The sequence below is a fragment of the Balaenoptera physalus genome, assembly GCF_965194825.1.
Source record: "Balaenoptera physalus genome assembly, chromosome: 3".
NCBI classification, from domain to species: Eukaryota; Metazoa; Chordata; class Mammalia; order Artiodactyla; family Balaenopteridae; genus Balaenoptera; species Balaenoptera physalus.
Genome location: NC_138890.1, coordinates 63,827,176 through 63,888,123, shown reverse-complemented (window position 1 = coordinate 63,888,123; position 60,948 = coordinate 63,827,176). Strand labels below are relative to the sequence as shown.

Genomic DNA, 60,948 nt, shown 5'->3' with positions numbered 1-60,948 from the left:
GTGTGGTGTAGTGAGTGGCTGTGGGCAGGGGGAATTCACATAGGAAATGCTCATCTGCCTAGTGACCAGGGGAATGAATTTTAAAATTTGTGTAAGATAGTATTTTACATCTCTTAAAATAGAGGAAGAAATCCTAATAATACTTCATGCTTGCAAAGCATTGATGAAACCAGTTTCGTTGTATAATACTGTTGACATTGAGAAGTAGTATAGCCCTTCGGGAAAATAATTTGGCAGTGTGTTTCACAAATATTTATGTCCTTTGACCCGGTAGACTCAGTGTCAGAAATCCAATTTTAGGAAATAACAGAAAAGAAGGAAAGAAAGTGATATGTATGGAGATGATAGTAAAATATAAATAATAAAAAGTGAACGTATAGCTAGTGGGAAGCAGTCACATAGCACAGGGACATCAGCTCAGTGCTTTGTGTCCACCTAGAGGGGTGGAATAGGGAGGGTGGGAGGGAGACGCAAGAGGGAGGAGATATGGGGATATATGTATATGTATAGCTGATTCACTTTGTTATAAAGCAGAAACTAACATACCATTGTAAAGCATTTATACTCCAATAAAGATGTTAAAAAAAGAGTGAATGTTTACCAGTAGAGAAGATATAAACAATGGTACATCAATGTTATGCTGACATAAACATGATAATTATAGGAAACTGTTTACTTTCTAATGCTTGGTAAATCCAACCACAAAATTATTTACCCTATAAATATGTATTATAAATACATGCCTACTATGGGAAAGAATGGGAAGAATGTTAAACAAATGAAAGCAACTGATATATGGGGCATATGAATGTAGTCTATTCCTTTCCTTTCAAATATTTTTCTTATTGTTAAAATGCTATTTGTACAATAAGTAAAATTATCAAGGTAAACTGCAAAGACAACTCAAGGATTCCCTTTCTGTTACGGAATGAATGCGGAACACTTCAGCATGGCTTCTTCACAGCCCATCAGAGCTGGCCCTGCTTCCCCAGCAGGTCGTATTTCCTTCAAGCTCAGTCTCCTAAACAACGCCCCCCCCCGCCCCACCCCCCGCTCATTTTTGTCCCCTTCACCCCAGGCTTTCTTCCCATGTCTCCTTACCCTGACCACCTCTGATTCTCCAAACATTATCACAGCTTTGTGCGTTGTCCCACTGTTTTCTCCATCTGGAATCCCCTTTTCTTTGGAGCTCTGACCCACCTTTCAAGGTCTGACTCAGAAGCTACCTATTTTGCCTCCCTGAGGGTTTCCCACATCATTTTTTGTCTAAATTAATCTTTCCTTTCCTTGTTAGACAAAGGGCTGGAGTCAGAAGTGTGTAGCCCTTTAGGATGTAAGCTTCTGATGGCAGGGGCTAGGTCTTTTATTTTATTTATTTATTAAAAAAAATTTTTTTTATAGCAGGTTCTTATTAGTTATCCATTTTATACATATTAGTGTATATATGTCAATCCGAGTCTCCCAATTCATCACACCCCCCCCCCCCCGCCACTTTCCCTGCTTGGTGTCCATACGTTTGTTCTTTACATCTGTGTCTATTTCTGCCCTGCAAACCGGTTCATCTGTACCATTTTTCTAGGTTCCACATACATGCGTTAATATATGATATTTGTTTTTCTCTTTCTGACTTACTTCACTCTGTATGACAGTCTCTAGATGCCTCCACATCTCTACAAATGACCCAATTTCGTTCCTTTTTATGGCTGAGTAATATTCCATTGTATATATGTACCACATCTTCTAGGGGCTAGGTCTTTTAATATCTACAGATTTAGCTGATAATAGGTGTCACATGGTTATTCCCTCCTTCAAGCTTGCAAGTCTGCCTGTTCAGGAAGAGCTAACACCTATCAGAGGGGAAGCAAGCAAAGCAGTCAGATGATGATATATCCAATGGTTTTATTATGGAGTAATACATATAAAAGGATTAATTGATTTGTAATTTATTCAGGATGCAACTTGCTGGCCAAATTGCTACTGATTTTATTAATCAAACAATGGTATTTTGTATTTAAATGACCTTTCTTTTTATTTTTAAATAAAATAAGGCTATTAGTCACGATCTGAGTTTCCATGGACTCTGTGCCAGTAGTTGTAGGACTTTAAGAACGAGACAAACAATGCCTAATGTCTAGTAGCTCATCATGGACTCATTTCCTATTTATCTCATTTTGTTTCTCAAGAGAACCCTGAGTTTCCTCAACAGCTTTTAGGAATGCATCTCACCTTGAACGTGGGATTTTGTTGTATTTGAGAAAAATGAAAACTGGAGGAAAACTCAGGTATGGTGCATTCATTCACTCAGTCATTCATTTATTCAGTAAATATTTTTGAGTATCTTCTGCTTGCCTGGGTCCGCTCTAGGCTAGGAATACACTGGTGAGCTGCCACCACAGAGCTTACTGTGTTGAGGGAAATAGACAGTAAACAAGTAAACAAATGACAAATGATATTTGCTACAGAAGAGGGCACTGGGATAGAGAGTGGCTGATGAGGGAGGGAGTCACAGGGCAACACGTCTGCAGTGCTACTCAGTGGGGCTTCACTGAAACCACGCCTTAGCTTAGCTTCTCCTGCCTCGTCCTGCTTCTGCCCCTTCATTGCAGGCTTCTCATTTACTTGCACAAGGACCCTTGTCTCCAGCTCTGCTTCTAGAAGTGATGATCATTAGACTCAGAACTCCCTGGAGTCAGGGACTGTGCCTTTCTTGTTCACTTTTAGATGGAAGATTTAAGTGGGGGGCTGATGTGATCTGACTATTTCAAAAAGTTCTCTGACTGTTGCTTGTGCGTGTTGTTGAGGAGGAGGGGAGGGTGAGGTCAGAGGCAGATGGATCTGTTGGAGGCTACTGTAGTAATCCAGGCAAGACAGGACTATGGCTTGGATTATATAAATTAAAGCATCTCTATTAAGCAAAGATTTTCATCCACAGTGATACTTACAAGACTCCCCTTCCATCAAGAAATTTGCAGGTGACCTTAGGCAGATGAATGTTAATAAAAGAATAATGCATTATGGCACATAATGGGAGGAATATATAAAAGATCAAATGCTCGTTAAAACTCTGAATCCATATATGAGCATTTAGTACAGAAATAATGAGACGGAAATGTGTAGTTGGTCTTTAGCTTAATTGCTGGAGTTAGTTACAGGTCCTTGGGCTGGGGGGACTATAATTTCTAAGATCTGTTTGACTCTGGGATAAAAGTGACAATTTGAAAATGACTCTTGTTCTTTCCACTTTGGGCTAGTAAATGCATTTGGTTTGCTTCTATTTCTTGGAGGCAGTGGCGATTTATGTTCCTTCCTTGAATGCTCCTCAAATTCCTCTCTTCTTGTTAGTCCCTAACTCAGAATGTAATAATAATCAGCCTCTGAATACCTTAACAAATGCAGCACATGATAGCTATAAGGATAGGTAAGCTAAGGCTACTCAGCTTAGGAAACATGATAACCGAGAAGAAGAAAAATGCTTTAAAGGATTATCCTTCCATGCAAATACTTATATATTCAAATTGCTGAACAGAAGGCAGCAGAATAACCAAAAAGGCAGTAGTTGTTTTGTCTGGTTGTGCGGACTTTGAGGAAGTGAAATCTCTTTTGCAAATGTGCAGTAGTATTTGCTCTTTAGAGAAAATTGTGTCAGATCATTCAACAGCAGGCCTGAGGAAGGGCAGAGAGGAGGCATCAGGTGCTCTGCTTTTGCCTCTTAAAGCTGAGCCAGGACGGGGGTGGGGTGGGCAGGTCAGCAACTCAGGCCAGTGAGTGGAGGAGCACTCCTGAGACCCACTGTGGACCACTCAGTGAGCTGAGCTCCCCTGTGGAGGACAGCGGCCCCATTGCCTCTCCCTGCCGTGCGGGGCCACCCCGGGAGCCACCTGCGGCTCTCCTCCATCCCTAAGACTGCCAGGCCAGAACCACTGTTACAGCATCTCTGCATAGTAAGAGCTCTTTTCCAGAGTTACAAACCCAAAAGGGACACAGGTCAGCAATGGAGGGCATGGAGATGATGGCCCCATACTCTCAGGCCAGCCTGGAACATCATCTGAATTCTGTTGTATGGATTTTTGATCAGGAGGGGAATTACAGATGTTTAAAGTACATTAAAGCCTGTGGCTTCACATTTTACACCCATCTGTCTATTCATTTGCTCACCATGGAGACTGCACATGATGTGTAGTGTGAGTACTATTTCTCTGTCTTCAGAGACCAAGATGAATGAGGAGAGGTCCCACCTGCCAGGAACTCAGTCTATACAAAATTTAGAATCATTAGAGAGCCTTTTAAAAACACAGTCCCTGGGCTCCCACCCAGGAGAATTGGATTAGAAGCTCTGTGGGTAGGGTACTGACACTTTTTTTTTTTTTTTTTTTTTACAAAGCTCCCAAGTGGTTTCCTTTATGCAGCTAAGTATGAGAACTTAATTTGTTCTAGAGAGATACATTGAGTTTGATTTCGATCTAACGTTGGGTTTGGTCTAGACAGATGCAGTGCATCCTTGGGGAACAAGGGGAACAGATGCAGTGCATCCTTGGGGAACAATCCCTGTCCTCAGTGGTTTACAGTTAAGGGGTTATAGCCTAGATCCTGAAAACTATCCCAGAGATTCTCAACAGGGAATGATTTTGTTTCCATGTCTTCCTGTGGAGACATTAGAGACCGTGTGTTGGAGACATTTTTGGTTGACAGAACTTGTGAGGAGGGTGGTGCTACTGACACCTAGTAGGTAGAGGCCAGGGATGTTGCTAAATATCCTCTAACGCACAGGACAGTGCCCACAGCAAAGAATGATCTGGCCCCAAATGTCAACAGTGCTGAGGTTGAAAAAGGCTGGTTTTGTCTTAAGGGTAGTTTCTGCTTGTGAAACCAACATGGCATATAGTTTCCATTAGCTAGCATTATGCACTAACTGTGTTGTAGCTACATTATGTGTTAATAAACATTGATTATCATTTATTAGGTACTATTGTTTGTCCCCACTGTACAGATAAGAAAACTGAGCCCCAGAGATGAAATAACTTATCTAAAGCCACCTGTCTAGTAAATGAAGGACTTGGGATTTGCACACGTGTAGTCAGGTTTCTAGCCGTAACAGTATGCTGCTGCCCAACAGGGTTTATTTTTCTTCTCCTGAGCGTTTTTCCAGGCAGAAACGGGGTACATACATACTTGCGTTAGTTCTTCTTAGGATTGTTGCTTGAGAAAAACAAGACTACTTTTCCTAGGCAAAAGATAGCCGCTCTGAGCCAAGAGATTAGTGGACGTCGGTCATTTCTGTGCCAGCTGGGGCCACGAAAGTGCTGAGAGGACTGCCCAAAGAGGACACTGATTGATGCTTTCGATGCCGATGGATTCCAGCAGCGTTTGGCAGCTCCTGGGCGTCCTGCAGCACAGTTTGGGGTAGTGCCTGACCAGCCAGACTGTGTTTGTGACAGCTCTGGTCTCCTTAACTCTGAGCATCTGTTGAAATGATGCCTCAGCAGGAAAACACAGTGGGAGAATGTCTGCTCAGAGCATGTGAGCGTCTGATTGGCCTCTCAGGCGTCCTCTAGAAAGCCCCAGTGTCCCCACATTCCCTTTGCTCGCTGGCCCTGTGCTCTCTGCAGACGGAGGAAATGAAACAGAACCCCAGTAGAGGTCAGCTGCCGTCTCTAGGTCACCACACTAGGGTGAGGGGTTTCAGCCAGTTGTGCATCTACTGCTGGGCCTCATTGTCTCTCTTAGCACAGATTTAGGCCAGGAGGCTTTTGAGGGTTGGAGTAGCATCTGCCTTATCCAAGGGGCTCCTGCAGGCCAGCAGATTTAGTAACTTGAGACAGGTTACTAAAGCCACATATTTAGTAAGTGGAGAACGTGAGCAGGCACGCTCCTGGCCATGACACTATAAATTGCTACACAACAGGTTCCGTTTTCTTCTTATGGGAGTTTTTCCAGGTAGAAAAATGGGCCAACTTATGGCATGACTGTAAAATGTGCACAAGATGGTGATTTTTGGAGGAAAGAACAAACAGACTTCTGCTGTTGTTAGAGGCCCTGGCCCACCTTTAGACAGGGTGGTGATGCCGGTGGAATGTTCCCCCCACACCCCTCCCCTCTAAGGTTGCCCCTCCGTCCTTCGTATTCTTCTCTGTGGGCACATTTTGTGCACTTCTGGGCTCCATCTCTATGAAAGAATCTTGAAATGAAGTTCACAGCAGGGAATTGAGGTTCATGGAGGGCACTGACCTGGTATGTTACCATTTTTTGTAGAGATTTCCCATTTTTGTTAAGAACACAGGCTGTTGCAAAGAATTTACAGTCTCTAGTATTGGCTGGGCTATTGGGTCTACTGTTCAGCTCTCTTTCCCATCTCCCACAGAATTTTTCCCAAACCTTTTTAAAAAATTTTTTTCAGGGTGCCTTCTACCTCAGAGGGTGATTCTGCTTCCTATTTATAGAGACATTGATGCTTTTAATATGAATTTCCTCAACTTTTTTTCCTGTTGGTGGTCATTAGTGCTATTCACTAAATAGCTCCATTTTTTTTTCTCCTTTCAAACACATGGCAGGATTATTCAGCACTTCCTGGCCCCTTTTGTGGTGGGGTGGGTGATGTGACTAATTGTTGACAGTGAGTTGTAAGCAGAAACAATGTGTCACTTCCAGGTGAAAGCATTTAATTGCTGATGTGAGACTCTCCAGGGCTGGACTTCCCTTTGGCAGGGTGGAAACATTTGAGATGGTGGCATTTCTATCAGCCTGGGTTCCTGAGTGAATTCCTCTGAATTCTGTTGCAAGATGGAAATAGGATGAGCAATAAATAAACCTTTTTTTTGTTGTTGTTAAAAGCCAATACAGCTTTGGTTTTGCTTGTTAACGCAGCATAACTTCACCTGCCGTGATTAATAGTCTGTCCCTTTTGCTCAACAATTACACTGCAACCGTACCCACCCTTTCTGCCTTTCAGCCTTTCTCAGAGGCTTTCTATGCTGAGAAAACCACCCCTGATTAAACTCCTCCGATGGCTTCCTACTGTTCCTCAAAAAAGAACAAAAACAAAATCCTTTAGCGTGGTCCACAGCCTCTGGGTCCTGCGTGGTCTGGTTCCTGTATGCTACTTTAGACTCATCCCACATCCCACTCTTCATCGTGCCTTCTGACTCTGCCACATTCACATTCTTCCAGTTCCTCTTATAGGCTGTATTTCTTCTCACCACAGGGCCTTTGTACAGCTTTGAACATGTTTTTTCCTGCCAGAAATGTCCTCCCCACCTCTGGTAAACTTCTCTCAGAGGAAACATGAGTTCTTCCGAGAAGCCTTTATTGACCTTCCCAGTTAGGTCATATCTGCCTTTAGAAGTTGTAATACCATGTTTTTCTGTTTCATATCACTGACTTCAGTTGGAACATTACAATGTATTGGTGTGATGTTCTGAAGAATATCCGTCTTCCCCACCATGGTTCGTATCACGTCATTTTTATCCACTGCCACATCCCCAGTGATTAGCACAGCATACTTTGTAGTCACTCAGAGAAAGCTTGTTAAATGCATGAATGAGGGTATACAGTCATACTGTCCAGTTTAGTAACCACTGGCCACATGTGCCTATTGAAATTTTAATTAATTAAAAAAATGAAGAATTCAGTTTCATAATTACATTAACCACGTTTCAAGTGCTAATTAACCATATGAGGCTAGTGGCTACCATATTAGACGGTAGAAAACAGAACATTTCCATCGTCATAGAAAATTCTGTTGGATGGTGCTGGCAGGATAAAGTCCAAGTTCCTTGCGCATGGCATATGATCCCCTCAAGGATCTGCTGCTGACAAACTTTCCAGTTTGTTTCTTTCCCACAATAGTACAGCCTCAGCCACATGCCCCTCTAAACATGTTCCTTTCATAAACGTGCCACTCTTCCTAAGATGCCTATGGCTTTTTAACTTTAACCTCTCTCTACCTAAATTGCCATCCCTTCCAGAACCTCTCATCCTTTAAGCCCCACCTCAAGCATTTCCACTTCTGGGAAGCATTTCCAATTTCCTGAGGTCTAGACTGAGCTGGTCAGTGCTTCCTCTGACCCCCATGCTGCCCCCTTCCCATTCCTGTTTGCCTTGCTCAGGCAGGATTGTGACCCTTTGTTCACACATCTCTCTCCAGTGCTACATGAACCCCGCTCAAGGACAAGGCCTGGGTCTTCTCAGTCTCTCCAGTGCTGAACACGGAGCTGGTGATGTAGCAGACATCAGTGAATGTTAGTTAAATGATGAGTCAGCCAGTGAATGAAAATCACAGGGGATATTATTTCCTTAGTACAGCAGTGTGAAGAAAAAGGGAACTGTGTTACTAAGTAGGGCTAGTGAGGGTTCCGCCTGCATTCTTCCCCCTCCCATGGTCCTGTCCCAGGTCTTTATTTCATGTGATACTAGCTTTCTGGTCCAGGAATCACCCAGGAGCTTGGCAGAGTCAGGAAAGGGCACCTCTGAAATTCTGGGATCTGGAAGGCTCTGCTGAGTGGCGCTGCTTCTTGAGGTGAGTGGGTGGGTCTCATCAGCTGGAGGATTGCATCCTCCAAATCAAGCCACATGTCAAGACGCTAGAACTGGGGGCCACCTGGGGTCTGAAAGAGGCAACTGCTATGAACTCTACTTTGCTCAGCTAGCGAAGTGCAGAGGCTGTTGCTGCTGTGGTCAGAGCCTGTCTGTCCGCACCTTACCCGCCACACTGATGGCTCTCTGAGGGTAAGACTGTGTCTTACTTTCCTCAGGATCCCCCGCAGGCTGATCAGTGACTGTAGGGCTTACAGGCCGTGGCTAAAACAACTTGTCAGATTAAACTAACCACCCTAACTGGTGATATTGCCTAATAATAGACTTGCTTTCTGCAATGACAGTGATATAATTTTGGACAAAATATTCATGTGTTCCCATGTTTTTTGGTAGCAGACCTTAGCTTAATTATGTCCAGAGGGGCCTCCATCTCCTCTACAGGTGGAGTTAAGGCTTCTATTGTAGAAAATAGGACCTTCCGGGTCTCCTGTCTCACTCTCCTTTGGCGCTTTGAACCTGGAGGACACACGCCCACAAAGTTCTTTCAGTGAATGGAGATGCACCTGATCCTCATTAAGGCAGACCTGAAGTCAGGAAGGAGGAAGAGATGACACAGGGGAAAGAAAGGGAGATAGCCTCCCTGTAAGCCTAGAAATGAAGAAGCGATAAAGAGGAGAGAGAGGAAGGGATGAGAGTGAAGGGCCCCGATGTGGGTCTTCAGTTAGACAAGCTGAAAAGAGCACTAAGCATCTTGTCTCTGTAACCAGTCACTCAGCAACGACCGTGTGCCAGACACTGATCTTTCTTTACGGGTGCAGACTGGGCCAGCTGCACCTGAATGAATCACAGACTGGTTAGGTCTTCCCAGTTGGTGTGACTCAGAGTCCCCAAGCATTTATTTAGAGTTGATGTGCAGGGGGAGGGGAGAGTCTTTAAGAAGGATATTTATGCATGTTCCCTGGAGACAGAGCTAGAAATGGAGGAGTCGGCAAGATGTCTGTCACTCAGGTTGGCCCTGGGGGAGAAGACCAAGGCCTGTATATATACTGGGGCTGCAGGCCAAAGCTGGAGGGATTGTTTTCTTTATCTGTGAAGCAAAAGTAGAGTTGCTTCTGGGCTTAACTGTGACTCAGTATGGGGAAGAAGCATCCTTGCTTCTTCAAGAGGCATGCTTGGCTTCTGAAGGGACTGTGGCCTGTAAAGGCTGGGGGGGACTGAGATGGATAACAGAAATGTCTTAAGTAATGTGAAAACTCACTCTAGGCCAGTGCAATGTGTGTATTAATACTGCCTCATTTATACCCGCAGGCTGGTGAGGCCTGGGCTATTTGAGGCACACGTGCTTTATTCCATTTGATTCTTATAACAATTCAATAAAGTAGGCATTATTAACCAGACTTTATAGATGAGGGAAGTGAGACACAGAGAGGCTAAGTAACTTGCTTAAGTGACCCCATTAATAAGTGGTTGGACCGTGATTAACCTCTAAGGGTACCTTCTTAGCCACTTCTCCAACACTGCCCTCCAAACGCGGTGGGAAGGCTGAGTCACCCTATTAAGGCAGAAGTCATGGAGAGCAGCCGTATCCTCACAAGGCGTTTTGGTCTTTGGGGGAGGAGTTTTAGGCTATAGGGATGATGTCCTTACCCAGGGGGACATTTCCATCATTCTCTGGGAAGATAACAAAGGACAAGCTAGGGAATGTCTCTGGGGATAAAAGGACCCCTCTAGTCCCAAGGAAGGGGGAGCATAGCATCACTCAGTGACAGTGCTGATGTTTCCCTGTGGAGCTGTAGAGACCTTTTCAGTTTCCAAAGCATTTCCCGTCATACCAGTTCATTTGAAAGTTCACAGAAACCCTGTGAAGCAAAAGCGGATATGCCTATTTTTCAGAAGGGGAATGAGGCCCAGAGAGCTTCAAAGACTTATCCAAGACCATCTGGTCATTAAATGTAAGAATCATGCTAGAAATCTCCTGACACCCTCTTCATCATTCCTTCCTCTTTACCAGGTGGTCCCTTGTGCCATGGTGGGGTAATTGTCTTTATATAACAGAGGCTGACATTATGGCTGAGGCAGCCAGAGGACCAGACATGAGGGTGATGCCCGAAGAGAGGCAAACATTCAAATGAAGGACATGATCTGGGGTGCAGTACCAGCCACAGAGTGGCACCCATTTCACTCAGATCTATGCATTTCAGAAGTATAAAGAATGATTCTATATTAGAGTTTCCCAAATACTGTTACATGGAAAACTAGTTTTACCAGATGTTCCATGAGAAAGGGAGTTCTGTGGTCAAGTCATACACATTGTACCCTTCTTCTTTTAGAGTAGCAATGCATGATCAAGGTTCTATAATGTCTTTAAGCAAAGAAGTCTTTTTGACTCTGCTTAACTCAAGGTCTCTAAATTTATTTGAACACAAAAACTTTTTTTAAGGTCACCTATTAGCAGCTCATGGAACTGCCAAGAGCAACTAGTTTGTTTTAATCACTGAATTAATGGTTTGATTTGATATGTGGCAGAGCCTTAGGAATTTTTTTATGGTTTTATATTCCAGCCTTATGACACATATATATGTCAGGTGTAAGTAAGCCTTGGTGCTAGTTGTTTCATAATTCAGAGACCCAGGGTTAGATTGTGCCCATGCAAGCATTCTAAAGTTCATAAATTAAAAATGAAATCTCATTATAATATCAATAAGATTTTTAAATGTTATGTATTTTCGCTGATAATTCACGATAGAATAAATGTCAAGGAAAACTATGAGTCTGTCTGCTCTCGAATGATGGCATATGTGGTTTGAGAGAATTTACCTATTGGAGATTTTGAAATGAGCAAGGCTGACATTTTATGCAGGTCATTTATCATCTTCCTACCTATGGATTGCAGCAGACACTTGACATTCATGATGAGTATTTCTTGAGACCTTTATGATTCTCCTAATTAGCAAATACCACTAGAGTAAATAATTTCCCTCACAAAACCTTTTTATTCTGACCAAAACTGTCATGTTCATAGAGTGTTTTCACTTTTTCTTCTCATTCATCACCAGGGCTGTTTTGTACTTGGTAGTTGACCATGAGAAGGAACATACATATAGGCTCTGAAGTGGTAGCGAGACTCTGGACTTGCTCAGTGATTTACCCTCAGTGACTGTGTTGCTAAGTTGGATTTATGTTTCAGAAAAATGGTGAATGCTTGCATTTTCATGGGCTGTTGGAATTACTTGTGAATAGCCAAAACTGTGAATGTAAATCTGCAAATGCCAAACATCATCTTTTCTTTGGGGTGTCAAATACATCTTCACCTTTCACCCTGTGTTGGGAAGCAGGAGAATACTGTGGCTTGGGGAAGGAAGGAAATGCTAGAAACTGAGGCTTGTTACCATTCATTACCAAGCAGTCTCTTCTGCAGGGTTTCTTTGAACCCCAAGACCATGGATATCTCAGCACCTTTAGGAGGGGATTGCTGTGCTTTGCTGAAGCGTCTCAGTGAGCTCTTGAGATAAGCTAAAAAGTGAGTTTCCCTACGCTAAGTAAATAGGACTGTACATACTTGAAACTGCAGCCTGACTCCTCCCCTCCTGTAATTCTATGCTTTTGAATATTAATCTAAGGCCACCTTTCCCATGATTTATCAATTTTATCTTCAGGACTCAGAGTCTTTGAAAAAAGCTATTTTTCCTAGAATTTTTGATTATTATTAAAATTAAAAGGACAGGAAGATTTTTATCAAACTTGGAAGCTCTCTCTAGATGAATGCCACAGATATATGTGGTTTGTTGAAGGATGGTTCATCCCACACAAATTAAGATAATCAGACAAGAGGAGAAATGCCAAGAGGCCAATTTGGGGGCATTGGAAATCCCCCCAGTAGTCACCCTGTAAAAGAGCTGGAAAAAAAAACAAACCCTTAAAGACTGATCAGCCACCTTGCGTACGTGGAAAGCACATTGGTGTTTCAGCATATGGGTCTTTGGAGCCCTGCAGTTTTCATCACGATGAATGATGTCATCTAACGTAAGAGCAGATTCTAAAGAATCCAGAGTATATCCAAAGTGGAACCATAATTGAATTTTGCTCCTTAGGGACTCAATCTGACCAGCCACTGTGGGTGTGAGGGCTACTGGGTGCTGGTGGCCATTAAAGACACCTTGAGGTTGATTGAGGAGGTGGGACTTACTCTTTTGAAAGTCTAGTCATGCTTCCTATTAAAGTTTTTCATAAGCCTTGCGAGTGAAATTCCTCTGAGCCTCCCAGAACCATGGAGCCCACAAATCCTCTACAGTAAGACATTTTCTACACAAGTCCCCAGGCACACAGGGAAAGCTCAATAAATGCTGTTCACAGAGCTGAGTGATATGTTTTTCATGAAAACTTGGGAATTGGCCTGCTAGCTGATGGGAGCATTCACTGTAATCTTGTCCTTGCTAGTGGCTTGGAGGTTGAAAATCTGCTCTTTTGTTCTCCAGGCTTGAAGCCTGTTCATGGAGTAACTGTCATGATTCATCTCTCTCTCCTGGTGGGCTGGGGGTGAAGGAAGGAGCTCTGAGCAGTCCTGCAGGTCTGGAAGTTCCCTGTCTAGAGGCAAGTCGGGTAATCAGTGTTGTCACCGTCCTCTTGTGGGAACAGAAAATAAGCATGAACACAAAGGTAGGCCAGCAGCCCTGGAGTTGGGAAGGCCGGGAGCGGTGGGGAAGCTTACCTTCTTGACTTCATATTTAATGGCGAGTTTGATCCGGCTCAGACTTGGACGGTGGTGGTCGGACCAGACTTGGAAGTTCACATCACCATTTAAAATCGCTTCCACCTCTTCTGTGTCTCGGCATAGGTCCAGCACGCCCACCACAAAATCCTTGCATTGCATAGATAACTTCCTGTAATCGTTCTAACAGAATAAAGAGAAATCAGGGGTGTGTCACACTGAGCCCCACAGATGGGCTTGCCTAGCATAGCAGTGTCGATCAGCAAAACTGTCCACCAAGTGTGAGCTTATAGAGTGCGTTGGAACCAGAGGATATGCTGGATCCAGAAGGCAGGGCAACTTCTCTTGACACAACAATCTAGAGGGCATCTTCTCTAAGCCAAGATTCGTCAAGGTGTGCTCCTCAGCCACCTGTATCGGAGTTACCTTGGGTGCATGCTATAACTATGATTCCCAGGCCCTGTTGCAGACTTACTGACTCAGAATTCCTGGGGATGAGGCCCAGGAATCTGTCTTTTAACCTCGTTCTCTAAGTAATTCTGATGCCTACCAAAGCCCACCCTGAGCTCTTTGAAAGCAGCAGTTCTCCTTGCCTAATTTTGAGCCAAATCTGAGGGAGGAGTGATAAGGAAATGCACTTTTAAGGCTGATGGAAATATCACTTAACTCATTTACTACCAATCTATAATGGCAACTGCTCTATGCGGGAAGTTTACTGGAAAGATACGGCTGATATGCTAAATTTGGGGAAAAAATGTACACAGGTGTGCTTTCTTTTAACGTGCTGGAAAATCTGCTTGTAAATTATAAATTTAAAAATCAAATGTAATTTAAATCTAACAGAATCCTTTCTTACCACAGATCCTTTTGTACAGCAAATCATGACACCTTAAATTACTTGCCTGTTGAATAATCATTTTCAGACCTTGACCTCTTTTTTGTTTTGTTTTGTTTTTTTTAATGAGTTGCCTCTGGGTTTCTCTCATCTCCTCCCTAGGCATAACGTTTCTAAATTATCTTTCAGAGGCTGACTGCCTTTCCTAGTGACATGCCAACTTCTCTCTCCCCTAAAACACACTGCTTCAATTCCAGATAATGATCCAAAATGTTGGACAAAAGAATGTTTCATGTCACCTTCAAACCACTACGCCCCAAAAATATTTTCCCCTAAAGGCTTCCTTATTGGTTTCTTAGTTGAAACAAGTCTATTCAGAAGCAACACAAGAACCAAATGTCACTTTCAGTGTTAATCAATGTCAAAAGCTCTGAGAGTGGTAAATAGTAGTTGGTAAATAGGAGTGCAGTTTTGCTTTTCCAGAACCTGGATTCCTCAGCAAATAGATGGGAGGCTGGCAAACTGCAGAAGCTCAACAATTTTTCTAAATTAATGATTCGTTTCTCCTTGCAGCACTGCTGCTTCAAAATGTCCCTTTGCGTTAGAGAAAGAAGTAAGTGTTGATAAGTGTTTGTTTGCTAAGAAAAGGGAAAGGGTCAAGAAAATGTTTTCAGACAAGAGTGGCTACCCTTCATTTCTATATAGAATTTAGGGATAAGCAGGGTGCTTTGGAAATGCTGGGTAGAAAAATGACGCTCAGCTCAGGCAGACTGTCATGGGCAAGTCAGACTGTGCCATCCCAGAGCCTCTGTGCATTTCTGGGTTCAGTGCAGTTCAGAATAGAAGGTACCACTTCATTAGAGACTTTCACTTCCCTGGGCTCTTTCAGCTAGCTGGGCCATAAAAAAGGGAGACACACCAGAGCAGCCAAAACAGCTGGTTTGCTTTTTGCCTTCTGTATTAGACGCTCAGTCTGGAAGGCAACATGCCTGGTGTCTGCAGATGGCTGGAGGAGGCAGGCCTGGGCCGCCAGGAAGATAGAGATGGTATGGACATGGGTATGGATAGATGCAGACGGGAGGGTCATGCCAGGCCCAGGCCTCCCAGAGAGAGCCATGGGCGCACATCTCTGCGGAGTTGTGATGATTAGGAGAAATGGGTCAACCCTGAGCTCAGCGAGCCTTTCAGCCACAGTCCTCAACTTTAGTTGGAAAGATGAGACATATACCTAAGACTTCACAGGTGCCCTTTTACAAATAATTCCATATTCCTGCACACTGAAGTCTGCCAGGCCCAGTGGGTGACAGCTGTTCTACCTCCATCATCTTACTTAATCCTTATTAAAACCTCATGTTAGAAGGACTGTCAGCATTTCCAGCTCACAAGCGAGAAAACTGAGACTCGGAGAGATAAACTAACAGGCTGAATCCACTTTTCCTTATATTGGTCACTTACTCATCTCTGGTTACTCTCTCACCTTCCTTGAAGATTTTAGCTTCTGTCTTACTGTTGCTCTCCCAACATTAACTGCTGTTGTTATTGGTGGTTTCAGTATCCAAGAAGATGTCCCTTCCATTACCCTGCCCTCTCATTTCCTTGACACCATCTTTTCCAGTGACCTTATCCTCAACTCCAACTCAACCATTCATTCTCTTAGTTATTCCCAGTAACTGCAGCTCCTCCACGACCCTAACTTTAGGTCTCCCTCTCTCTGACCACTACCTCCTATATGTCCAGCTTTCTTCACCCGGGACCCCAATTCTAGCAGTCCTTTGATTCCACCAAACCTACAAGCCATTGACCACACCCCCTTTTCACTGGTTTCCGTCCCCCTCAGGCCCCTGTCTCCCTCCTCGCAGAGCTGCTCTTTTATGGGTAGTCTTTATCATCATCCTTGCACACATCAGCTCTCTTACCCTCCTCTTATTTTGTCCTCCTCACTGGATGAAAGCCTGACCTTGGTTGCGTCTAGCTCTCCACTACCCTGCTCCCGCCTCTGCACAGTTAACGCGGCTGGAGGGCACACACCTGCACTGAGCAGGCGTGCTGTGAACTCACTACCTCCAACCTCAAGCAGTCCGCGGTGCTCCTGGGCAATTTACCCTCCTCCCTGACCCAAACAAGCATTTCATACCTCTCTAGTCTCAGTTTTCTAACACTTCATCCCCCTCCTAGTTTCCTATTTTACTTGGAAAATAGCGCTCATCGGAAGAGAAGTTTCACATGGTCGCACCATCCACATGGTCTGCTTTCATCTGTGCTCATGGACTCTTTTCCCTCTTCTTACTCTTCCTGCTCTATCTAAGGCCAGCTCCTCCACTTGTGTCTTGGATATCAGTCCCTTACGCCACTCAAGGACATGGCTCCTGCGCTCTTCCTTTCTCTCCCCTGCACTGTTAATTTCTCCCTTTCTCTGTTGGCTTAGTATACAAACATGTTGCTATTGTCTTGTCTTAAGAAGGAACTCCTCTTGACTCCACTTCCCTCTCCAATTACTACTCTAGTTTTCTGTTCCATTTTATAGAAAAACTCCTCATTAGACTTGTTTACGCTCATAATTGACAGTTGTCCTCCTTACACTCTTTCTTATTCCATTCAGTGAGGCTTTCACACTCTACCCATTGCCTCCACTGAGACTGTCCTTTCAAGGTCACAAGTGACTTTCATATGCTAAATCCAGTGGTTGCTTCTCAGTCCTCATCTTACATGACCTGTTAGGTGCTTTGACATAGCTGATCACTTCCTCCTCCTTGATACACATTTTCACTTGGCTTCTAGCATAACATACTTTTCTGTGGTTTTTCTTCCTGAATGAGTACTTTTGCGTCTTTGTTGATTAATTCTCGTGTCCCTGATGTCTTAGTTTTAGAATGCCCCAAAGATGTGCCCAGTCTTTTGAATTCTCCTGTCTGTTTACACTCATTGCCTTAGTGATCCTATCTAAGATCATTAGATGCCATCCATATGCTGATGACTTCAAATTTTATGTCTTTAGCTCAGCCCTCTCTCCTGAACTTGAGTCAAATATATCCAATTGCCATCTTGGTATTTCCACTTAGATGCCAAATAGGCATTTCAAACTTAGTGAAACTAACTCTGGACCTGGTCTTCTCCACCTTGTTAGTATTCCCTAACTTTTCAGTTGTCCAGGACAAAAAATCTTGGATTTATCCTTGATTCCTCTCTTCCTCTCAAAACCGACATATAATTTAGTAGCAGATCCTACCAGCTCTACCTTCTAAAAAAAAAAAAAAAATATATATATATATATATATATATATATATATATATATAAAAGATCTGACCTCTTTTCACCAATTCTACTATTTCTACCTTGGTCTAAGCCATCATCATCTCTTGCTTGGACTAACCAAGAGACTCTTAACTGGCCTCCCTGATTCTATGATTCTATCCTGGTCTTCCATAGTCTATTCTCCATACATCAGCCAGACATTTAGGAAAAATAGTCAGGTCATGGCACTGGTCTGCTCAAACCCTCCAGTGGCTCCCCATCCACTCAGAGTAAAAGTGGAGTCATTATACTGTCCTATAAGGACATACATTATCTAGCCTCTCCATTCTCTCGCTGATTTCATTTCCTGTGGTTTTCTCCCTCCCTCAGTCCACTCCAGCCACTCTGACCCCCCTGCTATTCTTCAAACACACTTGGCATGGACTAGACCTTTGTACTAGTTATTCTCTTTACTTGGAATGCTCTTTCCCCAGGTATCTACATGAACAACTTTTTTAACTCCTTCAAGTCTTTGCTCAAATGTCACTTTCTCAGAAGCCTTCCTTGACTGTCTTTAAAAAATTGTAACCCTTCTCCATTTGCAATCACCCTTTCCTGCTTTTTTTTTCTTCATAGTACTTATGACTTTCTGACATCTATACATGTTATTTATTATAATTATTGTCCATATCTTTCACTAGAATGTAAGCTTCTCGAAGGCAGGAATCTTTGCTGTTTTGTTCACAAATATATCATTAGAGCCTAGAATATTTCCTGGAACATGATAGGCACTCAGTAAATGCTTGTTGAATCTATTGGAGCAGTGTACTTGTCTAAGATGACATAGTGACTAAGTGGTAGAGCCAAGTTTCAAGACAGGTCAGTCTGACCCAAATCCTGTGCTCTTCCCTCTCACCATGTTTCCCCTTGGTGAGCAGCGTGTTCCCTTCTACTTAGCACACTTAAAACTAGAGACTTAATTGGGGCTGACGCTCAACTAACTTGGAGAAATAAAGGGTGGGCTGGGATATGGATATTTGAATACCCAACAGATTCTGTAGTGTAGTAGATGAGTGCACAGGTTTTGAAGTCAGAAAGACCTGGAGTTTGAACTTTTTTTTTACTACTTGTCAGTTGTGGGAAATAGAACAAGCCATGTAACTCTCTCTTCTGCATCTCAGTTTTTAATCTGTAATACTATACGTACCATATAATGATTGGGAGAATCAATACCAAAACAATGTAAAATGCTTAGTGTAGTTAACAGGAAATAACACAAATAACAAAATAAATAAAAACCTAAATAAATAAAAATTGATAATAAATATAAAGCCTGTAAATGGTAATTTTAATTAGTTACCACCTTATTTTGACCACTGATTTCAAACTCTAGACGTCTTGCTTTTTGTTGTTTTTAGTTACTGGATTGGGAGCAAGACTGGCCCATGGAGAGGAGAACACAAAATGCTGGAGAAACCCTTGTTTCTTCTCTCTCTCTCACTCATGTCTAATCCATATATTAAAAATACACTGAATTTGTTCACTTCTCTTCATCTCTGGTGATCACATCGGTCCTTCCCAGGGTAGCACCTCCAGTTACCACACACAGGTTATCAGTATTGAACTTGATTAAATCTGTCATCTTGCCCGTCCCCAAATCAGTCTGAGTGATGTTGTTCACCTTGATGAGATCAGAGTAGTGGATAGTGTCAGCATCACAGCTCACCAAATGAGATATCTTTTTTTGTACCCACAAAGATCTTTCTCATTTTGCACAACTTACACTTGGCCTGTTTAGGAGTAATACAGTGAACAACAAAGTGACCCTTGGTGTGATAGTCAGATGGAAATTTTCTCTAGTCTTGTCAGTGCTGATGATATCCAGAAAACCAGCAGTGTAGGTTATATCAGTGTGGACCTTGCCATCCATCTCAGTGAACTGCTGTATGCACATCTTCTTTACTTAATCTCCTGTTAGGGCATACTCAAGTCTCTTCTTAAAGAAAGTGACAAGGGACCGCCATTCTTAGCTTGTGGGGACTGCTGGATGGACACAGAGTTAGCAGACAAGTCAGTTTGTCCAGATTCAGGGCTTTGAAGCTGCTACATGCTGCAGTGCGTCTTGAGACCATGAGCTGTAGCTGTGCTGGGCATGGAACAAAGAGGCCCTAGAGTTTTGCCTTTTCCAGAATGTCATATAGGTGGAATCATATAGCATATAATCCTTTGAGACTGGCTTCTTTCACTCAGTATAATTCCTTTGAGATTCATCCATATTGTTGTGTGTGTTAATGGTTCATTTCTTTTTTTTTTTTTTTTTAAGTTTTAGTAATTGTTCTTTTTTTTTCCCTTTTAATTAATTATTTATTTTTGGCTGTGTTGGGTCTTCGTTTCTGTGCATGGGCTTTCTCCAGTTGCGGCAAGCGGGGGCCACTCTTCATCGCGGTGCGCGGGCCTCTCACTGTCGCGGCCTCTCTTGTTGCGGAGCACAGGCTCCAGACGCGCAGGCTCAGTAGTTGTGGCTCACGGGCCTAGTTGCTCCGTGGCATGTGGGATCTTCCCAGACCAGGGCTCGAACCTGTGTCCCCTGCATTAGCAGGCAGATTCTCAACCACTGTGCCACCAGGGAAGCCCTCATTTCTTTTTATTTCACATCTGCTGCACGCATGTATCAGTTTGTTTATACGTTCACTCATTGAAGGATTTGGTTATTCCCAGTTTTTGGCAATTATGAATAAAGTTTCTATAAACATTCATGTACAGGTTCTTGTGTGAGGATAAGTTTTTAGTTCTTCAGGGTAAATATCTAAGTGTGGGATTGCTGAGTATATAGTAAGTATATGTTTAATTTTATAAGAGCTGCCAATTACCACCAACAAATTATGAGAGTTCTGGCTGCTCCATGTTCTCTCCATGGTCAATTTATTTTCTGGGTTTTGGTATATCATTGTGGTTTTGATTTGCATCCCCTAATGGCTTAATGATATTGAACATCTTTTTATGTGCTTATTTGCCATCTTTGTATCTTTTTGATGAAGTGTCTGTTCAAATCCTTTGTTAGTTTTTTTAAAATACTGAGTTTCTTATTATTGAGTTTTGAGAGTTCTTATATATATTCTGGATATAATTCCTTTGTAAGAGATGGGGTTTGTAAATATTTTCTCTCAGTCTGTGGCTTATCTTTTCATTCTCTTAACAGTATCATTCAAAAAATAGAAGTTTTAAATTTTGGTGATGTCCAAATTTATCACTTTTTCTTTTATGATTATGCTTTTGGTGTCATAAGCTAAGAAATCTTTTTTAACACAAGGTCTCAGATGTGTCCTCCTGTGTTGTCCTCTAGAAGTTCTATAGTTTACATTTTATATTTAGGTCTATGAACCATTTTATGTTAACTTTTACATAAGGTGTAAGGTACAGGTCAGGGTTCCTTAGCACATGGATATTTATTTGTTCCAGCCTCATTTGTTGAAATATTATTCTTACTCCATCAAGTTATTTTTGCACAGTTGTCAGAAATTGTTGACCATATTTGTATGGGTTTAATTCTGTGCTTTCTATTCTGTTTCCTTGATCTGTATATCTATTTTTTCACTAACACCCACTATCTTTATTTTTATAGCTTTGTTAAGTCTTAAAATGAGGTACTTTGAGTCTTCCAACTTTACCATTCTTAAAAAAGCAGTTATGGCTTTTCTCATTCCTTTTCCATATTCATTTTCGGATAAGCTTGTTCATATCTACAAGAAATTCTGCTATGAATTTTATTGGAATTATGTTAAATCTATAGATAGTTTGGGGAGAACTGACATCCTAACTGTGTTGAATCTTCCAAACCATGAACCTGGTGTATCTCTCCATTTTTTAGGTCTTCTTTGATTTCTTGCATTAGTGTTTTATAGCTTTCAGCCTATAGAGTCTACATATGTTTTGTAAGACTTGTGTAAATATTTCACTTTTTAACTATTGGAAATATTTTAAAAATGTTTGGTGTCTAATTATTCATTACTGTATATAGAAATATGATTCATTTTTGTATGTTAACCTTATATCCTATGACCTGGCTAAACTCACTTACTTGTGCTTTGTAGATTCTTTGGAATTTTCTACATAGGTAAGCATCTTGTTTGCACATATGGATTGTTTACTCTTGAACACTTAAGCTTAGAAGCATTTATTAACATGACTAATAAAATGGTCAGTTAGATGCTTTTACATTGGTTTGAAGACTTACAAAGTATTATTTCTAGGAACAAAATGTTGCTAACAATTTTTTGCTGGCTTTCAACCCAAAATTATTTGCTCAGAGTGTTTTATTTGGTCAATGTATTGAACAGTTTTTAGAATATTCATCCACCATTTATTTCTTGTGCTCTGCTCAACACAGATATTAACAGAGATTCTTTGAATTTTGATTGGCCCAGAATTTCTTCCCTTTCCTTTTGGTCCATAAATTTCACAAACTCACTTATTACTGAGATGAATCTCTGGCTTTAACACAGAAGACAAACCAAAATGATCTAACATGTTATTTTGATACCTTGAATTTTTGGTGCTCAAGCTATTGTTTTGACAACACCAATTTTAGGAAATTATTAGTTTGTTTGACTTTGGTTAAAAACCCCAATTCTCAAACTTTTTCAAAGCTACTGACAAACTTAAATCAGAAGAGAGAGAGAGAAGCTCATTATTCTGATCGGTGAAAAGTTAAATGAATTTCTCAGACTGATGCTGTGGAGGCACCCACACAATACAGGATAATTAACACTTATTCCTCCATGGAGACCTTAGAAATTAGATTGAAAAAGAGTGTGGGCCTCAAATCCACACCTCCCTCTCTTCCCTTCAGAGACCCAGTTATGGGGAAGGAGTATTTATTGAAAGCTCCAACTGAAATACAAACGGAGATAAATCAACATACATGTGCATGCTGTAAACCTAGGAGGTTTTCTGTTTTTGACGTTTAGGCTGAGTTTTTAAGAAGTGATTACAATAAAAGTTTTCTAAACATTGTAGTATTTCATTAAATGGTCACAGTTACCTTATAAAGCTGATAGTATAATATTATTCCTAAATAAGAGGAGGACAGAGAATTGATCATTGGATGTAGCAACTTGGAGGTCATTGGTCACCTTGATGGGGGCAGTTTTGAGTGGAGGGTGTGACTGGTGAGCATTAAAGAATGGGAAGAGAGAGAAGAATTGAAGCCAGTAATACAGACAGCCCTTTTGAGGAGTTTTATTAAACAGGAGGGCAGAGAAATGGATAAGTAGCTGGTGTGAGAAGTGGAGTCAAGAGAAGCTTTCTCTTTTCTTCTCTCTCACTCTTCCTCCCTTCCCCCCTCCTTGCCTGCATGCCTTCCTTCTTTACTTCCTTCCTTCTTTCCCTCCTTCTCCTTATGGGAGAAACCATAATATTTTTTATGTTGATGGGAATTTTCCAGTAGATAATTATGCTGGTCATTGTATATGATATCAGTATATCATTGTATGAATCCAGTAATTCAACAGTGTATATGACAGAAGATTAGGTATAGTGTATAAATAGAGGAATGAATTTGGATAGAATCACATACGGTTTATCTATAGTGGGAGGGAACGTCAAGTATGTGAGTGAGGAGGCTAGTAGATGGATGCATTGGTGGTAGGACTCTAGACATTTTCTTTCTATTGTTTCAATTTTTTTTCTAGTGAAATAGGAAGAAAAATTATCAGCTGAGAATAAGAATTGGGGAGAAGGTGATGGAAGTTTGAGGAGAGGAGGTCTGAAATAGATTTTAGGGAGATTTAAGAGTGAATTAATTAAGGAGACAGGATATTATTGCTGAAGAACAGTAAGAGCCCATTTGAAGTTCATGGTTAGAAATTTAAAATGAGACCAGCTAATGTGGTTGATTCTCTGTAACCACATTCACCTCCCTGGGTGCCAGCAGACAATTAGATTTTACCAGGATTGTATTTTTTTGCCAAAAGATACAAGAAATCAAGAGAGGGGCAGAGGAACTGAGATGTATGTGGGGGAGATTACAATGATAGTCCATGGAATTGAGGCTGGTATGAAGGGAGACAGGACTTCCAGGGGAGAAGGAATGTGGAAAGACCCAACTATATGTTGTCTACAAGAAACCCACTTTAAACATAAAGTTGGTGGTTTCCTACAAAATGAAATATACTTTTACCATAAGATCCAACAATCATGCTCCTTGGTATTTACCCAAAGGAGTTGAAAACTATGTCTACACAAAAACGTGCATACGGATGTTTATAGCAGCTTTATTTATAATTGCCAAAATTTAGAAGCAACCAAGATGTCCTTCAGTAGGTGAATGGATAAATAAACTGTGGTACATCCAGACAGTGAAATATTACTCAGTGCTAAAAAGAAGTGAACTATCAAGCCATGAAAAGACATGGGGGAACCTTAAATGCATATAACTAAGTGAAAGAAGCCAATTTAAAAGGCTAAAAAATACTGTGTGATTCCAACTATATGACATTCTGGAAAAGGCCAAACTATGGAGATAGTAAAAAGATCACAGTGGCCAGGGGTTGGGGAGTGGGAAGGATGAATAGGTGGAGCATAGAGGGTTTTTAGGGCAGTGAAACTACTCTGCATGATACCACAATGGTAGATATATGTCATTATACATTTGCCCACATTCACAGAATATATAAAACCTGGAGTGAACCTTAATATAAAGTATGGACTTTGGCTGCTAATGATGTGTCAGTGTAGGTTCATCAGTTGTCACAAGTGTTCCACTCTGCTGGGGGATGCTGATAATGGGGGAGGCTATGCGTGTGTGAGGGCAGGGGGTGTATAGTAACACTCTGTACCTTCTGCTCGATATTGCTGTGAACCTAAAACTGCTCTAAAAAATAAGGTCTATTAAAAAAAACATGGTTAGATTAGTGAGTTGGAAGTCTTGGGGGTAGGCAAAAGATTGACAGAGTTGCGATATTAGAGGGAGATATAAAAATTTGAGCTAGTAGTCAGAGATTATGGAGAGTTTGCATTTATTGATCACGACAGGTATAGGCTCAGGTAGGCTCATCGTGACTAAAGTAAGACCACTGGAGGAGATGAGCTCATAAAACTGAGTCAGGGCGTTAAAAGGATGGTCTATGTATATATTAAAGTGTCAAGAATTTAAATAGCAGGAACTAAAAGCGTGGAGAAGTGACAGGGATTGACCCATTGTTGCAGATTCCAATGATATGGAATAATGGGTGACATAGTCTGATGAAATATGGTTCAGAACTCAGTGTTCTTAGGGAGGAGAGAAGGAGAAAGTTCTGGAAGTCATAAGGAACAGCAAGAGAGATATGTGCTCCCTCCCCGCCTTCTCTAGGCCCAGTGGCATGAGGACTGTGAGAGGAAAGCCAGCCCCCTGCCTGGGAGGACTGAGGGGAAGTGTGTCCTTAGGGGAGCCTGTCTGCAGAAAGAGCAAGAAGGTGGCGCATCTCTAAGGCATACGAGGAGCCTTGTGGAGAATCAAGTGCAGGTTCTGAGGGGTTACCTGGGAGGCAGTGATGACATAAGAGAGTTTAAAACAATTGCTGAAATTAGATTGTGAGGATTTAGTGAGGTAAAGCAGGTGAAGCACATAGCGTGCGTTGGGCACATAGGTCTGGATCAGTACCGTTTAGCTAAGGAAGGACTTCAGAGCCTCATCCTGCCCTCCAGCCCTCCCTTCTGCACATCCCCCACTCAGCTGATGGATGAGAAAACTGAATGTTAAGATTTAACACACATGGCTGAATCCTTGTTAATTGTAACTGGAGTCACTGAAATAATCAGTGGATGTGAAATGCAGGGTAAGAGCCTGAGCCTAGTGCTCGTTATTGCAGAGGAAAATTGAAGAGTTTCAATCCCTGTTTTAGCTTTCATGCACACACTTGATTGTTTCATTAACCTTCACCATATAAATAAGCCCGGGCTCTGGAGGATCATAAAAGGCAAATATCCTTCAGCATTTAATTTCCCTTTAGGAACTCAGATCCAAGAAAGGTGGTTCAAGTCCAGTACATGAATCAGCTAGCCAGCATTTCTTGCCTTGGCTTTCCCAGGGGGATTTACACAGCCCCTAGGTCCTCAGAATCCAGGGTTCTGACCCCAGGGTGGGGGGGTAGGGCTGGCTCCCTGCTCTCGTGACCCTCTCAAAGGCGCGACTCTCAAACTCCGACACTGGTTACTCACTCCCTCCTTGACTTTATTATCTGTTCTCTGCAGGAGGCCTTCCCTTATTCATCCTAGACTTACTCCGTACATTTCCTAATGGGTTCTCTGTGTCCTAAGTGTTTCAGAATTTGGGAAGGATGATTGTATATGAGCCATTGGTGATCTTAGAATTTCTTGGGATGGGGCTGATCGGTCTTTGCATGAGAGAGATGACTGGGTGGTTAGTGTTTGGTTGGGCTCTAGAATCAGTGTCCAAGTTCAAATCCCAGCTCTGCTGCATACTGTCTTTGTGTTTGCGTGTATAACTTAAGCTTCCTCTGTGTTCTAGCTTAATCTGTATAATGGGGATGATACTGTTTTCTGCCTCATGGAGTTGTTGTAAACTAAATAAGATAATCCTTATTATTAACTTATTATTAACTTAATAATCCTTATTATTAACTTATATAGTTGCTTAACACAATATGTGACCAGTATCAGCCAACATTAAGATACATGTGGCTTGTAGGTTAGCAGAGAGTGTAAACATGTAAACATTGTCTCTTTCAGGGTGTTGGTCTTCAAGTGCCTTTTCTAACAAAGCAGACATACCCATTGTTGGATATAATTTCGCAGCTTCACCTGTGTCAGTCCTCAGGTGGAAGGTGCAGGTAGCAGGACAGAAGCTTGGAGTAGGGCATTGGAGCAGAGCCCTTGATAATTCACAGTGAAGGTGCAGGCCCCTGGGTGCTGAGCTGAGTCTGCAGGTGACTGCACCGCCTTTCTTAGCCAGGCAGTGTTGACAGTGTCTCTGTTGATACTTTGGTTTCCATCCTGATTTTTGGTTTACTTAATTGGCAGCTACTGACATCGTTAAGGGGCTCCTTAAGCCATCACCATGACGTTGTGAAGTCCCAGAAGTAATGGATTGCTCTGCTTGTTGGTTTTATAACAAGTCCCCCTGATGGATTCAGAGGCTTGCCTAAGGAGAATAGAGGCTGTCTTTCAAGGAAACAGATGATCAACTTGAGTATTTTATTCTAATTCAGCAGGTATATTTGAGTACCCACTGTGTGCCAGGCACTGGGGATAGAGACCTAAGTAAAATACAGTCCTTGCCTCTGAGGAACTCAGGGTCTTGCTAGAGAGAATGACAAGTGACTAGGTAAGGACCACAGGGTGACGTAAGTGTCTTGGGACATGCCACCCAGCTACAAATATGCGGGACTTCCAAGAGGAGGCAGAGTGTGAGCCCTGAGGATGGGTAGAAGCTCACAGGGGCGAGGCAGGTGTGGGGAGGAGAGTAACAGGGAAGGGACATCCCAGGAAGAGGGGCTGGCAAGTGCAAAGGCCCAGATGGCAGAGAACGTTCACCAACGGGTAGACTGTGATGGGTGTCAGCTTCTTTAACCACAGAGGGTTACGCATAGGTTATGCACACTATCCAGCGTCTTACATAACTTCTCATAATTAAATAAACACGAACGCGCTCACGTATCCAGAGAGGAATTCACATACGCTCTCTGCACATCCTTATCCAGATTAAAGATGCTGCTTGGTTCTCATTTGCTGAGCTCCCAGAAGAGGCTTTGCTCAGCTTTCTGCTTTTTCTGCAGGAACCACAGGGAACAGACACAGGAAGGCAGGTCTGCCTGTGTGAACCTTGCCCCACCCCGGCATTTCACAGCTCCAGGCCTCCCTGGAGGCTCCAGGGCTCTCTTCCCTCGCTCTGCACACTCTCTGTCTTTGTCTCTCTCTCTATCTCCTTCTCCTTTCCCTTTCTCTCTCTTTCTCACACATCACTCTGTCAACCACAGGTCAGTGCTCCATGGTAGAGGGATTGCTCAAAGCTGTGACTCAGGAAATTAGTCAGGAGGTGTGAGTTGAAAGAGAAGGAGGGACCCTCAGGAAGCCCCACGGTTCGCTTACATAGAAGCAGCCCCACCTTTCCCCTGCCTTCCTGTCCTGCCCCCGCGTGGGGTCGACCTAAGCATGATTGGTTGGTCTCTGTACCCATTAGAATGGGAGACAGTATTAAAGCATATGACGCTTAGAGTTTTTACTACTGCAGTATTATTTATCATTTATTGAATGCTCACTATGTGCCAGACCCTGGGCTGAATGCTTTACATATTTAGCTCATTGAATTCTCATGACAAACCTAGGAAGTAGATACAATTATCATTCCTCTTTATAGAAAGGGGAACTGAGGCCCAGAGACTTCAGTAGCAGCTGGGATTTGAACTTGAGTATGGCTGACTCCAAATTCCTTAATACTAACACTGGGAAGTGCTCATCTGATAAAAATACCAACTGCTCTGACACGTGCTCTAAAACCCTGAGCACGACCCTGAAGGGGCAGGTTCAGGGTCCTTCCTGGTGAAGAGGAAGAGAGAGATGAGGGCCTGTTGGTAAGAGGCAAAGGTGCTGAAACTGCGTGAGGCAATACCCTGTGTATCCACACCCAGGGGCAGGCCGGGAGTAAGACTGGCTGAGCCCAGAGAGCTGAGTTTGCCCCGCGCTCTACGTTACCAGCAGGTGCGTTGGCATCAGAATGTTGGGGGAAGTCATCCCTAATGGGATGTGCCATCCTATTGCTCCCAAGGCCCTAAGCCTCTTATTTAAGTGCCAGTCTGTCCACTCCCCCACATCCTTTTCAGTCTTATGACTTTCACCAAGGGGCCATCCACCTCTATTCTGTAACAGGTCCCCCTCCCCCATGCAGGATCACTGTCTTCATGGTGAGAAGTTATGGGTGGAAAGCAGAGGGTCTGCAGAATTTCCCCCTGCGGTGGCTGGGACACCTTGCAGCTCACTCCTCAGATACACAGAGAAACTGAGAGTGGTGGGATGAGGCTGCATTGCTTTTGCCATCTGAATTCCAAAGGGGGCAGCGCGGTGACTGCTGTGCATGGTGCACGGGCTTTTAGCAAGCATGATTTTTGGGTCTGTTTGCTGTGTTGGAGCTGAGGCATACCGTATAGCTGCAGAGTGATGCTGAGTTAACAACTCTGTGTTCCTGGATCCTTCCAAAGCTTTCGTCCACAAGCACACCTAAGCCACTTTGGTCCGTGGATTGGCTCATAGAAGAACTCATGTATTCATTTATTTATTCATTTAATCAACAAAAATGAATAGCGCATTTACCCCATGCTGAGCACTGTGCTAGCACCCTGGAGATAAGTGAGGAGCAAGGCAGACATGGTCTCTGCCCCCAGGGAGCCGACAGAGCAGAGGGGAAGATAGGCAGTGAAGGTCCTGCAGCTAAGTGTGATGAGGATCTCCCCTTTCTGTGCAAATTAGACCTGAGTTTCTTTACATTCAGCCTCATAGTAATTCCTGGGAAAACATTACCTTCCAAATAAACCCAGTTGGCAAGCAGTAGAAACAGTAAGAGTCTGTTAGATGGAAAGCTTGAGTGCTTTCCAGTAATCCTTCCTTACAGAATGTTCCAGGCAGTTCAGCCTGTGCTTACTGTGCTTTCTGTGTCCTAGAAGCTGTGCCCAGCACTGGAGACGCAGGGAGGAGTGAGATGCGGTCACTGCCTAGCCATGGTGAGACTAGACGTAACCCAGTTGTTCTCATATTATATGGTGGTGCTGGTCACTCATTCAACAAATAGTCTTTGAGTTCGTACCCTGTTCCAGGCACTGTTCTCAGTCTTTGAATACAGCCATAAGCAAAACAGACTGCCTGCCCTCATGGAGCTTATGTTTTACTGGGGGCCTGGGGACTTTAGGTTTCTGTTTTACATTGATGGTTAGGCAGGAACTCCCTGAGGAGGTGATTTTGTACAGAGAGTTGGTGAAGGAGGGAGCTATCTATGTAGATATATGAGGAAGGAGCGCTCCAGACAGAGGGTCACCGGTACAAAGAGGGAGAAGAGTGCAAAGCAGAAGAGGGAGACCATCTGGTGTTTCTGAGGACCAGCGAGGAGGCCAACTGCTGGGGCAGAGTGGGTGAGGAGGAGAATGAGGGAAGAGGTGAGGCCAGAGGAACTGCAGGGGACAGATGGCCAAAGCCCTAATAGGCACTTGTAGCACTGTGGCTCTTCCTCTGGTGAGACAGGGAGTCATTGGAGGGTTTCAAGAAGCGGCGTTAGCAGGATCTGGTGTATGCTTGAAGAGGATCACTCTGGCTGTTGGGATGGCATGAATTGTAAGGGGCAAGAGCAGAAGCCTGAAGACCAAGTAAGAGGTTGTTGCAATTATCCAAGGGAGAGATGAAGGTGGCCTGGACCAGAAAAGTAAGTGGTCAAGGGGGAGAGAAGTATAGAATTCTAGATGTCTTCGAAGGATAGAGCCAAGAGGATTTATTGATGGATTGGACATCAAGAAAAAAGAAGAGAAGAGTTAAGGATGAATGAGGTTTGGGACCAAGCAGCTGGGAGGATAGTTACCATTTATGACGTGAGCACTGTGTTAGATGAGCTCCTTGTTTAGCAGATGTTTCCTTCCTGCTTCCCCATCTCCTTGAGATGAGCACGCCTCCTTCCCCATTGGTAGGGAACTTGGTCATGGACTTGCTTTAGTTCATGAAATTACAGTGTGTGACCCTTAAACCTAGGGCTTAAGAGGCATCATGTATTTTCCCTTGTCTCTGTGGGAGTTCTGACCTCTGCCCTGGGGGTGCCCTTGGTTTCCACTGTCCATCCAGCCTGGATCCCAGAATGAGACATGGAGAGCGGCCTCCTTCTGTGACCCGAAGACTTGTGAACATGACAGTAAATGTTGACATGTAGACTGCTGCATTTTGGGGTGGTTTGTTACACAACATCATTGTGGCAATAACTGAATGATAAAGGGACAGAAGTAGGCTGAGTGCTTTGGGACATCAACATCAAAGATGGGCTCTTAGCCCTGCCTGGGTATTCAGGGAAGTTGCCCTGGAGAAAATAAGTTGGGACTGGATCTTGAAGGATAAATCAGAGTTACCGAGTTCAAGAAGTGGAGGAAGCGTATTCCAAGTTGAGGACATAGAATAAACAAAAGCACAAAAAACATGCTATATGAATATACAGGGAACTATGCAAGTAGAGGCACAGGGCAGCAGAAGATGAGTCTGGGTAAGTAGACAGGACCATGGAGGGCCATGGAATGTTTTGTCTTCCATGATAATAAGCTTGAACTTCATTCCACAGGCAGTGGGGTGGCACCAAAGCTTTTTAAGTGTGAGAAAGGCACGGTCTGATTTGCACTTCAATGGGATCCTTCTGGCCCTATGTGGAGGACAGCTTCACCTATGTGGTGGAAGCTCTTGTGATCATCTGGTCAAGAAGAGTGGTGGTAAGGATGCAGGGATGGAAATGGATTGGAGATACATTTAAGTTTTAGTACCAGCAGGATTTAAGGTACAGAAGGAAAGCAAGAACTCAGTATGTGGTGTGCTTTGGACATCAAACGCTGGAAGGAAATTAGTATCTGATGGGATTATAACGTGGTAGTATCTGATGGGATTCTGGGTGAATTTTCTTTTTCTTATAAACAGTTTCATTTTCTACATTAATTGCACATTTACCAACGTAAGCAAAAAAATTTGAGTGAGTTATGATGTTTAAACCTGCCTGTTTTCCTTTGGGTGAATTTGCTAAACCCTTAAATCTCAGTGTTGGAGAGAAGTATTCACCCTTGGTGCTGTCTTGGCCAGGACTGCAGTCTTGTCTACTTGATATCTAATAACTTTGTTTTTTTTAAATATCAAATTAAAAGAAGGTCCAAAATGAGATTCAGAGCATATATGACCTATGCATCTTATTTGTACTTACCGTATATTGTGAAAACATTTCAGAGAAACACTAATTTAGAATTGGCATCACCAGATAACATACCCTTCCAGAGGATTATGTCATGATTCACCTGATTATAGATTCAGAATAGTAAATGTTCAGGAAACTTTTTTTAAAGAGTAATTACAGCACAGCATATGTATAGAAGTAATTTTTTAAAAATTTACTTGTGATTGCTGAAAAATGCTATTGATTAAGAGGGGCTAAAGACTAGATGGCAAGGTAGGAATTAAAAAAATGTAGAGCCCTGCTAATTATAAAACAAAACCCCAGAACCAAATGAGGCAAATCAGTACTTATGATTTCTCTGATCAAAAGAGCAGACACCGTTCTTTTCACCTCAGTGCCGTTGTCCATTGTGTTCCCAAGTCTGGACTGATGCTCCTCTTTACTTCCTCTAAGAACCTCTACTCTTCCTAAGACCAGGCGGAAGGTAACTCCAGGGTGGCTTTCCTGATATCCCTGGGGAAATCCACTGTTTCACGCTTGGGCACCCACTGCATTTTATTCTTAGGGTCCAGTAGACCTGTCAAAGTGCTCTCTGTATTTCTGACACGTTCATACTTGACTAATTAACTTCATTCATTCGTATGTCTCAGCCCAGGGCATGCCACATTATAGGACTTGATAAATGTTGCATAAAATGACCATACATATACTCTGATTCAAGAATTTTATTTATGGGAAGCTGAGGCACAAGTAAGTGCTGGTGTGTGGCTACCAGGGAACAGATCTAGGAGGTGTGAATGGGGGTATATTCTTGGCTCTCAGAGATGGTCTTGGAGCCAAACCTGCCTGATAAAGGCTCATTATCTTGTGCATAGCAAACTGCACTGACTTTCTGAAAGTCCCAGAAGACACGGGTAAAAGGTGAGTAAGTGATTGCATTTAAATAAGTTCAAATCTAATCAGGAAAATAAGATTCTAGTTTTTTGACTGATTTATCCAAAGAATGACTTAATAACACTTGGAAGTAGGACTTAAAGCTGTTTTGTAAAAATAAAAAAAAAGAGAGACCAAGGCTTTGATATGCTTTCATTTCTCTCTACAGCTTCCATTGTTACCTATGTGCTGATGACTCCCAGGTTTTTACCTCCAACCCCAACCTGTATTCTAAGGAGCGGATTTCAGTATCCAACTGCCAAGTGGTCGTCTACACTGGTAAGTCCCGCAGGCACTTCAAACTCTGCATGCCCCAAGCTGAACACCTGGGTCTTCCAAACCTCCAAACCCGATGTTCTGCTTCCTGCTTCAGGAAATAGAGTCCCCATCCACTCAGCCTCCTGAGCTAGAAGTCCTGGGTTCATCTTTGTCTTTGCCAATTAGTTACCAAGATCTGTGGATTCTGATCTAAAGAATCTCTACTGTCTGAGCCCTACTGCCCACACTCACAGTCGTGATCTTAATTCAAGTCCTTATAATTTAGTGTCTAGACTTTTGAATTAGCCTCCTGATTGGACTGTTTACCGACAACAGTTCCTTCTACCTGGATGCCAAACCACTCTCCCCTTGGTTAAAAAGCTACAGGATAAAATCCATGCATCTTTATTACCATATTTCAATATACCTCGCTAAGATTAGCCCCCTTCCCTTAAACCCATCCAGCTGCACCTGTCCACCAAGAACACTGGGCCGTTCACGCCTCTGCACATGGTATTTGTCTGCCTTTATGTCTTTCTTTCCCTTCTCCATTTGCCAAACTCATCCTTCAAGAACCACTTGAGAATATCATCTTTTCCAGGAATCCTTATCTCACATCGCCAGGCAGTTTGCTGCGCTCTTCTTTGTGTTCTCATAGCATATTGCTCCTACTCGACTATGTTGTATTTATCCCTCAACACTCCAGTCTCCCCCATTGCTTTGAGGACAGAGTTCAGGTCTCTTCCACACTTGTAGACCTAGTACCTAGTACAGTATCTGGCACACAGAAAGAAGACCACCATTTGCTGAAAACCATTTAACCATTCTCAGTCCGTTTCCTCAACTGTAAAATGGGAATAATCATCTCTTCTTAAATCTCAGCTTAGATGTTGTTTATGAAAATGCCCTGTAGCAATGAGAAGCAGAAAGGCCTAGAGAAGTGGGACCTCAACAAGGGATTGTTAGTAAAAGTACCTGGCTTTATGCATGAGGAAGATGAGCTGCAGAGAAGTAAAGTGACTGAGCCAAGGTCACAAGTCAGTTCCTGGTGGAGCCCCGGGTCTCCTCTCTCAGTGCCCCCCATGCTAGCATTGCCCCAGAGGATCGTCTTTTATGGTGGCAAATCACCTGTGTGACATATGCCATGCCCTGGGCAGAGTGTGACCATGAGGCTCCAAGCTGTTTGGTTCCCTCAAGTAATCTCTGAAATCTGACTACCGTGAGCGCACTCCACACACACTTGCTTTAGGTAAAGAAAAGATCCAGCCCTGTGTTTAAAATCTGCTTTCTACTTTTGTAATCTTAGAGGGAATACCATTTGGGGAGATAAACTCTTGCTCCTAGTTTTTTTAAGCCAAATTAAAAGATTTTTTTCCACATTTCCTGGCTCTCATCTCCATGCTTACATTAAAATATCAGGTTTAAGCACATAAAAAGTCAAGTTTCTGATGTGCTGCAGGAAGGTATTAGGTGAATTCTTTGGAGTATAAACTTTAAGCAGAATTAATAATCACCAGAAAAGAGAACTTGTCATCAGAAAGATTCTTGAGCTACTGCTTTCAAGGTATATGTAGGAGAAGCTGGAGAGAGCTATTAACTCAGCAGGCAAAGCCCTGGTCTTCAACATGTATCAGTAAAAGGCGTGCTATCCTTCCCCAAAATGCAAACATGAGTTCTGATGCCCCCGGTCCAAGCGCCTGTATTACTGGTAAATGGAAGTGTATTGTGTTTCCAGGATGTGTATGTGGGGGTGAAGAGAGGAAGAGAGAGAGAAGCTTAGCATCTCAGCATGGCCCTTCTTAATGTGCAAAGCACTTATCCATCAGTAATTAGTAAACCTGCTCTGCAGCCCGGAAAAACAGGTCATTATTATTAATTTCACACGGTAGGTATGGGAGATGGAAAGAACATAATAATATGAAAGATAATCATGCTACCAAGCATTTGGGGAGCACTTTTCTGTTTGAGAATTGATAGTATTTAGAAAATTTTAGCCTCAGTCATTCTTACATCACTGTAATTTTAGGACTAGGTACACAAGATTAGTTTCCTTATTTTTCCTGGGCCTTATACCATTCTGCACCTGTAGTGACCAGAGCCTGTACTCCAACTCCTCCAGGCTCCTGGGGTTGGCAAGAGTGCAGACGGTACCATACCACCTGGTCTGTCTTATTGAGAGCTGATGGAAAAGTCCATGGCCTCCTAGTGCTAGGGTAATACACGTTTTGAAAGGAAGCCTGTGCCAGGATATTAAAAGAGTGTTTATTATCCCCACACTGTGTTTGAGTGTATAACACTTACGGTAGGTACTGATCACATAGTTTATAAATGAGAAAGAAAGAGAGAGAGAGACACTAGTTCATCAATGCCTAGCGAGATTTCTGAATGATGGAAACTTTTTTCCCTTTGTAATCAAATGCAGTTCTCTCTGTTTTCCTAATTGGTACTAAATGGAACTCTACCTGGAATCCAAGAGCTGCTATGGTATTTTCCAGCTTCTTACAATTCCTGGGCTTGAAGGGTAGCAGAATCTGCCACCCTAAAATGTGCCACTTTGTCATAAGGATTCTTTTGCGCTAAAGGCAATTAAGAAGAAGCAGATACAAGGAAAGCTCTCTGCCCTCCCCTATTTGGCTAAAAGCAGAACATAAATTTGTAAAGGGTGTCCCTCCTCTGCTCTCTACCAAGGAAAACAGATGTTAATCACCAGAGACAACTCTAGACCCTCACCAGCCCAGAGACAGCACCAGAGGTATCTACACAACAACCTCGTTAAAACTAGGTCTCATCTACCATTAGTTTCCCCATATATTTACCTTCCCACAATTTGATGCCCCTAGAAGCTCAGAGTTTTTTTCTGTTGTCTTGTCATGTGTCTAAACATTTATCCTTTTGTTACAACGTTATATAAGCCCAAGTTCTAACCACCCCTTTGAGTTACTCATCTCCGAGTTCTCTCATCTGTTTGCACGGTACACTTAAAAAAAACAGCAAATGCAGATAGAGGCTTTCTCTGAATGCCCCTTTTCTGCCTCAAGACAGATCCTCCAAAAGGAACTTGATGGCCATAAATCCCTTCCCTGGGAGCTTCTTGAACCTGGGAAGATGGGCTCTTGTCACAGGAGAGGAGGTACTATACTCAGACAGACTTTGTCACAAACTATCATACCTCCCATCTATTCTTCTACGCGCCCATTCGTGTTTCCTAAAATTCATTTACTCTCCCCTAAAAGGCCTGCAGCCCTGCCCCCATCCTCCGTACCTTTCCCTATTAGATGGTATTTAATCCTGAATTCTAAGCCGCTTCAGAGAGTTGCTCATTTTTCCCTGGGTATTTCTCATGTATACACAAGGTATACGTGCTTCTGTACTTGTGTTTGTTTTTCTTCTGTTAATCTTTATCACAGGGGTCTCAGCTATGCACTCAGAAGGGTGGAGGGAAAATTCCTCCCCTACACAGGCAAATCTGTCTCTCCCTGGGCACGACTCAGACACCCTGCTTCACATGGCCCTTCCTTAGTCCCTGGGGCCCAGCCTCACCTCATACTGGTCCACAGGAGTTCTGTGATGGGGCTCAGAGGTTTAGTTTTCATGAGTATGTGTAGGGACTCTCAAAATCATCAAAATGACATGAAGATTATTTTAAGTTAAAAACATCTGAACAAACAGTAGCTAAACTTCTTTTGCTAACTTGAGGAGAGCCTCCCAAAAATACAGTTGCCATAAATCCCCTCTGTGGTGGGGCTGGGGGCGTGGTTCACAGCCAGAAAGGAGACTGACCACCAGGATGAGAACAAACTTCACGAACTCTCAAGCCTTCCCTTTGTTTCCCTAAAAGCCCATGTTTCCTAAACATCCTATTTTTCCTTAAACTCTTTTCTCCTCTTCCTTACCCTGCTAGGTTGGTATATAAACCCCTGTCTTTAGCTGTTTAGGGAGCCGCTTCTTTTATGCACTTCGGTGTGCATGTGAATAAACTCTGTCTTTTCTCCTGTTAATCTGTCTTTTGTTAGTTAATTCATAGGCCCCCAACCATTGCAACCTAAGATGGTAGTGGAAAAGTTTTCCTCAGGACACATGACACTAAAATTTTCTAGGAACTGTTATTTGTAATGTGTTGATATCACATGGGAGAATGCCACAATATTCGGTGTAAATACATTAAATACATTGAAGTGGGTGCTGTTTTTGGGGGTGAGGGAGAATAGGGGATAAAGTATGAAGGGAAACAAAAATATGATAGTAATGATGCATCAAGTGGTTATAGTATTAATTCAATTTTTGTACCTGGGGGTAGAGGGAGCACTAGGGGCAAACATACCAAAATATAAATTACTCTTAGGTGGCAGAATTAACGCTGACCTTTTTGTTCCCTCTACTTTTCTATATTCTCTAAAAGTTTTCTAATCCGTATGTTTTATTTTCATTGTCCCCAAACCCAACACTTGGAAATGTTTTTCTCCTACTTGATAGGGGTCGTGGCCCATTACTGTCTCCCCCATTGCTCCTGTCAGCTACCTCCCACTTCTTAGCCACCCTGCCTCTCCTAGACACACACACGCACACACACACACGCACGCACACACACGGACATGCACACACACATACACACACACATGGACATGCATACACACGTACACACACACGGACATGCACACACGCACACACGCGCACAGGCACACACACACACGCACACACACATACATGCAGGTACACACACGTAAACATGTACACACACATATACAACCTACACACACCTAAACACACATGCACACACGCGTACACACACATACACAGATGCACACACACGTGCACACACATGGAGACACGTACACACACACACGTACACACATGCACACACATACACACACACACACACACACACACAGGCTTTTACAGAATTAACCTGTCTCTGTCTCAGCTTGTGTCTTGGTCAGTAGAAAGCATCAATAGTCTCTGTCCTTTCTTCCAGAATGACCTCCTAGTTTTAGGACTGTCTTTGGTTCCCAGAATAACTGACCTTTGCGCTCTTATCCTGCCCTGCTCTGTGGGTCTGCCTAGATTCCTGGTGTCAGCCTTCCTCAGTTTCTCAACCTGCTGCTACCTATTGTATAGGGTTGAGTAGTGTCCCCACCGAATTCACATCCTTCCTAGAGCTCCAGAATGGTACCTTATTTGGAAATCGGTTTTTCAGGTATAATTAGTTAAAACAAAGTCCTACTGGGATAGAGTGAGCCCTTAATCCAAAATGACTGGTCCTTATAAGAATGTCCTTATAAGAAGACAGCAAGAAACAAACACACAGGGAGATCACTATGTGACAACAAAGGCAGAGATTGGAGTGACGTATCTATAAGCAAAGGATTGCCAAGGAAGCACGTATCCTACCCTGGGGCCTTCAGAGCCAGCACGGCCCTGGTAAGACCTTGATTTTGGACTTCTGGCCTCCAGCACTGTGAGAAAATAAATTTCTGTTGTTTTAAGTCACCACATTTGTGGTACTTTGTTTCAGCAGCCCTAGGAAATTAATATATCCACCTAGACTCAACTGGGATTTCACCAGGGAGGATTCTGGGTACCCAGAAGAGCCTCATCTGCCTCCAGTATCCTCCTGGTCTGGTATTCTCAACATCCAGAGTCTTGGAGGAAGACGAGGGAGCAGTCTCCTTTGTGCCTTTATTTATGCTAAAATGAGCTCCAGTTGAACACCAATCAGAGATGAGATTAGATATTTTCCTTTACTTTAATGTAAACTTTACTTGGGCCATGCAGCAAACACAGGGAGAAAGATGTCTTGAGAATCTGGAAAAACGCAGTGGAAAGATTGAAATCTAGTGGAAAGCTTTTTATACTGGGGTTATCACTTCTGAACCCACTTTCCGATACTTTGTGCCGGCAGTGCTATGCCGTGAATAGTTTGGCCAAGCCTGGGGCACGCCCTTCTGTACCTCCAAAGTTCAAGGTAGAAAATCCGAATTCTCATCACTGTCCTGCCCTCCTGCTTCTCCACTGGGCTTCCACCTTGGAGAAGAAATAAAGAGCTGGCTCTCTTCTCCCTCCCCTCCCTGTGTCTCTCTGGAGAGCACTGAGAGGCCCTAGGGACAGAAGAAGTTCCTGGGAACTCCTAGATAAGACAGCTGTCCTGGAAACAGCCAGGAGCCGTCACCTTCTCTGGTTGTGCTGTCACTCCACCTGCAGTGAGTCACCTGCTGGTTGAGATGCGCTGGTCCTTCTGCCACTCCCCCCCCTTCCTGGGAGGACTGCCCCTTCCTACAGCAGTTGTCCAACTCCTGCCAGTCTTGTCCCCTCCAAGCCACTTTGTACACTAGGCAGAGTGGATCTTTCCAAGCTGCGTCCCTCACTCACCTGCTGAAACCTTCAGATAGCTCCCCATTCACCCTACGGTGAATTCCAACTTCTTACCGAGGCTGCCAAGTGGTAAGGCCATGGCTGAGTGGTTCTTTAGCACCTCTATCACCTGTCACCTCTTCAGTTTACTCCCTATGATAGGGAGCTAGTCACAATTCTCTACACAGGCCTCTCTTTTCCCTCTCTTCACTAGGCTTTTTCATGTGCAGTTGCTGTGCCTGGAACCACCTTTCCCATTCCCTGCTGTCTTGGAACCATCTTTCCCATTCCCTGCTGTCTCTCTCTCTCATACCCTCCATTTTCATTTAAATATTGTCATCTCTGAGAAATCTTTAAACACATGCACACACTCACACAGAGTCAGCTGTCCCAGTAAGTCAATGCTTTTAAAATTGCTCTTTTACTGCTTAGCACTCAGCATGATTTGTAAAGCTGTTTGTGTGATTATATGAAGAACGCCTATCTCCTCCACTAGACTGTAAGGTCCTGAGGGCAGGAACTTTATCTTTTCATCATTTCATCCCAGCACCCAACCCAGAGCCTGGCTCATACTAGAGTCTTAATTAAGTGATTTTTGCATGAATGCTGAATTTTCAGATAGCTCTGTAACTAGGGTCCATCCAGTTCTGATATTCTACGGGTCTACAGACCATATTTCCATCCACCCTCCTGACATATATTTTCCACATTTAATCTACATGTGAATTTGCTGCTAGTAAAACACATGCCTCGCTGTTGTTGGTATATTATGATTAATTTATATATAGAATTGTAACTTTTTTTCAGAGAAAAACTCTACATTTTCATCATTTCCTTTTGATGTAATTTGCGCTACTACTCGTTGACTGATATGCTCTAAGAACTGCCTCCATTTTCTCCATATCTCTGATATTTCAGACTGATAGTTGCACTTGTATAGGAAATGATTTTTTCCCAGTTTTTTTGTGTATAGTGATGAATCTTTAACACAGAGATATTTTTCAAAAAATAATCTCCGTCTGTACTTGGCAGGAGCTCTGCTTGCCCATTTTCTCCCTCCCCCTCTTTGCAGCCTCTGTCTTTCCTGCCCATGTTGCTTCTTTTCACAGCAGTATTTTAGCAGCACGCCAGGCTTCTTCAGTTTCAGTGGTCTGCATTTTTCCAATTGGAAAATATTCCCTTGACCTATTGTCAATCATGAAGCTCACACATACAGCCTGTACTTTTTCTTATTCTGGAAATATCTTTGGGATTGGGGAGGGAAGCTTAGCAGAAATCGGGAAGACCCTCTGAACAGAGGAGGTGTTGAAATTTAAGTTGTGTTTATTGGGAAGAAAAGTTGTGGTGCTGAAAATCCAGTGGGCTTTGGGGAACAAAAAGGGATCCCCACTGCGATCTCTGGGGAAAATTATGTACTTACTATGGGTCAGGTCCTCTTCAAAGAGTTTTATATTCTTCATCTCATTTAATCCTCACCAACACCCTCGGAGGTCATTATTCATTAATTCACTCACTGACTCATTTATTTACTGAACTAATATTTACTGAGTTCCTAATATGTGCCAGGACATTCTGGAGGTTGAATGGGATGAGGCATTGAAAGCTCATAACAATGGGGTGAATGGAGATGTCAGTTACAGAGACTAGGGTAAGGGCAAGTGTTTGGGTGGGGAAAACAAACATTCCATTTCCGACAGGTTGCAATTCTTTCCTAACACCTGTTCCCTCCCCCATCTCCATTTTTCAAATAAGAAAACAAACTTCCAATAGATGCCCAAGATTGTATGGTTGCTGGGAGAAGACTCTGAACTGGAACCCAGGTCATTCTGATTCCGGAGCCAAGCTCTGTGCTTTCGACTCCATAGCCTTGAGAAAATGAAGCATGGCTGCACTCGGTGCTCACCCAAAGCCTGTCCCCTGTCCTTGTCCTCATCTAGCATAGTGGCCTCCTTTCTCCCATCTGGATACCTGTCACCCAACTTACACTGTCTCCCTGTATTTTAGAGGCTAATACTCTTGGCATAAAGAGTAGAAGAGGAAAAATCATTTAATTTAAGGCATTAGTTGTGACCCAATGAAAAACTGTCATTAAAGGACACATTAATTAGCTCATTTTCCTGTGATGACTCATTAATGAATGCTCTGGTGAAAGTGCTCCTCCAGACACTTAGGCAGAAAAATAGAAAAAGACAAAGCTAACGTGGGCAGAATCACCTCTGCCTCTTCTCCTGGCATAAGCCAGTCCCTGGATCTTTCCCTCAGGTATGGAGACCAGCGCACATGCTCTGGCCACATTTTACCTGTGCGTGCTTAGTTGGGGGGGCTGTCCCATTATAGCTCATCACCTGACATCTGTGATCTGTCTCTTCTGTGCTTACATTCTGCATCCTCAGATGCTCAAGCAGAGGGATTGGGTGACACAGATCCCTGAGGGTCTTTTGGATGATATATAAATGAGTGCTTTGAGGAGGTTTCTGCCTGATTCTCTTAAACGACAGCAACAACAACTTGCTTTTAGGACCTGTAGCCTTCACAGCTTAAAAATATTTTCCCAAAGGAAAAGGAAACAATTTTCAAGTCATTTCCTGCATATTAAGCAGGCATTTGTTTACATTACCAGCCAAGCTTTCAGACTTCAAGGAAATGTATTTTCCCAGGATGTTGGTGTATAAAATTTAAAAATACTAAAAATATTCAAAGCATATGAGAAACAAGTGCAAACACAGATTCCTCCGGAGGCTGGGGGTAATGGGCTTGTTCAGCTTTCGGTACTGCCCCAGGCCCAGAGTAGGCTTTACTCAAGCTTCATGGCTCCAGACTCCAGGGTTCAGATGTGTTCCACAATACGAAGTCACTCCTTCCCCTTCTCCCCTCCTCTTCCCTTTTCCATTTTGATAAGTTTGCAAGCAAATTGCAAACTGTCATCTCAACATCTTTACCTTCACAATGGGATCTCACTAGAGATCGTAGCAGGTGGCAAATTGGTCCGATTTATCATTATTTGCATTTTTAATTTGTGGTATTTTAGGCCCAGAGAGTTTTTTATGGGTCTTAAAATGGCAACAGAAACATTGATACATAATTCATTATCTATTTTTCGTAATGCATGTAGTTAACAACCCATCGACAAACAGAAAAATCATCAGCACTTCAAGCAAGATGAAGTTATAGCTTTAGCTTTCTTTCCCCCTACTCTTCCCCTCTGTGGTCTCTAAGAATAAATTGCTTGTATCTGAAGCACAGTCTGCAGCCGCCATGCTGATGTTTTGTCAACAGGAAAAGCCTTCTTAGTTGCAGCTTATTATTCAGAATGACCAAATCTTAAATAACTAAGGTAAAGTGTTTGTTGGGCTCCCACAGTTTCTTGACTTGGGAACACTGGGTACTTTTTCAATTTAAGCAAAAGGTGAGAAAGCAAGAGGAACACCTCCAATCCTGATCCTGCTTTCTCTTTCCTTCCAAACCCCTAAACCTCCCTCTACAGTATTCCTTTGTCATACTTTCCTTCCCCATCCCCTCCCCACCCCCACTAGACATTGCTGTTGGCATAACTCTAAGTTGGAAGAAAGAAATCCTTTTGAAACAACAGCTCCACAGATAAACAACACACCTAGACAGGATGCCCAGGAATTTGAGAAGATTCCAGCAAAATAAAGGGGACCTTGAGCAATTTTATCAGAAGGATGATCAGTGAAGAAAACCATGCAGGCTAATTCAAGAGAAATGTAAAGACCTGTGTTCAGGTCTTTACATTGTGTTCATGGTGGCAGAGCTGTAACTCAACTGAGATAGGCAGATTCCTTATTTTTCCAGGCTACTCCAGGCACCTCTACACAGAAAGCCCGTTCCATCAGAATGAAACACCTCTGAAAAGTCTATCCGATAGATTTTCCCTTTCTTTGTCTCCTACTGTGTAGATAAATCAGTTAACCAAAATGCCATTTGTGGGCAGTGCTCCAAGATGCCACATGTTCTGTTCTGTGTGGGCAAGACCAGGAAAACACTCTCTGCCCTCCAGGAGTTGAGTGGTCATTGACACCAGACGGTGAAGCATATGATTGGTCTTCAGTTATTTAACGTGTGTTCGTTTTCAACCACCTTGTAATCTTTAGAGCTTCCTCATTTCACCAGGTCCATCAAATACCTCTGTTAAATCCATAGTTGTTGGAAGAGTTTAAATCATAGATAAAAGTAATCACTTGCTTCATCAGTGATATGATTATCCTTTCAGGATTTCCTTTATTCAAGTATTTATGGAGTGCTTGCTAGATCACTGGGCACCATTCATGGCATTAGGGAGACCTCACTGCTGCATCAAGTTTTAATGTCTTTCTAGACCCAAGAAGATTAGAGAGACGTAAGAAAATATGTGCATAATTTCCACACTACAAATAGTGGCTTGCTAGCAGGCATCTGACTCCAGCCAGAATTTACTGAAGACCTTGACATTGGCTCTACTTATTGCTAATGACTAAACTTTCTTCTGGTGATAAATTAAAAAGACTCTAAAAACAATAGCTTGGGCAACTGAATCCAGGTTTTCCTGCATGATATTTTCTAGTCAGGAAGAGTCACTCCCAGAATGAGTGTTCTAGAGGATCTGGAGGACGACTTATGACATCTGCAGTGAGAACCTGATAGCTTTTTTACACAGTTGATGGCATTGGGTCATCTCCACGACACCTGGCTGCACTCATCAGTGTGTAGTCCCTCTAAAGCAGAACAGACTCCTGAAGAGTACATTTTAGGACACATCACTTGCTCTTTATTCTTTTATTGCAATTTGACTTCCCTCTTGCTAATAAGCTGCTCTCTTCTCTGAGAAGATTTATAATGTCAGGAATGCACATGCAAGGACAGTTGAATAAATAATAAAGTTCTAAAGGAAGGCTTATGTTAATTTATAATGCACCATTTGTCGACAATCTGAAAGACCTTATTTCAAACAAAGGTAACTAGGGGGATGTTAATAGCCAGCAAATGTATTTATGCTAACTCTTATTCATTGCATTGTAGAAAAGATTTGTCATTATGTTAGTCATGTTCTCAATTGTACATAATTTTCATAATTTACTTTTTAAATCAAAATATCATAGTAGATGCTTTCAACAAACTTCCAGTTTTAGATTATTATATATACTAAAATATGCCAGACTTTGGGTTTTAGTAAAGAAAACAAATGGCTCAGATGTACTTCCAAATGTTAGTCTAGCATCATTTTATTTAGTAAGGCTGGCATGCTCCCAGATTCCAGATAAATAGAGAATTGGGCAATTATCCAGATAATCTGATCCAAAAAACATTTTTTTGCTTGAATTGTTTTTTTCTTGGGCAGAAATATCTAAGTTAATTGGCTTAGCCATTTCTTTTATATGCTTGTGCATATTCATTCTGAAGCCTAGGGAACAAGCAAAATTCCACTAAGCTTCCTTGGGACATCACTGGACTTATTGCTGGTAGGTGGAGTTTATTGTACAGAAACAAGGAAATGAGAGGCAATAGCCACATTCCTTGGGAGCTTCTTTGGTTAATCTCTACATCTACATCCACCAATTTTTCTAGATGAGGCTATGAATGTTACAGGGTTTATGGAAGTGGCTCCAGTTCAGTAGATGGATCCAAGATAAGGGGACAGATGGGGTAAAATTAGTTTAATTACAGGATTTTTCATCTATTCATAATTTGCAGTGCCCTGCAGCTTCCTGTAAGCCTGGTTCTTCAGTGCCTGGCTGTGGGTGATCCCATTCCTACAGAGAGGCTTCAATGGCCTCATGCATGCACAACTAAATTGTCCCCCTCTTCAGTCTCAGTGTCTCACACTCCAAATCCACTAATTCATGTTACCTACCAGTCAAGTAAATTTCCAAAACCCTAGCTTTCATTTTAGTCTCCTAATCACAAACTTTCAGGGGCTCTCCATTTCTAAGAGGGTAATATCCAAACTGCTCAGCTTGACATGCAGGGCCCTCTGAGGTCTGCCCACTCATCTCTTCAGCTTTCCTTCTGGTGCCCCTACAGGAAGTCTTTATTGTAGTCACATGGAGTATCTCATCAGCCCCCTGCCTGCTGTGGGCCATTCTGGACCTCACCTTCACTTGCCTCCTCTGAATGCCTACGTCTCTCTTCCCACTGATTCAGTTCCTTCTGCTCATTAAAGCCTAGCCCAATTCTGTTTCCTCCTTTGAGAGCTTCCTGAACAGCATGGTCCATGAGGCCTCCTTTGCTGTGACTTGGTACCAATCCTTCGCCACCTAATTGTGTCCCATGCAGGGGCAACTCTTGCCCTGACATCTTATTTGGACAATGAACTCCTTTCCTGCCGGTAACATCTTGTGTCAGCCCAACATGTGAAACCTTTTTGCATGCTTCATGGCATCATAGGCTCTGACTGAATGGCAGGATGAGAAATTATGAGCCCAGTTGTGTTTTCTACTCTTTAAGCCACACCTTCCGCAGTGGAAGGTATCTTTCAGATAGAGACAAGTGAAACTCTTGAGAAGCCCAATGTATGAACAAGGCCTCTGACTCACAACTTCCCAGAATGGCTAAGAGCTGGCCCTGGGGTCTGAGTGCCTAGATTAAAACAGTGGTTTTACTACTTATTGGCTACATGATACCTCTCCACCTCTGTACCTTCATATAAAATGGGGACAATAATGGTACCCATACCAATGGTTGTTGAGGGGATTAAACAACATCATATAGGTAAGGAAGTTAGTGCTTGGTACACAGTAAGTGCCCACTAAATATTTGCTTTTAATTTATTATTAAACTGTCAAAAGAATTAGGTCCCAGTTTTCTCTTTCAGGGGGAGTGACAGTTGACAGTAAAAGCACAGGACCACTATTGAATAATGGACTTTGGAGATGGGTCTCCATCTCCTGGACTAACCTGGTAGTTCCAAGTATTCTCAGGGGGTGTCGCCTTGGGCCCATCTACTGGGATGACAAGCCCAACTCTACAGAGAGAGTTTTATTTTTATTTTGGTGTACCTCCTCTTCAGCCCTTTGACATAACTGCAAGCCTTTCTCAATTCAGCAAGCTATTGCTATTGAATCTAGGATCAACAGAGTCTAGGATGGGTTAGAGCTATGAACAAAACAAATGTGAAAACTGTACAGGTGAGACAATCAAGAAGTCCAAGACCTGGACTAGGAAACAACCAGAAGTATCCTAGACATTCCTGAGCTGCCTGGGGCAGAGCTGAGACATTTATACTAGAACCACAGTATAATCTTGCCTGTGTGCAGCATGTCTTTTACTGTATGGATTTGCATTTAAGTCACCTCTTTATACCACATTTATGTGGTTTCAAATATTTCACCTAATGGGCTGCTTTTCCTTCAGGCCTACATCTGCCACAGCTTGAGGAAGTCCCCTTCCTCCCTGTGAGCCTGAATAGGCAAGACCCAGTGTTAGACCAGAAGACAACCCATTTGGCTCCTGGACACACCCGGAAGAGCCCACAGGGCAGTCTGCCTGCAGGGCGGTAAGTGGGAGCGTTACCTTGAATTCAGTCTCAATGTTGGCTAGTCTGGCTAGCTCGTTGCTTAGCTCCAGCGCGGTGAGGACAGGGTCTTCGCTGGACAGGGACAAGTAGGCAGCACTTGCCAGTCCCTTGTAGGCGTTCATACGGGAGCGCGAGTGGCTGAAGGAGTCCTTCCGCTGCTTCTCGGTGCACTCACTGCACTTGCAGAAGTAGTCGTGGGGCCGCTCGATGCGGGCGCCCTTGAGCAGGAGGATGTGCACGATCTCATACTCCTGGCAGTGGGCCGCCAGGATGATGGGTGTGATGTCGTGGGAGAAACGCGTGCCGTCCTCGTCGTAGGCGTAGAAGTCGTCGTCGCGCAGCTCCTGCTCCAGCGGGCTGAGCGTCAGGCGCTGGCCCTGCGCGAAGGCCGGGTGGCTGAGGATGGCCTCCACGATGCGCACGTAGCCCTTGCTGATGGCCAGCAGCAGCGCGTCCCCCACCCGCGCCAGGTTCTCCTTCTTGAGCAGCAGCTCCGTGACCTCCAGGTGCTCGTTGCCCACGGCCAGCTGCAGCGCGTTCTGCCCCATGTAGTCCACGCAGTTGAAGTTGAGGGTCTTGGACTCCTCCAGCATTTTCCTGACCACCGGGATGTTGCCATACTCAGCCGAGTCCAGAAAGCGCTCCTCTTCGGGCGTCAGGCTAGTGCCCTTCTCGTTGAACATGTAGGCGGGACCCCGGATGGCCTGACGGCGGCCCTTTTCCCTCAGTGTCGTGTGCCGGCGCTGCATGTTTCTGAAGGTGCTGCTCCCCAACCTGTGGGGTGATATGGCAAAGATGCTAGTTACTCTCCCAGGATCCTGCAGGTTCCCCAGGGGCAGAGCGAACAAAAATTGTTGAGATGAAAAAGAATATCGTGATTGGAATATTTTGAGAAGTTATGAAATCTTGTTAGAAATTATTGTCCTATCACTGAGATTAAGACCAATTTAATAACCTGAACTATTCTTATACTAATGGAAGAATATTGGTTAAGTTACACAACAGTCTCTCCGCCTTGGGTGGAGGAGTGTCCGAAAAGCTGAAATGTGGGTTTAGGCCAAGCTAATGGTGGAGATGGAGAGTGTGAGGTCATGATGTGGTGGAAACAGGCCAAGGGCTGTCTGTTTTATTTCCATTTGTGCAAAGTTGAGAATGTCACTTAACTTCTCTGTGCTTTAGTACAGTGCTTTTCTGTGCTTTTACCAGTACAATGTGGATAACTTTTGTGTGCCAAAGAGTCTGTAGGAGGATTAAATGAGGTAACGTGCATGTAGAAAGTACTCAGTCCACGTTAGTTTTATTCTGTCCCCTCCTGCCTGTTGATGTGCCTAGTTCTTCAGGGGTTCTGCCATAGAAATGGCCACCATGGATACTGCTGCCTTTGCTTCAGGTGTATTACCCCCACTGAGCTCCCACACTGTGACAAAACTGCAGCAACATGCAGGCATGGCCACACGCCTCTGTTTCAGTGCTATACTGTGGTGGGACTGTGCTTTCTTGCTCGTCCCCATGCAGCCTGAGCGCCTACTAAAGGGCATGGTGTTGCACGGAGCAGGCCTAGACTCGTTGCCGCTTACTGATGGCCACTGAAGCAGCCTTCCTGAGGAAATTCAGCCACAGTTTCTTAAGATCAAACCTAGATTTTTATGTGGATGGAAAAACAGGTTAATTTATATGCTGGGTTCATTTCTTTCTTTTTTTTTTGAATTTTATTTTATTTTATTTTTTTATACAGCAGGTTCTTATTAGTTATCAGTTTTATACATATTGGTGTGTATATTTCAATCCCAATCTCCCAGTTCATCCCACCACCACCATCCCCCCCCTCAGCGCCCCACTTCCCCCCCTTGGTGTCCATACGTTTGTTCTCTACATCTGTGTCTCTATTTCTGTCCTGCAAACCGGTTCATCTGTACCATTTTTCTAGATTCGACATATATGTGTTAATATACGATATTTGTTTTTCTCTTTCTGACTTACTTCACTCTGTATGACAGTCTCTAGGTCCATCCACATCTCTACAGTTGGTTCATTTCTAACACGTTGTTCTTTGCCATTGTGGCATAGTGTAGACATTAATACTAATACTATTAGTAGTAGTCAACATACATTAAGCACTTCTGATATGCCAGGAACTATACTAAGAGGTTAATATACTTCACATATATTGCCTGTGGAATTCTTGCATAAACCCTATGACGTAGATACTATTATTATCCTTATCTCAGATGAAGATCTTTTTTTTTTTTTTGTGGGGAGGGTCCTGTGTTCTTTATTTGCACAGAGTGAAAATGTCAAAAGTTACATGTGAATGAACTTACAGTCAATAAAATACACGTCTACTAGAAAATACAAATAGGATTGCCTTGGCACTGCATTGACATGGGCTGGAATTTGCTGATAGATGATATCTCTACACAGAAGAAGTTCTGGCATGTAGTTATTGCTCTTATGCGTCGCCACAGCTTCACAACGTCCATGACTCTACGCCCACCCACTGCTCAGAGGTCATGGTCGTTGTTTCCAAACACCCTTGACAATAAAATACTGTATGTTTTGGAGGCACATTTCAGGAAAATATAATGGAGTTGGCCATGACCACCATGCTTGTTCACAACAGATCTTGCACTATTTGTCATTTATTTTTGATCTAAAAAAACAGTGAAACTTTTGACATGTCCACTAGAAACGACGCATTTAAATAACGTGGAAAAAAATGTCCATGAATGTCTTTTTTCTGTTTAATCGTCTTACACACTTAGTTTATCTAGCTGGCAATTTCGTAAACATATACTTTACTGTCAAGATTCAGGTTGAAACGTAATTGTCTTAGAAAGATTGTGAATGAAAATGTCATAATTGGACTTGCAAGGTGTGACGCCAGCCCCCCTCCTAGCCTTTCCTGCCTGTTTCTTACATCAAAGGAGTTACATCTGTCCCACAAAATAAAAATTAAAGTAGCCTTGGCTTACCAGCAATTACACTTTCACTTTTCTCACCCAGCTAATTGTTTTAAAACTAAGTAGCTAATACGGCTGTTGGTGCAAACTTATTAATAATAGATGTGAACAAAGGGGCCAGTAGGTTTCATTCCTACTCAGCCCATCACAGAGCAGACGGACTAGCTACAGGGAGATGGGTTCTGCAGCCTGTGGCCCCGGGTCCCCTCTTCCCAGAGTCCCCACCTCACGTGCTCTGACCCAGTCCACATTGGGGACTGCATTGAGGGAAACACGGCTCCCCTGCCCAGCGGGCGCCCTCTGTACTGAGAGGCTGCCTTCTGCCCGCAGCAGTGACCCCGGCCCGAGCCGACCTGCTGCAGCGCCTGCGCACTCAGGAGTGAGCACGGGGCAGGCGAGGGCACAACTGCGACCTGATGGCATGTTTCCTTCCTTCCCTCTGCCGCTTACTATGGTGCGTCTTGACCATTGGCACTATTGCCATTGTCAGGAGGTGGGAAGAAACGTGCAGTACAGCTTGCTCTTAGCAAAGCAAGGGATCACTCTAGATATGGCTATGGAGTAAGGTTTGCAAAAGGCAAGGTGGTTTAAAAAAAAAAATCAATCCCACAAAATGCATATTTATCTGAAGTCTGAATCCCTTGCATATCCAGTGTAAATTTATTTTTTGACAGCATCCAATAAATCCCAGTAAAGTCGCTAAATTAAGATTCTTTAACATGGCAAACGGTGTCAGAGCTCTTTAAGCAATGCTGATATGCACTTGATTTTATGCCCAGGGTGGTCTGCAGCAAGCTGTATTTGCAAAGCAGCATTAGCAAACAGAAGCAGTTGCACCATACATGAGTAACCTCTAAATTATCAGTAATTATATTTAATGAAATGTCCCTCAAAGTCCCTTTGTTACCTTCCAACTGTAAGGAACCTGCCCATCTCGCTAAGCAGATTTCTCAGCAGCCTCAGTCTCCTGCTCTGAGAGCTTCTCTTCCGACAGAACTGACATCCACGGCGACACCGAGTGGGTGATGCTCTGCTTGGCCAGGTTGTAGTGGTTGATGACAGTGTAAAACTTTCCCGGGCGTTGGAGTCTTGCTCCGCATAGTAGCCCTCCAAGCCTCCTGGGATGTACTGGGTGTTCTTGAGGACGAAGCCATCGGGACAGGCACGGTCATAGCTGTACACCTTGTAGACGACCAGGAAGATGACACAGGTGAGGAAGACCAGGGCAAAGAAGACCAGCACAGACACCTTGAACCTCTCGGTAACACCCTCAGTGATGCTGACAGTGAACTCGGCTATCTTGGGAGGACGTGCTTTGCCTTTCTTTCGGTCAGGTTCATTTTCAGCCTTAGTTTTCACGACCACCTTCTCTGGGGGCGGGAACTGCAGCTGATTGACATCAAGGGGCATCATCAGGGGGATGGTGTCGAAGCCATCCTCCAGCAGCGGCTGCTTGGTGCCCTTCTCCACGAAATTGTTTCCCAACTTCACCATGGTTCCGGGAGACCCGAGGCTGCCGCCCCACACCCGGCTCCGGCAGGTCCGGGCTCCCACCGCGCTCTGAGCCTCCGTGTTGCCCGCTCCTGCTCACAGCAATCTCATACGAAGATCTTGAGACAAGTGGGGCTGAGAGACAGGCTTTCAAGTTAAAAGGTCTAGAGTTGGAATCCTGGCTCCACCTTTTGCCAGCCTTGTGACTCTGGCCAAGTTACTGAACCTTTTAGTTTGTCAGGGTTTTAAAATGGCAGACTGGAGAGAATAATAGCTGTCGTGTGATTTGAGCTTGAGCTGGATATCCCATCTCTAGCTCACCTGGACTCCTTGATCAGGTTCCCAGTTCAAGATGCTTTAACTGTAAAATAGAGAGTCTGGACCAGGTCCCTACGTCTCTACAAACTTGAACCTCTCAAACTTTTTTATTCTGCAATTGGCCCTACCCACATTATCTAGCCTCTTTTTCTAGTCTACCCACACTCATATTATTCAAATAATATTAGAATGGCATGCATTTCAATAAGAAAGTATCTGTTCTAAGGAGTAAGCACTTGGGGATTGGTTTTGAACCATTTTGCATCTTCCCAGTTGTCTTTTTGTTATTGGTCATGTGTCCATGCATTGAGTACTTCACTGAAGTCATTTGTAAAAGATAAACAGAAGTAATCACAGAGGAAGGCTTTTAAATTATACCTAGTATTTTGAGATTTAAAAAAAAGTATTGTCATTCAGTCTTGTGATTTTTAAAAATTTGGGCTCTATTTAGTTTTCTGCTCATTTTACCTTCTGACATGCTCAAACCCTTCTGGTTTTAGCTCCTTTTGGGGCCCCAGTCTGGTAAAAAGCAGAGACTTGGAGGTCAGACTTTGTACTCTGATCCTGCTTAGGCCTGAGTCACACTTCTTGGGAGAAGCTGCTAAGCTCTTCAGTGGAGCAGCTTCTTCATCTGCAAAAAAGTAAAAGGAATAATGATGGGCAACTCCTTCAAAAGGCAGCTGTGGGTGATAAATCCTGACAGAGTGCTCCTCTCTTCTTTAGGAAGAGCTTCTGAACCGCCATCCACTTTCCTCAAGTGTACGTTGATAAAAAATTGCTAGGGAAGATCCCCAGAATTCAAGTCTATGAGCTCCTCCTGAGCCCATTTCTCTCAACAATGCCATCATTCCAGGGAGGGAGAGTGCTCGTTGATGCCGACGCAGACCGTAGATTGGGATTCCCGACGAGAGGGAAAGACTCACAGACTGGGCACGGTGTTTATTACTATAAGTTCTTCTAGAAGGAGAGGAGGTAACTGAGTTGAAAGCTAAGCAGTCACCTCACTTGTGTCCCCAAAGGGCCTTGTTTCAGAAGATGATGTGAACTCAGTTTCAAGGTCTGTTGCCTGGGGACACACACTCAGGTGGGAATTAAGCCCACAAAAGACTGAAACTCTTTCTCATGGAATTTCTCAGCCTGTCCTATGATGAGGCTTCTCCCCTCTCAGGAGCACCTCTCTGGACTTGCCGTCACAACTCAACCTGAGAAAAGACTCAAGAGCACCTGAGCAGTGTGTCAGAGACGTAACAGTAACTGTCCCAGCAGGAGCCGGAGCTTGAGCTTGATTCCACATCACTTTTCCACTGGAGGTCTGCTCAGGAGGGAGAATAGGTCAGGTGCCAAGGTCAAGAGTACACAACTGTTACACAGCAGTGAGCCATGGAGAGATTAATTCAAAGGAAACATAATAACTACTGAACCAAGTCAGAGCAGAGAAAAATTTCTCAAGGAACACATAAGTACCCAATCTAAATTCAGAGTCCATATGGATGTCATAGACGCCGTAGCCTACAAACTTAAAGGATGTGAAAGCATCGTTTGTTAATTCCCTTCATTAAATAAACAAACAAACATAAAAAACAAGGTATTAACATTCTCATTTTCAGGTGGAGAAACTGAGGTAGATGAAGCAAAATGACTAAACCTCAGGGCAGATAATTTCTGTGCAAGAGTTGCACATCATATAAATCTTGATGTTTCTGTAATAATCATGTTTTATCAAAGAAAAAAAATGTGTGTGGCTAGTATTTGTCAGAAGTTAAAATGTCTTTATTACTTCCCATGCGTTTTCCTGAATGACCTTGAAAGCAGACACTCAGATATAGTAAGAAATAAACAAGCCTTTCTTTCCCATCCTTAAATACCTCAGCTTTGACTTACATTTGGATGCTCACAGAATTGTCAGTTCAGCTCCTTTCCTTACAGAATCTGGCATTGATGAAACGTTTTGGGGCTTCAAATTGTGTACGTATACAAGAGTATACTGGGACATTGCTACTCCGTGAGATTACTCTTAACATAAGGGGTTTCACAGCAAACCCTGGAGCTACGTGAATTGATTCAGATATTGATGGAGGCCTTTTAACCTCACTGGGAGTCTTATTAGCTCCGATTTCTATTCTAATGACATTTTCAAAACATTTGTTTTATTTTTTCAGCTTTGTTAAGGTGTAATTGACAAAATTATAAAATTTTTAAAGTACACATTGTGGTGATTTGATATATATTTATACGTTTTGGTTAGAACATTTAAGTTCTACTCTCTTAGCAGATTTCAATTATATAATACAGTGTTACCAACTATAGTTACCATGTTTTACATTAGATCTTCAGACCTTATTCATCTTATAGCTGAAAGTTTGTACCCTTTTACCAACCTCTCCCTATTTCCCCCATTTAAACATTTATATACCTATGAAAATATTTAGCCACCGTATCCTTGCCATTTAATCTTGACATAATAGATAGTGAGGCTTTAGTCATACTTTTCATATGGGTTGGAAAGACTCCACAAAAGATGATATGTCAGAAAGACAGTCATTTGGTCCACAATAGCTGGTGGACAAAGCTAACACTCATGAATCAGATGTGTTGCTCTCTTGGACTCTGGGGATCCTGTCAGTTTTACTGCCAATAATGAGCAAAATGATTCTCCCTAAAATGCAGTTAGCATTTAATTGCCCCTTCTTTAATTTTTTTCTTAAAAATGAACTTTGAATGCAAATGCCTCTTTATTTGCATATATTACTGAGATAACAAGTGATCAAACTCATCAAACACCTCAATTAAGATACTGTGTATCTTTTCCATTTTCCATAAATGCATACATTGACATTTGATGTCATTGAGAAGAAGGGTTTCAGTGGAAACAAAACCATATTTGAGAGGAGGACTGATTATTAAACTCCCTCTTGATCCCTTGGTTGCTATTTTTATCAAGCTGCTCTTAGAGATGCATCAGCCAGTCTGAAGGAAGCCAGATGTCAGTGATCCATAAAAAGTACGGATTCTGCACCCTAAGTCCCGCTGCAAAAGAGCGTGACCACAGCCCCTTTTGGAGACAGGGACTGTGGTTAATTACTGATGAAGCAAAGGCCACACTTAATCACAGTGTCTTTTTAGCGATATTTGTTGTAGTTTTTATAAAATTGCTACATGCACCATAGATCTTTGTAGAAATTATCCAAGCCTGAAACCAGTTTAGTCTGTAACATTCCACAACTAAACTTAGAACCAAATAAAATCCAGGAGTCAGGTCAGTCATCCAGGAAAACCTAGCTCTGGTCTGTACATCCTCTGTCAAGTGTACACATTGTGAGTTTTAGTTCAGAGCAACAGTGATGAAATAGTCAGGTGATTTCGAGTTTTCTCCTAAACCTCAGTTCTCTTGCCAGTAGAAAGGAAGTATTAAAATCCACCCTCCATGGGCCTCAAGACTACAGTCAAGATGAAATAATGTGTATCAAATGCCCTGGATACTGTAAAAGCCTTATACAAATGTCCATGACAATAATGATGAACACATTACATATCAGTACATTTAAGTAAATGATTATAAATTGGCTCACATTTTACTCTACACTGTATATAAAGCTTAGCTATTTTTCTAAATAATAGCTAGAGGTAACATATATTACACATTTGCCATGTGCCAGATACTGTGCTAACTGCTTTATATGAATTGTTTTAAATTCACACAAATCGTATGATAAGCTTGGCTATTGTCCTTAATGACTAGTCATAATGATTAACACTTATTACACATTAACCACATTGCAGGCACCATGCTGAGTACTTTACATGCATTATCACTTTAAATCCTCATAAACTATATGATATATTTGCTATTGTCATTCCCGTTTAACAGGTGATAAAGTGAAGCTCAGGTAAATTAACCACTTTTGCCTATACAGCTTGTGAGGCTGCATAATTTGTGAGTGGTAGACCTACTGTTAGGAGTCGAATCTGTCTGATTTCAAAGCCTGTGCTTTTAGCTGGTATGCCCCTGCCATCCATCTTCCTCATGCATTTTTTCTAAGTTTCCTTAGACTGTAAATTTTCCCTCTAGAGTGCAGGATCCTTGAGGGCAGGGGAATTACTTGTTTATATGGTATATGTACCTGGCACCCGATGCTTGGCATATGGTGCATGGTCAAATAACTTAATTCTTAAATACTTGAATTTGGGTTGGTTATTAAAGAAGGCCAATAAAACAGAGGTATTAATGTTTACTAGTGTCCTCTTTCTTACAAATACAGGAGCCATGTAATCCTATAAATACTGTTTCCTATGTGTAACTGACAACTTTTAAAATAAGGTATGAGTTGCAAAGGAGAATTAGTTTCCAATTAGCTCCACTATAAATAATGGCCTATAAGTTGCTAGGTGAGACTGCTAATATCAGAGGGTGTATTAAGTCTTGTGGGTGACTGGGGCAGATGACTGAAGCAAGCATTCCCACTGCTTCAGAATACTGCTAAATGTTTTTGAATGTATTTCTAAAGGCATCCAACTTATTTCTAAAGTATCATCTTCCTTATTTTGTCAAAGCTGAGGTGAGATAGTACATATAAATTACAGTGTTTAGTAAGTGCTCTAGTAATAATTGGATAATATTAACTATTTCAGTTTAATACATTTATAATAACTGTGGATTCAAAGCATTCAAGTTCCCACCTAAGCTAGTGAAAATAATTTGCTTGTGCAACACATATATTTTGAATAAAAAAGATATTCATTTATTTACTCCATGAATATACATGAATTCATATTCCTTGCCAGTCAGGTCCTACAGGAAAGAAGCAAAGTATCTTTCTGCTACTCATTACAATACATTATATTGAGACATACTTTCCAAACACTTCCGCTAATGTGGGATTTTTTTTTGCCATTGCATCTTGGATTGAAAAACATTATCCAGTGTTCCTGAATGTTAATAAATGATTGTATCATCCATTTATCTTTCACCAAATAACATCATTTAGGGAAGAGGTTACTCTTAGTGTTTTCAAACTACCCTGTGTATTAGCCATGCAAGTATAACTAGTGCTTTGTGTGTGCTTCTTTTATTTCTTTTTTCTTTTTAGATCCTTAGCGGTCTATTTGGAACTAGGGAGTTATGAAGCTGAATATCTATATCTCATTGTGTATAGCTCCAGGTAGAGCTGAAACAGTAAGTTCTAATAGTTACATATTTTTTTTCCTCCAAAGATTTGTCTTGGAATACAATAGATATGTGTAACCGTTTGATTTTTTATTGACCTCTGTGACAAAAGAGTCTGAAATAAACATCTAGTACCAAAAAAGTAAGAGAGGCTCTTAAATTATGAAATGCAATACTGAGAAAAGTAACATGCTGAATATTTATCTGGGGGTGAGGGGCAGTGTTGATTGCTTTTCCTAAGCAAGAGATGCTCTCATCCAGGATACCACATGCATGTGTAATTAGCCTCAATGAGGCTTCACATAGTTTTGAATTTTTTCTGGGTTAATTACTGCCTAAAGGAGTTAGCTCAAGTGTTTTTAGAAATAATTGTTTTGAACTTATAATTGTGACATAGAACCTTAGTAAATTGTTAAATAATTGAACCAATGTCATTGTTTAAAAGATCTTAGAGAGTGAGTTTGAATCATATCCATAATGAATATTCTGGATTTAATGTGAATTCATTCATAAATCTGATGTGTGCCCAGTGCTTCAGAAATAGGACCCACCAGCAGGTGGCATTCTGAGGCAAAAATTCACTGAGTGCCACCAGACAGGGTCATTCATTATTGCCTCTTTCAAATCTACCCTAAATCCATTAAGGCTTTAAGTCGTAATTAATGGCAGTAGTATCCTGGTTATGTCTACCCAATTATACTTAAGTGAATTTACAACTTCAGAGTTAAAGAGGGAGGTTCTGTGTTCCAGAGTTTCAAAGCTTGTGTCAAAGCCCTGACAGATTACATCTCTTTTATTAAAAGCATATTTGTTATGCTGAAATGGTTGTCTAAAAGACATGCTTTCAACAATGGAAAGGAACGAAAAGTAATAATCTCCTTCTTCCCACCTGTAGTTCTTTAGTGGTGGCAACTTATTAGGATATAGCTTTTTCCTCCTCCTACCCCTGTATTTATATTAAGATAAATACAACCACAAAAAAATCAAATTAAAAAGCTCTCAATAGTGAAGTAGGAGGAGAAGAGACAACATGCATACTCTCTTATAGGAATAAAACTACACTCTAGCACAAAACGGCTGGGCTACCAAGGTGAGTTGCCTATTTCTAAAAGGCTTTGTAAACTTAGACTTTCAATGAAAAAGTAAACAAAAAAATTCTCTACCAACCCAGCAAATAAGAGACTTTAGATCCAGATTTACATCTAAAAATCTTAAGCAATGCACAAGAGGGAGAGGGCTAATAAAAGTTTAATTCCATATTTCAGCGAAAAACAAGCTGTACAGGAAAAATCATTATGAAAGAATCATCATAGCTGCTTACATTGAGGGTGAAATACGCAGGCTTGTCCTTCTCTAGATGACCGGAATCCGGTGTTGAGTCGTGGGAATCTGGCTCCCCATGGGTGGTAGCCGAATAGATGCCACTCTCCGTGGTGCTGAAGTACGAAGCTGGTCGATTGAGTTGAGTTGCAAGGATGTGAAAGCGCACTCCAGTGTCCTTTGTGTTGTAATAGTAAAAACTCGCCTTCCGTGGCAGATCCGCTTTACTGTTCTTTTCCTAATCTGGGGGAAATTTCCCAGGGAACATGACGGAGAGGGATCCGTGTGTGAGACCGGCACGCGGTGTGGTGTTGGGTTCTTATAGTCCCCACCCCCTCTCCAGTAGCTTTGAAAGGGAGGTAGCAACTCTGCCTTCCTACCACAGCTCCTTAGGATTTCTGCCGGCCCCCACTCAAGCCCCAGAACGGCACATAACACACACACACACACACACACACACACACACACACACACACACACACACACACACACACACACACACACCCCTCAATTATATAAGGTAGCAGGTTCTGGCTCCCGAAGCAGAATATTCATCTGTTAAATGAAAAATAAGGAATGAACTGGTTTTCTACCTGTTGTATCTGTGTGTTTACAGAGGGGAGGAGTTGAGAAGAAAACTAAAACCAGAGGACCCTTAAGAATAACAGAAGTAGTTTACTTTAGTAAGCTTTAAGGTCACACCCCACTTTGTCTTCTGTGAGTGATGCATTTTCTAAATTTAACCTTTTGTTTCATGATCTTTTAGCATTGCCTAGGATCAGGAAGAGGTCAGTGATGTAGAGCAAGTCTGATACTAGTAAAAAGACTTTAAAAGGGTTAGCTTTCATTTGTAACTTTCCACTTTTTGAAAGGAAATTCGTAATGCAAAAACCCATTTCCCCACATTACCCCCTCTGACCAGTTGCTTTGTTAACAAATGATCTATGATTTTTAAACACCAAGGTATTTTGATGGCCTCATTGGAGGGAAACCTCCTTAATTGAAATATTACCTGTGTGAGAGAAACCAGGATTACTCCCAGCATCTATCTGGGTCACTGAACAGTAAATCAGAAGGCTTATTCTTTGAAACCAACTCATGGTTAACAACTGACAGTCTGTATACTTAGGATTAAAGAGTTGGCTTCAGTATATTTTGCACAATGTCATTCTAGGTTTATATGCAAATCAGATTACATTGGTTCATTAACATGCTACTAGCATTTTCTCTGCATATAACATGGTATGTGGGAAAAGACCCCGGAATTTTGATTCACTTATTAACTGTGTCACCTTGGGCATAATAACCTTACTGAATCTCAGTCTTCTCGTATGTAAATGGTGGGTGAAAATGGGTAACAATGCTTTTTTCCAAATGCGTGCATTTAAGAGATGCATAATAAGTTTGACTGTTCTTCCTCCCCTCCTTGTTCAAGAGAAGTTAATTATCTAGTTAAAACTCTAAAAAGTTTGACAACAAACTAATTTGATTCCTATAATCCTCTACATAAGCTCTCCAATGTTAATGATTCTGGTTTATTGGATAAAATACTATTTTAAAAAGAAATTTCCTTAACATTAAGACTTTTTCTTTAAAAATTTTGCAGTCTTGAGGACAAGGGAATGTTATTTTATTTTTTTTTTTTTTTTTTTTTTTTTTTTTTAATTTTTAATTTTTTTATTGAGGTATAGTCAGTGTACCATATTATGTAAGTTTCAGGTGTACAACATAGTGATTCAAAAATTTTAAAAATTATACTCCATTTACAGTTATTATAAAGTATTGGCTATATTCCCCGTGTTGTACAATATACTCTTTTTTTTTTTTTTTTTTTTTTTTTTGGCTTGCTATGAGCTGATTTTTTTTTTTTTTTTAACATCTTTATTGAAGTATAATTGCCTTACAATGGTGTGTTAGCTTCTGCTTCATAACAAAGTGAATCAGTTATACATATACAATATGTTCCCATTTCTCTTCCCTCTTGCATCTCCCTCCCTCCCACCCTCCCCATCCCATCCCTCTAGATGGTCACAAAGCACCGAGCTGATCTCCCTGTGCTATGCGGCTGCTTCCCACTAGTTATCTATTTTACATTTGGTAGTGTATATATGTCCATGACACTCTCTTACCCTGTCACATCTCACCCCACCCCCTCCCCATATCCTCAAGTCCATTCTCTAGTAGGTCTGTGTCTTTATTCCCGTCTTGCCACTAGGTTCTTCATGGCCTTTTTTTTTTTTTTTTTTCCCCTTAGATTCCGTATATATGTGTTAGCATACTGTATTTGTTTTTCTCTTTCTGACTTACTTCACTCTGTATGACAGACTCTAACTCCATCCACCTCATTACAAATACCTCCATTTCATTTCTTTTTATGGCTGAGTAATATTCCATTGTATATATGTGCCACATCTTCTTTATCCATTCATCTGTCGATGGACATTTAGATTGCTTCCATGTCCTGGCTATTGTAAATAGAGCTGCAATGAACATTTTGGTACATGACTCTTTTTGACCTATGGTTTTCTCAGGGTATATGCCCAGTAGTGGGATTGCTGGGTCGTATGGTAGTTCTATTTGTAGTTTTTTAAGGAACCTCCATACTGTTCTCCATAGTGGCTGTATCAATTTACATTCCCACCAACAGTGCAAGAGTGTTCCCTTTCCTCCACACCCTCTCCAGCATTTATTGTTTCTAGATTTTTTGATGATGGCCATTCTGACCGGTGTGAGATGATATCTCATTGTAGTTTTGATTTGCATTTCTCTAATGATTAATGATGTTGAGCATTCTTTCATGTGTCTGTAGGCCATCTGTATATCTTCTTTGGAGAAATGTCTATTTAGGTCTTCGGCCCATTTTTGGATTGGGTTGTTCGTTTTTTTGTTATTGAGCTGCATGAGCTGCTTGTAAATCTTGGAGATTAATCCTTTGTCAGTTGCTTCATTTGCAAATATTTTCTCCCATTCTGATGGTTGTCTTTTGGTCTTGTTTATGGTTTCCTTTGCTGTGCAAAAGCTTTTAAGTTTCATTAGGTCCCATTTGTTTATTTGTGTTCTTATTTCCATTTCTCTGGGAGCTGGGTCAAAAAGAATCTTGCTGTGATGTATGTCATAGAGTGTTCTGCCTATGTTTTCCTCTAATAGTTTGATAGTGTCTGCCCTTACACTTAGGTCTTTAATCCATTTTGAGTTTATTTTTGTGCATGGTGTCAGGGAGTGTTCTATTTTCATACTTTTACATGTACCTGTCCAATTTTCCCAGCACCACTTATTGAAGAGGCTGTCTTTTCTCCACTGTATATGCTTGCCTCCTTTATCAAAAATAAGGTGCCCATATGTGTGTGGGTTTATCTCTGGGCTTTCTATCCTGTTCCATTGATCTATATTTCTGTTTTTGTGCCAGTACCAAACTGTCTTGATTACTGAAGCTTTGTAATATAGTCTG

At 42.4% G+C, this 60,948-nt stretch overlaps 1 protein-coding gene and 1 pseudogene across 2 annotated transcripts; both read right to left on the bottom strand.

Moving 5' to 3' along the window:
• Nucleotides 1-573: 573 nt before the first annotated feature.
• LOC309657348 (short transient receptor potential channel 7-like) lies at nucleotides 574-47,013 on the bottom strand. Its single transcript, XM_082454663.1, has 3 exons — nucleotides 46,244-47,013; nucleotides 13,238-13,420; nucleotides 574-8,534 (listed from the first exon to the last, which is right to left on the bottom strand). Exons 1-3 carry the CDS (start codon nucleotides 46,994-46,996, stop codon nucleotides 8,406-8,408), a joined length of 1,065 nt encoding a protein of 354 aa, XP_082310789.1. The 5' UTR covers nucleotides 46,997-47,013; the 3' UTR covers nucleotides 574-8,405.
• Nucleotides 47,014-50,111: 3,098 nt separating this feature from the next.
• On the bottom strand, nucleotides 50,112-51,920 carry LOC309657361 (neuronal vesicle trafficking-associated protein 1 pseudogene; annotated as a pseudogene). The gene has a single exon. The product of its transcript is annotated as a neuronal vesicle trafficking-associated protein 1 pseudogene (transcript).
• Between the last annotated feature and the right edge of the window lie 9,028 nt (nucleotides 51,921-60,948).

Bases quoted from the DNA above. Each gene is read 5' to 3' on its own strand.
- LOC309657348 (XM_082454663.1), bottom strand. From the start codon at position 46,996: ATGCAGCGCCGGCACACGACACTGAGGGAAAAGGGCCGCCGTCAGGCC. The intron at 13,421-46,243 runs GTAACGCTCCCA...TTATTCTGTTAG, and splicing joins ACATTGAGACTGAATTCAAG to AACGATTACAGGAAGTTATC. The intron at 8,535-13,237 runs GTAAGCTTCCCC...GCAATCCTCCAG, and splicing joins TTAAATATGAAGTCAAGAAG to CTGATGAGACCCACCCACTC.